The sequence below is a fragment of the Equus caballus genome, chromosome 3, assembly GCF_041296265.1.
Source record: "Equus caballus isolate H_3958 breed thoroughbred chromosome 3, TB-T2T, whole genome shotgun sequence".
NCBI lineage: Eukaryota > Metazoa > Chordata > Mammalia > Perissodactyla > Equidae > Equus > Equus caballus.
Window position 1 is genome coordinate 40275280 of NC_091686.1, and position 72089 is coordinate 40347368.

The 72089-nt window shown below is 35.4% G+C and overlaps 2 pseudogenes; both read left to right on the plus strand.

The window, feature by feature from the left end:
• Positions 32768 to 33725, plus strand: OR6R15P (olfactory receptor family 6 subfamily R member 15, pseudogene; annotated as a pseudogene).
• On the plus strand, positions 33500 to 56978 carry LOC138923316 (olfactory receptor 14A16-like; annotated as a pseudogene).
• The last annotated feature ends 15111 nt before the right edge of the window (positions 56979 to 72089 follow it).

Consider the following 72089-nt stretch of genomic DNA (forward strand, 5'->3'; position numbering starts at 1 on the left):
TAGTTTTATTTCTGGGATTTCAATTCTGTTCCATAGATCTGTGTGTCTGTTTTCGTGAAGTAACATGTTGTTTTGATTACTATAGCTTTCTAGTATACTTTGAAGTAAGGGATTGTGATGCCTACAGCTCTATGCTTTTTTTCAACATTGCTTTAGGTATTTGTAGTCTTTTGTTGCCCCACAGGAATTTTAGGATTGTTTGATCTATTTCCATGAAGAATGTCATTGGGTTTCTGATCAGGATTGGATTGAATCCCAATGTACCTAAGTAGATTGCTTTGGGTAGTATGGACATTTCAACTATGTTTATTCTTCCAATGTATGTGCATGCAATATCTTTCCATTTGTTTATGACATCACTTTATTTTACTAATATCTTATAACTTTCATTAAATAGGTCTTTCACCTCCTTGGTTAAATTCATTCTAAGATTTTTGTTTTGTTTTGTTGCAATTGTAAATGGGCTTCTGTTCTTGAGAGCTCTTTCTGTTAGATCATTAAAGAGTATAGAAATGCAAGTGATTTTTGTAACTTTATTTAGTACCCTGCAACTTTTCTGTAATTGTTGATTATTTCTAATAGTTTTCTGATGATTCTTTAGGGCTTTCTATATATAAAATCATGTAGTCTGCACACAGCCAGGGTTTCACATCTTCATTGCCTATTTGGATTCCTTTTATTCCTTTCTCTTGTCCGATTGCTCTGTCCAAAGCCTCCAGTAGTATGTTGAATAAGAGTGGTCAGAGTGGGCACCCTTGTCTTGTCCCTGTTCTCAGAGGGATGGTGTTCAGTTTTCCCCCATTAAGTATGATGTTGGCTGTTGGTTTGTTATATATGGCCTTTATCATGTTGAACTGCTTTGCTTCTATCCCCATTTTGTTGAGAGTTTTTATCATAAATGGATGTTGGATATTGTCAAATGCTTTCTCTGCATTTATTGAGATGATCATGTGATTTTTTACTCTTTTTTTAATGTGGTAGCACAATTATTTGTGGATGTTGAACCCTTCCTGTGTCCCTGGTACAAATCCCAATCTATCATGGTGTAAGATTCTCTTAATCTATTGCTGTATTCGGGATGCCCATATTTTGTTGAGAATTTTTGCATCTATGTTTATCAGTGACATTAGCCTGCAATTTTCCTTCCTTGTGTGGTCCTTGTCTGGCTTTGGTATGAGGGTGTAGAAAAAAAGTTATAATATCTATACATTGGAGACACCTAGGAAAATCAAACAACTCACCAAAATGGCCAAAGCTCTTACCTTAAATACCATCCTCAGCTAAAGACCAAAGAAGATTTTGGGGGTTGGGAGAGTTGGAGACTTCAAAGGGAAGGAAGGCGATTCACAGGTAGGTGAAAAGGAGCAAGCAATTCAAAATAGTCATTTTTTTTTTGGCTACACAGAAACAGAAGAACACAGAAGGCAGCCCAACAAACAAGTTTCTCAGTATCTACCACCGAGTTCATGTTATGCTAAGGTGATAGCCCACTTTCTGAGGCACATTTTTCTATCTAAATTATTTTAGGTACTTGAAGGGGAGGTAATAGGAAAATATTTTTTGAGTGTTTTGTTGTTTTTTTTTTTTTTTAAATCAATGTAAAATCATCCTCACGTTAAAGACACATTTTGGGATGGCAAATTTTGTTCCCCTTTAGTAAACTATTTGATGTTCAGACAATGACAAAAGTATCTAACGATGCACTTCTCAGAACATAGCCACAGTGTTAGGTGGATCATGACTGTATTAGTCCTGTAGGTCCCTGAGTCTGTATTGACTTAAGTTTTTTTCTCTTTTTCAGCTTAAGTATACTCTATTGCTTTATCTTCATGTTCATTGATTCCTTCATCCTTTCCATTCTACTATTTAAACCATTCAACTATTTATTTTTATTTTGATCTTATATTTTTCAGTTCTAAAATTTTAATTTCATTTTTATTTCTTTTTTGAGGTGACATTGGTTTATAACATTATATAAATGTTAGGTGTACATTCACTATATTTAAAATTGTGTATAGACTACATCATATTCGCCCCCAAAAGTCCAGTTTCATCATCATAGAAAATGTATTCCTTTACCCCCTTTGCCCTCTCAACCCGGCTTCCCCTCTGGTAACTATCAGTCTATTCTCTGTATCTATGTGTTTACTTTTTAATGTTTTCTTATCCTACACAAATGAATTAAGTCGTGTGCTATTTGTCTTTATCTGATATTTCACTTTGCATAATATCTTCAAGGTCCATCCATGCTGTTGAAAATGGCAAGATTCCATCAAGTGGGATTTATTCCAGGGATGTAAGGATGGTTCAGAATTCATAAATCCACCAACATGATAAACTACATTAACAAAATAAAGAATAAAAATCTTACAATCATCTCAATAGATGCACAAAAAGAATTTGACCAGATTCAGCATTGATTTATAGAATCTCTCAATTAAATGGGCATAGAATAAAAGTACTTTAACAAAGTAAAAGCTGTATATGACAAAACCACAGCTAACATCATACTCAAGGGTGAAAAACTGAAAGCTAGCCCCCTAAGAATAGGAAAAAAAAAGGATGACCACTTTCACCACTCTTATTCAACATAGTATTGGAAGTCTTAGCTAGAGCAATTAAATTAAAAAAAAAGTTTCCAAATTGGAAAGAAAGATGTACCAGTATCACTATTTGAAAACAGTATGATTTTATATATAGAAAATCCTAAGGAATCCACCAGAAAAACTATTAGAAATAATAAACAAATAAAGTAAAGCTGCAGGTTACAAAATCAACATACAAAAATCAGTTACATTTCTATGCACTAACAACAAACTAGAAGAAAGAGAAATTAAGAATGTAACTCCATTTATAATTTCAAACAAAGGAATAAAATATCTAAAAAGAAATGTAACCAAGTAAGTGAAAGACATTCACACTGGAAACTATAAAATATTGGTGAAAGAAATTGAAGACAGAAAGAAATGGAAAGATGTTACTTGCTCATGGACTAGAAAAATTACCAAAATTAAAATGTCCATATTACCTAAAGCAATCTACAGATTCAATGCAATCCCTATCAAAATCCCAATGAATTATTTTTTTAAAGATTGGCACCTGAACTAGCAACTGTTGTCAATCTTTTTTTCCTGCTTTTTCTCCCCAACTCCCCCCAGTATATAGCTGTATACTTTTTAGTTGTGGTCCCTCTAGTTGTGGCACATGGGAGGCCACCTCAACATGGGTTGATGAGCGGTGCCATGTCCATGCCCAGGATCTGAACCCTGGGCTGCCAAAGCGGAGCATGTGGACTTAACCATTTGGCCACGGGTCTGGCCCTCCAATGAATTTTTCATGCAAATAAAACAAATAATCATAAAATGCATATGGGACAACAACACTCCAAATATCCAAAGCAATTCTGGAAAAAAAGAAAGAACAAAGGTAGAGGTATCACACTCCTTGATTTCAAAGTATAGTATAAAGTTATGGCAATCAAAACACCACGAGAGTGGCAATAAAGCAGACAGACAGATCAATGGACAAGAACTGAGAGCCTAGAAATAAACCAAAACATTTATGGGAAGCTAATTTTTGACAATGGAACCAAGAACATACAATAAGGAAATGCCTCTTCAATAAATGGCGTTGGAAAAACTGCAGAGTTATATGCAAAGGAATGAAACAAGACTGCTATTTTATGCCATGCACTAAAATTAACTCAAAATGGAAGAAAGAATTGAAAGTAAAACCCTAAAACTCCTAGAAGAAAATATGAGCAACATGCTCTTTGACAACAGTCTTCACAATATCTTTTTGTACATATCTCCTCAATCAAGGGAAGCAAAAGAAAAAGTAAACAAATGGGACTACATCAAACTAAAAATCTTCTTCAGAGGAAAGGAAACCATCAAGAAAATGAAAAGGCCACCTACCAATTAGAAGGTACTTGCAAATCATATATCCATTAAGGGGTTAATATTGAAAATATACAAAGAACTCATAGCACTCAACAACAGCAACAACAATAAAACTCTTTTAACAAAATGGGCAGAGAGACTAAACATTTTTCTAAAGAAAATATATGGATGGTCAACAGTCGAATGAATAGATGTTCAATATCACTAATGATCAGGGAATTGCAAATCAAAACCACAATGAGATATCACCTCACATCTATCAGAACAGCTAGTGTCAAAAAGACAAAAAATAATAAGTGCTACAGAGTATGTGGAGAAAAGAGAACCCTCACACACTGCTGGTGGGAACATAAATTGGTGTAGCAACTATGGAAAACAATATGGAGTTTCCTCCAAAAATTAAAACTAGAAATACCATATGATCTAGCTATTCCACTCCTGGGTATTTTTCCAAAGAGCAAAATAATGCTCATTTGAAAATATGTATACACCTTTATAATCATTGCAGCATCATGTACAACAGCCAAAACTTGGAAACAACCTATGTGCCCATTGCCAGGTGAAAGCATGAAGAAGATGTAGTGTACATACACCATGGAATACTACTGAGTCATAAAAAGATAGTTGTTTTTCTGTGTTCTATTTATTTACAGAGACGTTTTCTTTATTGGTTGATGTTTTTTTTTTATTCCAACTGTTTGGTATTGCTCACTGAGTCAATTTTATGGTAGGTGTTTTAAAATCCTTGTCAAATAAATCCAACATTTGTGTTATCTCAGTGTCAACATCTGTGAATTGTGCTTTTCAAGTTGTGATTTTCCTGTTTCTTTTTACAGGTGATTTTCAAATGCCACCTGGGCATTTGGGGTATTATGCTTTGAGACTTTGGATCTTGTTTAAATCTTGTTTTACTAGGTTTCCTCTGACATCACACAGGCACACAGGTGGAGGGAGAGGAGCATTAAATTGTTACTGCATGGTGGGATGGAAGTCCATTATTTCCATTTGTCTTCCTTTGATACCTTGGGAAAGAGGGGAACACCACTAATATTACCCTAAATGATCTTTACTTACAACTACCCTGCAGGGACAAAAATGTATGTTAATGAGGGATGCTGATATCTGTGTCTTTCTTAGTGTAGTTTTTTATGTTGTGATATTAAAGTCATGTTAGTGAAATAGCATGAGTTAGGACACGCATTCTGCTTTTCTGTTTTCTGAAATAGTTTGTCATATTAATAACGCAATATTACTAGTGCAATAGTGAATATTAGTAATTTTATTTTTCCCTTAAATATTTCCATTGGTACACCACTAAAATCATCCAGAACTTGATTTTCTGTTGTTGTTAAAACATGTTTGCATTAGTTGCATGTTCGTTGTCATTCATTTTTGTTTGATGCTTTCTTTTACTTTTTTTTGTGGTCAAGTATACAATCTGATTTTTTTTGCCATTGAAAAGAGAGTTTATTACTCACCATTCCTGAGAGAAGGGACACGCCACACCTCAGGGGCCACGTGGGGAAGCACAAGGGTTGGTCAGGAGGTGGAGGAGGGGATGTGGACAGGAGCTTTACCATGGTTTCCGTGGAAGGAACGGGCGAGGCAGGGTAGATAGGCTTAGGGTTGGCTAGTTTGAATAATTTCAGGGGGGTCTGGGGCAAAGGGGCTGTCCCCAGTGTCTGGCACGTGGCCCTGGGTTGGACTGTCGCCCAGAGTGTGAAAGCCCAACAAAGGAGGTGGCTGGGATGAGCTCTGCATTGATTGGTTGAAAAGCACGGCTGGGGGCGAGTTGTTGACTATCCCCAGGGATTGGCTCATCCTGGGAGGGGCCGGCCCTCCAGCATCAGCAAGGCCCCAGAGTCAAAGCACCAGAAGAGAGAAAATAGAAGATGCGGTTTATACAGTCCTAGACCTTTAGAACATCTCTCTTGTTATGGATGCTCGGCTGAGCCGATGGCAACCTCTGTCAACTTGTGTCTACTCCTGGCATCTGGCTGCCCGGACTATTTGCCGGAGCTGGATCAGCTGGGGTCTGCTGAGGGGGTCAGACAGCAGACTCATGTAGGATCAGAATGTCCGTCCCACCACCCCGCCATCATCCTCTAGGAGCTCTGGACGGTCTTGTGCTGGAAGCACCAGTGGGCTCCTGGGGAGGCGCTCTTGTTATGGAAGCAGGTGCCCTCTCTAAACGTGTACATCTGTCATGTGTTGGGGACAGTCCTTCCAGGTGGCCGAGCTCCAGCAGGGGTGGGATGTTTCCCATGAGGCAGAGGGTCTGAGGCTGGGGGACAGCATGCACGTTGCTAACTCACTGGGGGTGGGAGACAAACATTGAAAAGAATACGTCTACCTTTTAGTTCAACTTTCGTTGGAAGGTACTTTCTGATACAAGACTAGGATAGTCACAGTTTCCATCCTCACGAGCAACGTGGAGAGGCAGAAGGGCTTTTATTACCAGTTCCATCCCGAGGTGAACCTGAAGCATGGCGAGGTCTGTGCATCCGCCAGGCAGAGTGGGACGTCCCACCCTCAGTGCTCTCTTCGCCATGCAGCCTCCACGGAAAGAAAAGATGAGGACTCGAGCCTTAGTCCAAATGGTCTGGTTTTCAATGCAAAACACCTTCTGGCTCCAAAAGGAGATAATTTTGCAGGGACTTCAGCAATGGGAGCAGGGGTATGAAGTAAAAGCAATTTTTGCCAAACAATTTCCGGATGGCACAGCGGCAGAGATGCTGCAGACAACGCGGGGTGTGGGCCAACGCAAAGAAGGACTTGTAGAAAGACTGCTGCATCTCAAACACTTCTTCAGGAATCGCCTCCTTCCAGGACTCCAACACGTGGTGCTGAGGGTAAGAGTTGAAAAGGACCTCGATGACTTCAGGCGCGGATGCGCAGGTCTTCAGCACCTCCGGGAAGGCGTCGGGCCACACGTGGGGGAGCCGGGCTTGAGCAGCGCCTGCAGGGTGTGTGGCGCCGCGGCCCGGGGCGCACAGGCGACGGTCTGCTACAATCTGTTTTGTAAAATTCCAGTTTACTGGAATAAGTAAGCGGATATAGAAAAGTCACATAATACTGAGTAAATTGAATATATTTTGTTTTTATATGCAATTAATTAAATATTTTAAATGAAATTTTTGATAAAATAAAAATATTCTGAAAACATAGAAATAAATGTAAGAAAATCTATGCAAGATGTTTATACTCAAACCCACAAAATAGAGTTTAGAAATCCTAAAAAATATAACGTACATATGCATAATGTATTGACTGAAACATGACACATTTCAACTTTATAAATCTCCCTCAATTGATGTATGGACTAACATAAACATTGAAGTTATTACACTTTGAAATACATAGGATATTGTTTTTGTATCCTTAAAGAACACAATCATTTCTTAGCACACATACAAAAAGCCACCGACGATAATATTTAAAATGATAAGTTGTGCTTCATCAAAATTAAAACCTCTGTTCAGCAAGACTCACTAGTGGGGAAACAAATAGGCAAAACACAGATTAGGAGAAAATATTTATAAAACATATTTTGATGTGCTTTGGTCTAGAATACATAATCATGTTTTACAATTCAATGATATAAATCCAGAGAAAATTTGGAAAAAGACTTGAAGATATGCTTCATGACAGAAGACATATGAAAGACCAATCAGTACGTAATCAACTTCATCATTCTTTAGGGAAGTGCAAATTAAAAAATGGTGTAGAGCTATACAACTCTAGAAAGGTTAAAACTTAAAATATTGGCAACATCAAATACTGGTGAGTGTGGGGAGCAATATGAGCTCTCAAGCCTTGTAGATAAAGGTAAAATGTGCAACTCACATGGTGGGAAGCTGCTTAGTGCTTTCACCTGCAATATCAACCAGCAATTTCTGCTGGGTATTTACTCATGTGAAATGAAAATATATTTCTAAAAAAAGACGTGTAATAATGTATATAGAAACTTTATATTGGTAAAAACTAGAAACCACTCAAATGTGTTTAGAGAAGAGGTAAATATTGCAAAATAGTCATACAATGAAATACTCTTATGTAATAAAAACAATAATCTATAGATACATGTGACAACATGCATATATCTCCAAAAATTGCATCTGGCAAAAGAAGGCAGATGCAAAAAGTACAAACTGCATGTTTATACTTTATATACATATAATGCCTACACACACATATTCGAAAACAAGCCAACTAATTCAGGATTACTAAAATAGGAAGAATATTGTCTTGTTTGTAGGACTGGGGGAACTTTATAGAATGGGGCACAAGGGATCTTTCTGTGGTCGTTGATATATTCTATATTTTATCAGATTGTTAGTTACCTGAATATAAACATTTTTCAAAATTAGTGAAATCACTTAATACTTGGGTATTTTATTGTGTAAATTTTTATATGAAAATGACATTTCTTCAAATATTATCTGGAGACAAATGAGAATGAAAACACACCATACCAACTCATTCGGGATGCGTCAAAAGCAGTCCTAAGTGGGAAATTGATTGCAATACAGGCTCACCCCAATAAGCAAAAAAAAAAAAAACTCAAATAAGCCATCTAAAACTACACCTAACAGAATTAGAATAAGAAGAACAAACAAAGCCCAAAGTCAGCAGAAGGAGGGAAATAATAATTGGAGAAGAAATAAATGAATTCAAAAGAAAAAAGACAGTAGAGAGGACCAATGAAACATAGAGCTGGTTATTCAAAAAAAAAATAAAAAAACATTGATAAACCCTTAGCCAGGCTCACTAAGAAAAAATAGAGAAGGCTCAAATAAATAAAACCAGAAATGAAACAAGAGAAACTACAACAGATATGACAGAAATGCAAAAGATTATAAGCAAACACTATGAAAAACTATATGCCAACAAATTGGACAACCTAGAAGAAATGGATAAATTCTTAGACTCTTACAACCTCCCAAAACTGAATCAAGAAAAAATAGAGAATCTGAACAGACCAAGCACAAGTAAAGAGATTGAAACAGAAATCAAAAACTTCCCCAAAAATAGAAGTCCAGGACCAGATAGCTTCTCTGGAGAATTCCACCAGACATTCAAAGAAGATTTAATACCTATCCTTCTCAAACTATTCCAGAAAACTGAGGAAGGTCGAGTACTTCCTAACACATTCTATGAGGCCAACATCACCCTGGTTCCAAAACTAGACAAGAACAATACCAAGAAGGAAAACTACAGGCCAATATCGCTGATGAACATAGATGCAAAAATCCTGGACAAAATATTGACAAACCAAATATATTAAAAAGATCACACCGTGATCAGCTGAGATCATATCAGGAACACAGGGATGGTTCAACATCTGCAAGTCAATCAATGCGATACACCACATTAACAAAATGAGAAACAAAAACCACATGATCTTCTCAATAGACGCAGAGAAAGCGTTCAACAAGATCCAACATCCATTTACGATAAAAAAGTCTCAACAAAATGGGGATAGGAGGAAATTACCTCAACATAGTAAAGGCCATATATGACAAACCCACAGCCAACATCATACTCAATGGGGAAAAACTAAAAGCCATCCCTCTGAAAACAGGAACAAGACAACGATGCCCTCTATTACCACTCTTATTCAACATTGTACTGGAGATTTTGGTCAAAACAATTAGGCAAGAGAAAGGAATAAAGGTAATGCAAATAGGGAGTGAAGAAGTGAAACTCAGTGTTTGCAGACGACATGATCTTATATATAGAAAACCCTAAAGAATCCATTAGAAAACTATTAGAAATAACTAAACTACAGTAAAGTTGGGGGGTACAAAATCAACTTAAAAAATCAGTTGCATTTCTATATTATTTAATGAACTAACAGAAAGAGCACTCAAGAACAGAATCTCATTCACAATCACAACAACAACAAAAAATATCTTGGAATAAATTTAACCAAGCAAGTGAAAGACCTATACAATGAAAACTACAAGACTTTCCTGAAAGAAATGGATGACGACATAAAGAGATGGAAAGGCATTCCATGCACATGGATTGGAAGAATAAACATAGTTAAAATGTCCATACTACCTAAAGCAATCTACAGATTCAATGCAATCTCGATCAGAATCCCAGTGACATTCTTCACAGAAATAGAACAAAGAATCCTAAAATTCATACGGGGCAACAAAAGACCCAGAATTGCTAAAGCAATACTGAGAAAAAAGAACAAAGATGCAGGCATCACAATCCGTGACTTCAAACATACTACAAAGCCATAGTGATCAAAACAGCATGATACTGATATGAAAACAGGCATACAGATAAATGGAACAGAATTGAAAGCCCAAAATAAAACCACACATCTAGGGACAGCTTATCTTTGACAAAAGAGCTGAGAGCATACAATGGAGAAAAGAATGTCTCTTCAGCAAATGGTGCTGGGAAAACTGGACAGCCACATGTAAAAGAATGAAAATAGACTATTCTTTTATGCTATTCACAAAAATAAGCTCAAAATTGGATCAAAGGCTTAAAGGTAAGATGTGAAACCATAAGACTTGTAGAAGAAAATAATAGGCAGTGCACTCTTTGACATCAGTCTTAAAAGGACCTTTTCAGACATCGTGTCTTCTCAGACAAGGAAAACAATAGAAAGAATAAACAAGTGGGACTTCATCAGACTAAACATCTTCTACAAGGCAAGAGAGAACAGGATTGAAATACAAAAACAATCCAACTGGGAAAAAATCTTTGCAAGTTGTAAATTCAACGAAGGGTTAACCTCCATAATATATGAAGAACTCATACAGGGGCCAGCCTGGTGGAGTAGCAGTTAAGGTTGCATGTTCTGATTCGGTGGCCCAGGGGTCGTAGGTTCGGATCCCAGGTGCGAACATGACACCGCTTGGCAAGCCATGCTGTGGCAGTGGTCCCACATATAAAGTAGAGGAAGATGGGCACAGATGTTAGTTCAGGGCCAGTCTTCCTCAGCAAAAACAGGAGGATGGGCAGCAGATTTTAGCTCAGGGCTAACCTTCCTCAGAAAAAGAAGAAAGAACTCATACAACTCAACCAAAAAAATTCAAACAACCCGATCAAAAAATGGGCAGAGGATATGAACAGACATTTTTTAAAAGAAGATATACAGATAGCCAACAGGCACATGAAAAGATGCTCATCATCACTGATCATCAGAGAAATGTAAATCAAAACCACACTAAGATACCACCTTACAGCCGTTAGAATGGCTAAAATAACCAAGACAAAAAATAACAAATGTTGGAGAGGTTGTGGAGAAAAAGGAACTGTCATACACTGCTAGTGGGAATGCAAACTGGTGCATCTACTATGGAAAACAGTTTGGAGATTTCCAAAAAAATTAAAAATAGAAATACCATATGACCCAGCTATCCCACTTTTGGGTATCTATCCAAAGAACTTGAAATCAACAATTCAAAGAAACACATGCACCCCTATGTTCATTGCAGCATCATTACCAGTAGCCAAGAAGTGGAAGCAACCTAATTGCCCATAGACTGATAACCGTATAAAGAAGATGTGGTATATATATATATATATATATATATATATATATATATATGTATACAGTGGAATACCACTTAGTCATTAAAAAGGATAAAATTGTCCCATTCACAACAACATGGATGGGCCTGGAGGGTATTATGTTAAGCAAAATAAGCCAGAGAGAGAAAGACAAACTCTGTATGATTCCACTCATACAGGGAAGATAAACAAACACATGGACAAAGAGAACAGATTAGTGGTTACCAGAGGAAGGGGGGTGTGGGTGGGCACAAAGGGTGAAGTAGTGCACCAATAATATGACTGACAAATAATAACGTACACCTGAAATTTAACAAGGTTGTAAACTATCACAACCTCAATAAAAAATTAGCTGTCCTTACATGTGTGAGTTTATTTCTGGGAATAGAACGGCATGTCTAAGAGCTTATTTGTTTTATTGATCTATTATAACCCACCCCAAAGGCCCCTTTTCCAAAAATTACACATTGTGAAATTGAAATCATGAATGTTGTATGAAGAATATGTAGTAGGCCTTGTAGGCTTAAACAAAAATCTTTCTATTACCAATTACACTTTCATTGCACTTTGCGTATATTTAAATTTTGATATATACTGACATAAATAGAGAGAAATATGCATTGATAAAAAAAAGAGTTAAATGTTGCTGATCTTGTTTTGCCCGTTTTGGTCTGCAGAACATTGAGGAAACAGTTATGTGCCATCTAATTAAATATTACTATGTTAAAATATCTGGCATAAAAATAGAAAAGTTTATTAAATTCATAAATTTTACATAAAGGGTGACTCCAAAGCTAAATTTATGAATATATACCATTTATCAAATTAAAAAAATGATCAAGTTTCAATTAAACAATCCACATTTCCCATTGAACAACTGATAAAAGCCTTTTACCAAATATGTTTAAGGGAATGATTTCTATTTCCTGATACTGGTTCAACCTCTTCAGTTATTTAGTTCTGAATGCTGAAATCCTGCATATGTAAATCATATTTTGTTCCACACCATATTAATAAAGCTATTCATTTTCCTCTTCTTACAACCTATTTAATAACAATGTTGTATTTCTTGACCTGTGAATAGGCCTTTAGCCTAAGTGCTATAATTTTATTACAGTGTTGTTTATTAAGGTCACGTGTTCTGGAATTGTTTTGCATGTGCCGCCTGACTCTGTGCTTAATCTTTGACAGGGCTCCTGAGTGCTAATTTTTATAGCTCTCTTTCTCATTCAAATAGATGTTGCTCTTTTAGTCTTGTGTTGCTCTATAATAGGAGTGAGGGGAAAGAAACTTTCAAATAGGTCTTGGAATTTAGTGATAGAAGAAAGGGAGCACCACACAGCCTGTGCCTAATGCAAACCCTGACACAAAACCTAAGTCATTTAACATATTCTGGGTTAATACAATTCATAAGCAAAGAATCTGTACTAATGTAATGGATGAAATTGGTAGTTTTAAAGGTAAAATTCACCACTAAAATCATATAACCTATTCTATGTCAATGTTATGCATGTCCATTTAATGTCCAATTATAACATTTATCTTTTATGAAAATTTATTATTTAATATCTTGATGCTTCCATTTTATGGCCTTTGAAATGGTAGCCATATTTGGATTGTCTTATTTTATAAGTGGTTTTTAAATATTAATTAACCTCAAAACTTACTTGGCTAAAGAAGGACCTAAAAAATATAAATTGTAAGGGAATATTGTGTTGGGGGTAGACAAATAGGTGAAGGAGATTAAGAGATATAAACTTCCTGTTGTAAAATAAATGTCATGAGGATGTAATGTACAACGTAGGAAATACAGTCAATAATATTGTAATAACTTTGGTGAGGGATGGTAAATATACTTATTGTGGTGATCATTTTGTACTGTATATAAATACTGAATCACTATGATATACACTGGCAGCTAATAGGATATTATATGGCAATTATACTTCATTTACAAATATAATATTGAAATATGATAGTTTCACAATTACATGAAGTCAACAGTTAAATGAAAATGTCAACAGATACCATAAATGATCCAAGAAAGTTTCAGAAGAGACTATTTTCTACTAAGAAGATAATTGTGAGCTGCTTAAAGTATATATTTTAAGGCAAAATTGAAATGATTTACTAATAGCAAATGAAAGGAGACAAGCAAGTCTTCAAGGATTCATTTTGCTATTTATTGAGATGGACAACGTGAGGAAGAAGTAGTTGTCAAAGTAAAACCAGAACTGGACAGCAGTTAAAGCAATAAAAATAGATTTTATTCAGGCCTACTGCAATAGGGGTAAAGATACTTGGGCATCTTTTCAGAACTGGGTTCAACTCTGAATCTAGCATGGGAAAATGGGAATTTACAGCCAAGGAGCAGGGTGGGGTAAGTGAATGAAAAATTACTAGGAAGAAACATAAGGGAGACTGTAGCTAAACCAATCTATCAGGATTTTTATTGAAAATAGGCCAGAGTGGTCAACATTACCTGGAGGATGGTAAAGGATGAGAAATGCAATCAGATATCAAAGATGATCAGACATTGCGGGTCACGATACTGGTTAAACTGACTTATCAGGGTTCTTACTAATACTAGACTTTATAAGACAGTACACAGAGGGGCCTAGGAGAAGTTTCAAGAACATGAAGAAATTCTGATTAAGGAAATGATCTCTGTCACAGTTCATGTTGTTGAAGCTAGAGTTCAGTTTGAGTAAAGTACTAATGAAGTATACTGTAACTTACTAGAAACCAAAATGTCACAGCATCGAAATGCAATTCATAAGACTTGATCAGATTTTGTTACAAAAAAATGGTAACCACAAAGAATATTTTTAGGAAAAGTAAGAGAAATTTGAATATTCTCTGGTTACTAGATGTTATCATGGTGATTTTATTATTTTCAACATATAGGTGATATTTGAAACTATGGGAATAATTAAAATTTCTCAAATAGAGAGTGTAAATAGAAAAACATAACATGACAGTAACGAACAGAGGCATTTCAAAACACAAATTTTAAGTGATGGAAGAGGAACCAAAAGAAGAGAATAAGAAAGAACAACCACAAAGGTACGATGGCATTCATGAGGTGGTTAAACAGACTTTTCTAAGGGATGAGAGGGTTCTCAGAAGGGAGAGACAGTGAGCATGGACTGTGAGGATTAAGAATTTTCATTGAACTTTTTAGCACAGAAGTTACTGTCGATCCCGGGAACGGCAGTGTCTTCCCCTGGGGAGACTGCTCCCCAGACTAGTGATGGTGGAGGGGTAAGGGTGTACAACGAAATGGAAGCAACTGTGTGTGCAAAGAATTACCTTGAGAAATAAATCTGTGCAGAGATGAGAAAAGGTGCTGATGTTAAAGGGCTATGTGTAGTTTTGTTAAATGGATGATTTTACTGCCTAAGTTTGAACACTTGTAAGGAGGATCCAATAGTGAGCAAAACTCAGAATGCAACATACGGAAAAATAACTGGTAGCTGAGATTGAAAAAGAAGGGATCTAGGACAAATGTAGACATATTAACATTCAGTAGGAAAAGAATTGCATTTACTGTAGGAGGGGAAAATTGATGATCATTGCAATCTGATGCGGGATTACACAAAGGGAGACAACATAATATGGAAGATAGCAACTGGGAACTCATATGGATTATGTTTTATCTCTCAATTCTGAGACAATGTTATCAGCTTTTTTTTTTTACCATAGAAAACTGAGAATGAGGTTTGAAGAAAATGGCAACGGCATGTCATACTCCTTTTGTAAACTGAATTGACAACTGGCTAAAGACATAAAAGTGAATTTTGGAGCAAAATTAAGCATCTAGTTGGAGTAGGACATCATTGATTTATTGTAATATTGTCCTACCTGTTTACATACTTTAGTTTAAAATAACTCAGTCGTTTTTTGGACTCAGATACATATGTTGAAGTGCAGGGTTTATTTTGGGTAGAGGGTTAGCTCTGTCAGTAGAGTTGGAAATAGGGGTAAGAGAGTGATGAATGTTAGTCTCAGAATGTAAAGAGCAAACCTTGAGATAAACATTAAAAGTTCTAAGAAATTCAGTTGTAATAGCTATTTGAGCTATGGGGATTGATGTGATGATATATTTAGAAGTTTGGTTGCTCAAGTTAGTAATTTAAGACACGGCTCCATTATGGGTAACAAAAAAGCCCCAACTATGGCTAGGAACAAGTGACATAAACAGGAGGTTACAGAACAAAGTCAAATACCTGAGAATGAGGTGCCAAATGGCTGAGGGAAAGATTTAGATTCTAAATATAGTCATTATCCTGGTGTTATCTATAATTGAGAGAAGGTGGCCAATAGTAAAGTAAGCATTCCCAAAGAGGGATGACTGAGTTATTTAGTATGACACTTAAAAGATATTTTCAAAATGGAATAGGAGAACAATATTCTTGGCAGCATTAAAGAGCAAGGAGTATATCATGTCCACAAATGACCCTGATGTACAATGGGAGAGAGATGTCAATCAGTTTCACTTGAGTTAATCCAAACTTTTTGATCAGGTAAAGAGGTAGAAATCTGTGTTCTGATTATTGAAGGATTCTTCTTATAGCAGAAATGCAGACACAAAGACAGGCCACCATTTTTACACCACTACTGGCTGAAGTTGCTTCCAGAGAACTCTAAAAAAGAGTATCTCGTTTCATCTCTTCATTTTTTTCCCTAATGCAAGCCAGCTACATAAGGATTAGAAAATCAAAAGCAATGACATATAATGTGCAATTTAAAAAGTCATTGTGCACATATAAGGAAAGATGTAGGCTCATAAAAGACCTGAGAAGACCTGAAGTTTATACCTCAGGCTGACTCTCGGCCCAGAGCACCTAGGAAAAAAAGCAAAGCAAAGCAAACAAAAACAACCTGGGAAATGAGGGGATTCTAATTTCCAGAGTTATAATATTATGAGATTCAAATGTCCAAATTTCAACAAAGAAAAATCACAAGTCATACAAAGAGACAGAAGAATATGACCCACTTTAAAGAAACAAATAAGTTTAATAATCACTGAGGGAGTCCAGATCATGGACTTACTAGACAAAGACCTTAAAACAACTGTTTTATTACACAAATACTTTAAAACAATGTTTTAAAGATTCTCAAAAGCTAAAAGAAATGGACTAAGTCAGGAAAATAATATATGAACAAATAAAATATCAATAAAGATATATAAATTATAGGGGGCAGCCCCCATGGCCGAGTAGTTAAGTTTGCGTGCTCCGCTTTGGTGGCCTGGGGTTTTGCTGGTTCAGATCCTGGGCACGGAGATGGCATCGCTCATCAGGCCATGTTGAGGTGGCATCCCACATGCCACAACTAGAAGGACCCACAACTATAATATACAACTATGTACTGGGGGGATTTGAGGAGGAAAAGCAGAAAAAAATATATAAATTATAAAAAAGAAATTCTGCAGCTGGAAAGTACAATAAATCAAATTTTAAAATTCACTAGAGGGATTCAGAAGCAGATTTGAGCAGGCAGAAAAAATAATAAACTTGAAAATAGGGCAATTGAAGTTACTGAGTCTGATCAACAGAAAGAAGAAAGATGAGATGAAAATCAACAAAGCCTAAGGGATCTATGTGACACCACCAGTGATACATACACATTATGACAGTCCCAGAAGGAGAAGAGAGAGAAAGGAGTAGAAAGATTATCTGAAGAAATAATGTCTAAAATCTTCTCAAATTTGATACAAACTATGAATCTACAAATCCCAAAGTCTCAATGAACTTTAAGTAGGAGAAACTCAAAGAAATCTAACAGAGACACATTATAATCAAACTCATGAATGCCAAAGGCAAAGAGAATCTTGACAGTAACAATAGAGAAGTGAGGGCCACAGATGAGGAATCCTCAACAAGAACATCAGCAGGTAAACCGTGGAGGCCAGAAGGCAGGGGGTTGATATGCAGATGGGAAAAGCAAGCAAACCAACGGAGAATGCTTTATTCAGCAAAACTGTCCTTAAAAAGTTACAGTGAATTTAAAATATTCCTAGATAAACAAAATGTGAGGGAGTTTGTTATCACTGTTCATATTCTTCAAGCAAAAGTAGAGTACTTTAGGTTAAAACTAAAGGATAGAAGACAGTAACTCAAAGTGATATGAAGAAATCATGATCTTGGGTAAAGGTAAATCCATGGGTCATTATAAGAACTTTTGATTTGTAACTCTAGTTTCTACTTTACACTGATATAAAAGCCAAATGCATTGTGGAAAGTTATTTATCTATGGTTTGGGGCACACAGTTTAAAAAGATGCAATTTGTGACATCAGTAAGTAAAATTGGGTGGTAACCAAACTGGTTAGGAGCAGTTTTGTATGCTATTGAAAGTAGGTTGGTATAAATACAACAGAGTGTTTTAACCTTAAATAGCAAATGTAAGCCTCATGGTAAATTTTATAGACTGAATTTTGGACCCTCCCCTCAAACTACAATGCTGAAACTCTAATGCTCAATGTGATGGTATTTGGATATAAGGCCTTTAAAATGGTAATTTAGGTTAAATGAGATCATAAATGTGGGGCCCTTATCAAGCATAATTGGTGTCCTGAGAAAAAGAGGAAGAGACACCAGGGATGTGCACACACAGAGGAAAGACCATGTGAGGACATAGTAAGAAGGTAGCCATCTGGAAGCCAAGGAGAGAGACCTCAGAGGAAACCAGACTTATTGAAATCTTGGTCTTAGACTTTTAGCCTCCAGAATTTTGAGAAAAAAATATATTGTTTAAGCAATCAGTCTCTGATTTTTTTGTTATGGCAACCCTAACAAACTAATACAGTAACCTCAAAGAAAATACTTATAGAATATACACAAAAAGAACTGAGAAGGGAAAAAAAATATTCCATTATAGAGAATCAACTAGGACAAAGAAGACAGTAATGCAGGAAATGAGGGAGAAAAATCTGTAAGTCTTATTAAAAAACAAATAATAAAATGACAAAAGTAAATTCTTTCTAATTAGTAATAACTTTAACTGTAAATGGAGAAATTATCCAATCAAAAGACAAATATAGGCAGAATGGATTAGAAAAAGTTGATATAGCTATATGCTGTCTGCAAGACGCTAACTTAATTTGAAAGACACATATGAAAGTAATGGAGACAGAAATTCCATATGAATAGTAATGAGCAGATTGCTGAAGTAGCTATACTAATATGAGACAAGAGAGATTTTAAATCTAAGATTACAAGAGACAAATACAAGATGAATTATTGAAAAATTTAATAGAACCAGAAGACATAACAATTATAAAGATTTATGTATCTGATAAGAACCCATCAAAATATATTACAGTAATACAGACAAGAATGGAGAGAAATAGACAGCACTAAAAATGATAATTGGATACTTCAATACTACACTTTAAATAATGAACATAGCAATGATACTGAAGATCAATAAGAAAACAGGTGACTCAAACAACTCAATGAACCAACGAGATCTAATAGACATATGCAGAATACACTAAAATAATCATAATCTTAAAAATATAACAAAAAGAATTATAAGTCTATGTTTAGTGGGTATACAAAATATAAACATGTAATTTATGACATCAATAGCATAAATCATATGAGTATATCCATAAAGAAGTAAAACTGCTGTACGTAATTCAATATAAATTGATACTAAATCAAAATAAATTGCTATAAATTAGTATATTATATGTAATCCCCATGGTAACAACAGAGAAAATATCTATACATAAAATAAAATGAGAAGAGAATTGATACATGTCCCAACGAAAAATCAGCTAAGTACAAAAGAAGAGAGTATGGGAGCATATGAGAAGCAAAAAGGATGCAAAACATATAGAATACAAATTAAAAAATGGCAAAAGTAAATCAGTCCCTATTAGTAATTATTTTAAATGTACATAGGCTAAATTCCCCAATCAGAACATGGATAGAATGGAAAAAAAACTGGCCCCAGCTATGTGCTATCTAAAACAGGCTAACTTTATATCTAAGGAGATGCATATGCTGAAAGCAAAAGGAAGGAAAAGACAATGTATAAAGATATACATATTACATATGTATGCATATGAATTTACATTATATTAAGATATATTATTGTTTTGATGTTTTGGATATATTTGAGATACCAAACTTCAAAACTTTGAAATATATGAAGCACAAATTGAAAGACTGAAGGGAGAAATAGACAGCTCCCCAACAATATTAGGTAACTTCAGTACCCCACTTTAAATAATGGATAGAACAACTAGAAAGAAGATTAATAGGAAAAAAGGACTTGAACAACTCTATCAACCAACCAGAGCTGACACATATGCAGGCCACTCTGCTCAACAACTAAGGAATACACATCTTTCTCAAGTGCCCCTGTTACATTCTCTACAGCAGGCCATTATTTTAGGCCATTGAAAATGTCTCAATAGATGTTAAAAGACGGATATCATACAAATATATTCACTAACTACAAACAGATGTAGTCAGAAATTCTTAATAGAAGAAATACAGGAAAATTCACACATTTGTGGAATTTAACAATATACTTTGAAACAAAAAATGGGTCAAAGAAGAAACAACAAGGCAAGTTACAAAATATTTAGTGATAAATGTAAACAAAAACACAACATACCAAAATTTGTGGGATGCAGTGAAAACAGTGCTAAAAGGGAAATTTATACCTGTAAAGATTTACATGAAAAAACAATAATTTTAAATTTTAAAAAAACTAAGTTTTAAACTTAAGGAAGAAGGAGAGCAAACTAAACTCAAAGCTCCCAGATAGAAGGAAATAAGAAAGATTAGAGCAGAGAGAAACAAAATTGAGAAAACAACAGGGAAAATCATCAAAATTGGTTCTTTGAAAATATTAACAAAATTGAAAAAAAATTAGCTGGATTGACCAAGAAAAAATGAGAGAAGATTCAAGTTACAAAATCAGGAGCCATCATGACTGATTTTACAGAAATAGAATGAAAAAAATAAAAAATAATGATAAATAATGAGAGTGCTCCGAACAATTATACACCCCAAAATTGGAAAATTATATGAAATGGAAAAATTCCTAGAGACAGCAAAAATTCCTTAAAAACCAGGCAATACACAATCATGAATAAAATATCTGAATAGACTTCTAAAAATAAAGAGATTGAATCAGTAATCAAAAGCTCCCAACGAAGAAAAAGCCTTGGAGATCATGTCCCTGGTGAATTATAGAATGCTTAGCATAAATCCTTCTGAAACTATTCCCAAAAATTGAAGAGGAGAGAACACCTCCTAACTCATTTCTTGCAGCCCTGATAACAAAGACACTGCATGGAAAGAAAACTACAGAAATATCTCTTATAAATATTGGGCAAAAAATCCTCAACAAAATGATAGAAAACTGAATTCAGCTGTATATTAAAAGGATTGTACATTATGACCAATTCTGCTTTATTCCTGTAATGCAATAACTGTTCAACATATGAAAATCAATCATTGTAATACATCACGGTAACAAAATGAAGGGAAAAAACCCACATGTTCATCTCAGTTGATGCAAAAAATGACAAAATGCATCACTCTTTCATGGTAAGAAACATTCAGCAAACTAGGAATAGAGGCAGCTGTCCTCGACAGTAAATAAGCCATCTGTGAAAACCTCACAGCTGATAACATGCTCTCTGGTTGAAGATTACAAGCTTCCCCCTGAGATCAGAAATGACACAAGAATGCCTGCTTTCACCATTTCTGTTCAACATATTGCTGAAAGTCCTAGCCTGTGCAGTTAGCCAAGAAAAAGAAATAGAGGATATCTGAGTTGAAAAGGAAGAAGCAAAATTATTTCCATTTGCAGAAGACAAGTTGTTATCCGTGAAATTCATTAGGATCCTAGAAAAAATAAAACGGAACTAATATTTGAATTTATCAAAATTGCAGGATACAAATCTACATACAAAAAGCACATGCATTTCTATACACAAATAATAAACTCAAAAAGGAAATTATGAAAGAGACTCCATTTATAATAGCATCAAAAGAATCAGAGACTTTAGAATAAACTTTAAGAATGCAAAAGACTTACATACCGAAAACTACAATATGTTGCTATAAATAGAGACAGAGGACATTAAAAAATAAATAAAAGGACAGGTATCCTTTGATCATGGGTTGCAAGACTTAATTTTGTTAAGATGTATGTACTTCCCAAGGCAATTTACATTTTCAATGCAATTTGTAGAAATAGAAAATCCATCCTAAAACGTATAAAGAATGTGGGGGGGCCTTAAGTAGCTCCAATAGTCTTGAAAAAGAACAAACTTTGAGGATTCACAGTGCTTGATTTCAAAACATACTCCAAAGCTGCAGTAATCAAACTGTGATACTGCATAAAGACAGACATATGGAAAATTAGAGTAGAATAAAGAGCCCATAATGAAACTTTTTATCTATGGCCAAATGGTTTTTGACAAGGAATTCAAAACTATTTATTGGGTAGTTTCAAAATAAGGACAGTAAGGATAGTTTTGTTTTTTTTTTAATAATTGGTGTTGGTACAACTGCGTATCCATGTGCAAAAGAAAGAAATTGTACCCATATCTTATTCCATATTCAAAAATTAACTCAAACTGGATAAAAGACCTAAATATAAGAGCTAAAACTATAAAAGTCTTAGAGGAGAACATAAATGGAAAGCTCTTGACTTTGGATTTGATAGTTATTTCTTGGATAAGACACCAGAATTTTGTGTATCAAAGAATGCTGCCAAGAGCGTGAAAAGGCAACTCACAGAATGGGAAAAAATATTTGCAAATAGAATATCTGAAAAGGAGTTTGTATCCAGAATATATAAATGCAGTCAGGTGCCACACAACGTTCTGGTCAACAATGGACTCATCTTTCCCTCCCCAGGGGTATGCTGGGAGCTGGGACTCTCCTCCTGATCATCCCATGGCAAATTGGTGGGAGGGATCTGTGAGTGTGTGTCTCTTCCAACCAGCCTGTAGGTGGAACCTGTCTTTTAATCCATTTAGCTCTTCTTTGTATTTTGATTGGAGAGTTTAATATATTTGCATTTAAAATACTTAGATATTAGATAGAGAGGGATTTATTATTGCCATTCCATCAGTTGTTTTCTGTACATCTTTTAAAAAAATCTGTCCCTGTTTTTCTCTCTTGGTGCCTTCTTTTGTGTTTCATTGATTTTTTGTAATGGCATTCTTTTATTCCTGTCTCGTTTTCTTTTGTACACTTTTGTAGGTATTGTGTTTCTGGTTACCATGTAGATTACACGAAATATGTTGTAGCTATAACAATCTATTTAAAGATAACAATTTAACTTTAATCTCATTAAACAACTATTCTCCTTTACTTCTCTCTCACTACTTTATGTTATCAATGTCAAAAATATCACCTCTTTATATTGTGTATCTACTAACATAGGTTTGTAAGTACATATATATAGTGTGTGTGTGAGGGAGATTCGCCCTGAGCTATGATCCAGCGCCAATCTTTCTCTCTTTTTTTTGCTTGAGGAAGATTCGCCATGAGCTAATATTCATGCCGGTCTTCCTCTATTTTGCATGTGGGATGCCTCCACAGCATGGCTGATGGGTGGAGGAGCTCCATGCCCGAGATCTGAACCCGTGAACCCTGGCTGCCAAAGCTGAGTGTGTGGAACTTTTAACCAGTCAGCCACAGGGCCAGCCCAAACATAGTTTTATATTTATAGATATTTATGCTTTTTACTTTTAAATTGAATATCAGAATTAAAAATGATTTACACACCATTGTTTATCGTATTACAGAATTCTTTGTTTCTGTATATATATTTCTTTAAAACAGAGGTTCATATTTTCATGTACTTTTGTTTTGCTCTTTATCACCCTTTTATTTCCACTGGAAGAACTCCCTTTTGCAGTTCTTGTAAGGCAGATGCAGTGGTGACGAACTCCCTCAGCCTTTGTTTATCCTGGCAGGTCTTTATTTCTCCATTTATTGTGAAGGACAGTTTTGTCCGATATGATATTCTTGGTAGTAGGTTTTTTGCTTTCAGTTCTTTCAGTATATTATCCCATCCCTTTTAAGCCTTTGTTTTTTGTGAGAAACTGATGATAATCCCATGGGAGCTCCCTTGTTCATGATGAGTCATTTTTTTCTTGCTGCTTTTAACATCCCCTCTTTGTCTTTAAACTTGACAGTTTGATTATATCATGTCTTGGTGTAGTATCTTTGGATTCCTCCCAGTTGAAGTTCTTTGCTTTTCTGAGACTTGAATGTCCCTTTTCTTCCTCAGATTTGGGAAGACATTGGCCATTATTTCTTCAAATAATTTCTCTGCCTCTTTAACTTTCTATTCTTTTTCTCTGACTCCCATATTTCGTATATTGGTCCACTTCATGATTCCTAGCATGTTCTTAGACTTGAGTTTTCATCAATCTTTTTTCTTTTTGCACCTTGGACTCTATAATTTCCAATACCTTATGTTCAGTTTTGCTGATCCTTTTGCTTGATCACATCTGCTGATGAATCCCTCTACTGAGTTTTTTAGTTCAATCATTGTTTTTGTCAGCTTGACAATTTGAGTTTTTTAATAGTTTCTATTTCTTTGATATTATCTTTGTGTTCACAACTAATTTTCCTGATTTCATTTGTTTGTCTACATGTGCCCTCTTGTAGCAATTTGATCTCCTTTAACATGCTTATTTTGAATTCTCTGTCAGGTTAATCATAAATCTTCATTTCTTTAGGAACAATTTCTGAAGATTTATTTTGTTTATTTTATTGGGCCTTGTTTCCCTGCTTCTTCTTGTGCCTTGATATTTTTGCTATGTTTTGTGCATTTGATGAAACAGTCACCTCTCTCTGTCTCTACTGACTGGGTTTGTTCAGGGGAGAGCTTCACCACTCAAACCATCTAAATATTCTGGGGGTCCCTCGAGTTTTTTCTGGGGATGCATCTGCTCTGAGCTTGAGTCTGTCATTTCCTATTTATAAAGGTTTTCTGGTTTCTTTCTCAGAAGCTTAGGAGCTCTTGCTCCTTCTGATGTCTGTCTATAATGCTGCAGGTTGTCTAACTCTTCAATGAGCTTCTGAGCTCTTTTATCCTATCTGCAGTCCATGAGCATCCAAAGTATACCGCTTGCATCAGTTCTCTGAGCCAGGTGTGATAGGAACCAGTTCTCCAAATGCCAGGATATTGGATACACATTTCACTCTTCTCTTTTCTTCTTGAGGGAGATGCCTTAAGTTGAGGGCCTTCTCCCAAAACTGCTGAGCTCTATCAGCATCCATCTGTGGCACTACCAGTTCTCTGGTGCTACAAGACATTGGGCTTTATTTTCTTCTCCATAGCCCACAGGCCTTAAAAATAAGATAGTTCCACCAGCATTCTCAGTCAGGCAAGACAGAAAATAATATCTCAAGCAACACCTCAATAAGCTGGAGTTTTGGATGCACATCCATTCTTCTCTTTCCCTCCTAAGGGAGCAGCTATGAGCTGGGTGCCTTCTCTGAGTTCTGCTCCTGCCTCTGTTTTCAGCACTGCCTGTTCTCTGGAGAGTGACAAGATGCTGAGTGCTCTTTTTATCTCTGTGGTTCCCAGGTATCTAAAGTATTCTGGTTCCCTGTCAGCACTCCAAGTGAGATGGGACAGAAACAAGTCCTTCAGGCAGAATATTGAAAAGCTATAATATTGGACATACATTCATCTCTTCCCAAGGGGGAAGCAACAAGTTAGGATGTTCTTCCCAAACCTAGGCAAATGTGCTGGCTTGGGGAAAGGGCCATCATAGTTGATATGGCAAGGATTTTATTTCTCATTTCAATGCTGATATTATTGACTTTGTGTTTGGCTGAGGAACTGAAACTTCATAACTTGTTTCTGAAGTTATCAAAAAGCATTTTGGAACTGCATATTATTAAGTTCGTGTCTCCATGGGGAAGCAAAGTCTGGGGCTTCCTGTTCTGCTATCTTCCTGATGAAATCCCCATATTGGGAATTTTTTATGAAATAGGCACTGACAAAATATTGGAGAAGACTTTTCAGGTTCTAATAATACAAGAAGCATTGAGTAAACATGAGTGTAAGGAAATTTGGAGCAATGGTGTAATATGGAGAAAATATGATGAGAAATGGGAGCACTAAGATTATATTGGCTAATTTATGTGGAATGAGGCATGGTGTACAATATTGGAGAACCCCTGATGAAGAATGAGGAGTAGGGCACTAATACAGTATTTGGAATCTTTGAATGACAAGTAGAAGAACATTAGATTAATATGGACAACTTCCTATGTGGAATGAGGACACTGGGCCATTACGGAAAATTTTCTGATAGAAATGCTGGCACTGTTTAATATTTGAAACTTCCAATGAAGAATAAGTCACTAATATCATATCAAAAAGAATCCATTGAGGGATGAGGGTATAAGGATATTAAGGGTATATCTGATGATGGTCCAGGACCCTGTGATGATATTGAAATCTTCTGATTAAGAATGGGTGTGCTGGAATGAAATTAGAAATATCTGATGAAGATAGGGACTGTGATATAATAAGAGCAACTGCATTTGAGGAATGGAGCCACATATAATAATGGGAAATTTCTGATGGGGAATGGAATTTTAGTATAATAGAAAAGGTCTATTTAGAAATGAGAGCAAAGCTCCTGTGAGCAATGGAGGCACTACTGTTAGGCACAGTTAAGATTTTACAATAGTAAAATACAGGTGAAATTTTGGCTGAGGAATTGGGCCACTGGTTTAAAATTGGGAAATTTCTGCAGAAGAGGGGGTAAGGGTGTAATATTTGCAAATTGCAGGTAAAGACTGAGACATTTGTTTATTAAATAATATAATATTATACTATTTATTAATTTATTATTTTTCATATTGTTTATATAATAATGAGAGGATTCTGAGGGGGGAAGGATCACTAGGAAGATATACATAAATCTAACGAGGCACGGACATGCTGTTATAAACTTGGAAATCTTGATGAGGAACAGAGGCCCTCATATCATTCCAAACTATTTTAAGAGTTATAGGGATTCTGGTGTAATTCTGAATAAACACTGGGGCAGAGGTATACTATGGGAAAACGAGATGAGGAATTAATACCTCGGCATAATAGTAAAATTCCTGATAAGGAATAAGAGCTCAACAATAATATTGAGAAACTTTTGAAGAGGAACAGGGGCACTGGTGTCATACATAAAAATTACTGATGAGGAATAGGGGCAATGATATAATAATTGGAAATTTCTGTGACCAACGAAAGTGTTTATAAATATACTATGAATGATTGAGGTGTTGGTATATTATGAGAAAATATCCATAAACAAAAGCAGCACTGGGATGGTAATAGTAAAATTTTATGGGGAAGAAGACATTTGTATCACATAGACAAACTTCTGATGAGGAGTAGGGGTGGTTTCTAAAGAGGAATGGACATTGCTGTGATGTTGGGGAACATTCAAAGAGGAATGAGAACAGTGACTTAATATTGAAAAACTACACTCAGGAAGGGCTACACAGTAATAATATTAACAAATATCTCATGAATATGAGGGCATAAAAATAAAATAGGAAGCTTCTAATGATGAATGGGGGCATTGATATGATATTGGGAGAAATCTGATGAGAAATTAGTAGTTTGGTATGATAAATAGAAACCTCTGATGAGAAATAGGGGTGGTGGTATAATATGAGATCATTTCAGAAGAGGAATGAGCTCTGGTTATTTAAATAGTCTAAAGAGGGAAATGGATATCAGTATGTTATTGAGAAAATTCTAATAAAGAAAAAGAACATTAAAATAATATTTAAAAATGTCTTGTGAGTATAGAAATCTTGGAATAAAGGAGGAACTATCTAAAGAGTAATGAGGGCAAAAGTATAATATTGAGAAACTGTTGAGGAGAATGCAGACTGGAATCATGGAGAAACGTCTTATGAACGATAGAGGTACAGCATAATTTTAGGTACATTCTGATGAGAAATGATGGTAAGGGTAAAACATTGGGAAATTTTGATGACATACAGGAACAATGGCATAGTATTGGAAAACAACTCATGGGGATGAGGCAGAGGTAGAATATTGGTAAACCTGATAATAATGAGGACAGCGGTATTATATTAAGAAAGTCCCAATGAAGAGTAGAAGCACTACTGTAATATTGGGAAACATCCAATGAGGAAGGGGCGCACTCATAATCCTGCATGAATGGGACACTCTATAGTATTGGGAAGCTGGATGAAGAATGGAGGCCCTGATATAATTTTGATACAAACTAATATAAATTTGATGTGGAATGAAGGCATTTGTATAATATGGGGAAATATGGGTGAAATTTAATTAGCAACATAATATTGGGAATTCCAGTGTGGAATGGAGACACTAGCATACTTTGGAAAATTTCGCGGGAGGAATGGAGTCAGTATTATAACACTGAAAACTTCTGATGAATATTGGGGATGATGGTTTAATATTGAAAAAAATATGAGAAATGTGGGCACTGCTGAAATGTTGGGAAATATGCAAAGGGAAATGGATTCTCTGGTATAAAATGGGATAACTTCCAATGAGGAATGGGAGCATTAATATAATACTTGGAAACTTACTATGAGGAATAGAGTTCTGCAGTAATATTTGAAAACTTATGATTAGTATTAAGTGTAATGGTATAATATGCAGAAGCCTCTGATAAGTAATGATCTTGCTGGTATAATACTGGGAAACTTTAAATAATAAGTGCGGCATGAGTATATTCCTGAGCCAGTTTTGATGAAGAATTGGGACACTTTTATGAGAACATCGTGATGAGGAGTGGGATCTGCTAGATTATTGGGACCCTTCTGATGAGCAATGGAAGCAGTGAGATCATTCAGGGAAATTCTGATGAGGAGTAGGGTCTCCGGTTCAATTTTGGAAATCTTCTGACGAGTCATGCAGGACTGAGGAAACATGTTTAGGAGTGGCGGAAATCATATAATATTGGAAGATTCTGATGCAATAATACTAGAGAATATCTGATGAGGATTAGGGACAATGGTATAGTAAGAGGAACCTTCTAAGGAGGAAAGGCACAATTGTATCACATGGGGAAACTTCTGATAGGAATCACTGCAGTAGCAAACAAGGAGGAACTTCTATCAGCTGATAGGCCAGTGGGAGAATATTGGAAATCTTCTCTTAGGAATGGGGGCCTGGGTATTCTAATGGGAACATTTTTATAAAGAATTGGGGCACTGGAACATATTAGGAAGCATGAAATTTTCCCAATGGTATACCAGTGCTCCATTTCTCATCAGAAATTTTCCCATATTATACCATTGCATCTAATCTTAATCAGAAGTTTTCCCATATTATAACAATGTCCCATTTCTCATAATATGGCAAAATTCTGGTGAGGAATGGAGTCACTACAGTGTTTGGTTTGAACATTTCTGATGAGGAGTAGGGTCACTGAACTTATATGAAGAAATTCTGATAAGAAATGGAAGTGTGATTATAATTTTGGAAAACTAATAAAGAATGGGGGCAAGGATATCAAACCCTAAAACTTCTGGTGAGGAATGAAAGTAGATGTACAACATTGTGAAATTTCCAATGAAAAGTGGGGGTACTGTTTAACATTGGATAAATTATTATAATAAAAGATAGCACTGCTACAATATTGGGAGATAATCTGATGGAGAATGGATGCATTGGTATAAAATTGAAAATCTGATGAGGAGTGGGCACTGAGACCTGTTATCCCTTCCATCTCCAGCAGGGCAGTTGATGCCTCAGAATTAGGGCATTGGAGAGCTTTTGTTAAAGAACTTATGGAAAAGCGTACTTTTTATTTTTTTCTTACACAGTTCACATTTTCTCTAATTTCTACAAAACATTATACTATCAGTAGCACTTCCTAACATGTAATAAGGTTCTTCTTTTCTCTTTTTAAATTTTTTACTTTCCTTCAAAGTTCTATTCCCAATCATAGCGCATCATACACTTTAATATTAATTCACCAAAATTTACTTATAACATATAAACAACTTTCTCTTTGTTTTGGCTTATACTTCCCTGGATGAGGTGTCTGCGCAGGACACAACATGCTCAAACATAAGTGGTATCCTTAATGGTAGGTCTTAGGATTTCACATCCATGAATTTCTGTCTGAAATAATCCTTCCCATTCATTAGTATTACCAAATGAAGATGAGCAGGGAGTGAGCTCGTGTCTCCCCCAAACTGGAGGGCAGCTGGATGTAGCTCTGAGGTACTTCATGATTATACGTTAAACCTAAACATGCGTAGCCCAATCCAACTGTATATACATACCTACATGAATGGAACTATATTTTCTCCACGTCCATATAGACCAGAAAAAGTTTTATTTGAAATTCTTTGTTTTTAGCTTTAAAAAGTCTCTTGGGAAAGTAAAAGTTCATACACTTACTAGAGGCTCCCTGGAATAGAGTTACTAATGAGTTTACAGGGGCAAATTTTCAGGCTGAAAAGAAATGAGGCTATTTTTGCCCACCCTATGACGTTCACCCTGTGGGAGCCTAGGCTGACTGTAAAGCTTTGCTGTTCTCAGTTAGACCTTCTCCCAGGTGAGAGCTGTGGGGTCGCCCTGTGGTAATCTGGCAATAGACCAGCCTCAGAAGAGATCTGGTCTCAGCACTTCCTATGGAAACACCAAATCCCAGCTCTGGAGCCTGAATCCAAAAGAAAAAAAATCAAATTTGGGGCATGCTCTAGCTTTTTCCTGACCTAAGAAATTACCAATGGTAGGAGAGACATCAAGTAAGGTCAGTGATTGTTACAAAGTTGAACGTCCTAGATAAGGAGACTGGAAGCTTATTTGTAATATTTCCTAAGTCACAGCAGGAACTTCGTCTTGAAGAGAAGATGGTCTCGACCCATAGTAAATGTCTGAGAATTCATTGAGTGTTGGATACTAGGGAACGTTATATAGTTTTGCAAGTCTGATAAATTTATTTGAATATTTAATTTAAATAATCCATAAGGAAATTATAATAATGATAAAATAACGTGTAGAATCTTACCAGATTTTGCTTCATGATATCAACCCACTACTTGGTTTCTGTAGCAGTCACTCTCCTTGTTAATTTCCTTAACCCCACTTTTGCCTAAAACTTTTATTCTACATATCTTCCCTGAACGAAAAATAAGTCTCCTTTCTCTCTCTCCCAGCATACCCCAACCTTGTAACATTATCAAGGACATTGACTCATTGAGTACTGTGGCAGTAACACCATAGGAAATACAGGAGAGTCTTGTCTCTTCTTTACATTTTACCTTTCATTACAGTACCTCCATGGTTGTGATCACAAAACCCTGCTTCTTAAGGCAGCTGGTGCATGGCAAGATATGCACCACTGGATCCTCATTTTGTGTGAGTTCAATTTTTTCTTCTTTCAGTTTCCAACACAAATAGAATAAATAAAATATACAAATGTTCTCATGTAGATTGCAATATTTGTCCTAAATTCATGTAGTTTAATAGCATGTCATCATAGCTAGGGTATTTTATAGCAGTATTTATTATTCTACAAGATTGCATTTAACTTATTTTGATCAGTTTCAATAAAAATCATGCTCGCAATTGACTGGGATTACAATATACATACTCACATATTTTGAATAAATTTGTTTTGCAATATTGATTCCAAATCAAGGAATAGAATCCTCGTTTCTATTTATTCATTAAGATATGCTCACTCATAGCATTGTATGTATTTTCGTAATTTAATTATAAATGTTTCACTTCTAGTAATAATAATACTTCTAATTATAATCAAATATCTTAATAATGTTCATTTTCTGCACTATTGATCATAATACGTGAAAAGTATGTGAAATCATTTTCTTATTACTCTATTATTTTCTAATACTCTCTATCTTTCCAACATCTGCCTTGAAAATCATGTTACAATCTCACTTGTCTCATTAATTCACGGATTTTTGTATCTTCAATGGAAACATTATTTATTCTACACATCAACTTACCTTCCTTGTATTTTGTCCTGTGAAATGTTTATTTTCTCTTGAATTTTAAGTTGTCTGCTATTTGTTTGGAGAATATTTACTTTTCTTATTTTTTAAATTCTCTTACATAGACTGAATTTCCTTTTTTTTTACTTTTTGATCCATTTTATTTTTTTGTTTTTTAGAAGATGAGTACCGTCATACTTTCTTTTTAATTCATTCTGTTATTTATGCTAGGTGAACTTGATCCATTCACTTTTTTTTATACAATTGACATATTGGCTTCCCAGGTGTGCTTCATTATTTTTTAATGTTTTTTGTTCTTTCCTATTTTTACTTTAGTTTTTAGAAATTTGCTTATTGAATTTCCCATATTATCTTTCATTTGAGGATCTTCTTTGATTTTTTGTCTTACTAAAATTATACATTATTGTTAATTTGTTTCCTATAATTGAAAAAGTGTTTAATTATTATCAAATCTGAATTCAGCTTTTTCTCTGTACCCTCATTTTACCAAATTATTTTAATTATATAAAGTGAGACCAATCCTGACACCCACTTGTATAGAGAGAAGTATATTTTTAAACATTTCAGGCTGATTAATAATGCAACCACAAATATTTAAGGAGGAGTTATAAAAATATTATCAAAAAGTGATTAGTTTGTTCCAAAAGTTGTTCTTAAAAACAATCTTTTTAAAGTTTAACACCTCTCCTTATTCTGTTTCTCTTAGCTGTTTCCTCATTTGCCGTTTACAAAGTATTCCTTCACAGAGTGTCTATTGACAATAAAAGTTAAAGAAGAAATTAGGAAGGCTTTGCTTCTGTACAGTTGACCGCTTTAATTATCTGTGTAAACTATGTAATATTTCAAACAGGTAATGCAAAAATCAGTTACAAAATTAAATTTTTAATTTAAGTTTTAAATTACTATTTTAATAAATTTATTAGAAAGATTTATTTATTGCTTACATAGATCAAAAGCATTTTTTACAAATAATATTAATGATAAGTATATGTAGACAGGGTATATGTAAATTGTAGGTACCATCTTTTTGTCAATTTAGGTTATGGCATAGGGATATAGGGGTTTAAAAAGCCTGTATTATGGAAGATAAGTTTTATACATCCTAATTGTTTGGAACACTGATTTTCATATATGGAAATTATAAGAAAAATTAAATCCAACCATATTTTTCAATCATGTTGCTCACTTTGTTAGGAAAAAAAATAATGCCCAATTTAATATATCTTGGAATAGTGTGCTTTAATCAGTAACACATTGCTTCTTTTCCTTCATGGACAAAATTAAGAGCAGAGATTCCACAGCCAGCATGGAGAAGGAGAACTGGACCATGGTGACGGAGAACCTTCTGACAGGGAGGCAGCCACCAGAGCCCTTTGGGGCCTCCTTGTCTTGATTTCGTATTGTCCTATGTGATGACTGTCCTTGAAAGTGCCCTCATCTTTACCAGGATTCTTGTGGATTATAGGCTTCACTCACCCATATATTTCTTCCTTAGCCAGCTGTCCTGTCTTTCATTGAAATGTTAACCACGACCTGTGCTATTCCCAAGATGCTGACAGGCTTCCTCTCAGAGAGGAAGAGCATCTCATTTGGTGAATGCTTCGTGCAGTCATTTTTCTACTTCCTCTTTCGATGCACTGAGTTTGTCCTTTTTTCTGTGAGGTTCTGTGACTGCTATGTGGCCATTTGCAGCCTCCTGTAGTACCGGGTGATTATGACCAGCTTGTTTAGTGTCTATCTTGTCATCCTCTCCTGGATGGATGACTTTTTTTTCATCCTCCCATCTACTGTCCTTAAGGCAGGACTGCCATACTGTGGCCCCAGTGTGATTGATTATTTTTTCTGTAACAGTACCCACTTGCTCCTCTAGGCCTGTGCTGAAATCCCTGTCATCGAGCTGTTGGACTTCCTCAGCTCCTTTGTCCTACTCATCAGCTTCTTTACCTCACAGTGGTCTCCTTTGTTTACATCATCTCTACCATTGTGAAGATACCCTCAGGCCAAGGTCAACATAAAGCCTTTGGCACCTGTGCCTCTTAATTCCCTGTGGTCTCCATGGGCTATGGGATCTCCATCCTCGTCTATGTCTGGCCCTCACAGAAGAGCAGCCTGCATCTTAACAAGATCCTTTTATCCTCTCCAGTGTCATCACATCACTCCTGAATTCCTTCATCTTCAGTCTACAGAATGAATCCATGAAAGACGGATTGAAGGTCATCTTGGCTAAGGGCCAGAACTTCCTCAGGGGAATGAAATCCAAGTGATAGTGTATTTGAATGATCCCAAACCTGGGCATTCCTAGCCTTACAGAGAGTAAGTTCAGAAATTGGTACTGTAAGTGGAGGAAGGCTATTCTATGTCTTCTTATTTACAATGATAATAACATAGTTAAACTGGATTCATATACGTCTTATCTTTTAAGATGATTGAATACATAGGAAAAACAGAAATTTGGCAGTGGGAATAGTGACACTTGTAGTACTCTGTGTAGTAGTTTATCATTATCGTGGCAGCAGTGCTTTTGCTTAAGGATAAAGTAATAGTAGTGTAGTACTGAAGGCCTATATGTGTGTTTATTACTTGATCAAGTTTATATTTTCCAAATTGAGAAAAAAACTGTTCAGCTCTGTGGTCTAGTAGGATAGACACACACAAACACCAATACAATGCATTGTAAACAATCAAGGACTAAATTCTGAGGTTTTAAACTTCAAAAGTTACCTAGAAATGATGAACATTTAGAATGCTGGTTTTTGCTTTTAACTTTAGTTATATTTGTGTATCACTCTTCCACAGATTTGCCTTTTATCATTTGCATTTTTCTTTTATGTTAGTTAAAGCATTTTCTTCTATGAGAAGTCTTTATTATTTTCCGGTTAAAAAGATTTTCCTCCCCAATGAACTTGACGTATATTTTCAGTAAAAAACTTACTACTTCTCAGATGTAAAAGATAACTAAAATTAAATAGACCTCATGAATCTCTGTGCCGTTGTTCCTTTTAAATTTTATTTTACTTTAATATTAGTAATTTATTTATCTCTTCCAAGAAAAATATTATCCATGTCTTCAAAAACATCGCTTTTCTTATAAAAGACTTAAATCAGTACTAGATAAGAATCTAAAAGGAAAACAACTGCGGCCAGAAATGTTTTTGCCGTCTTTTGCTGCTTTTTCTTTGCATGAGACCTTTTTCAGAATCCTGGCCAACTAACCTTTTCCCACTTGTAGACAACACAGCCAAATTCAGCTCCTGAATTTTGTATTTATGTCCATCAATGAAGAGAGCTTGGCTCATTTCAAATTTGAAATGTCTCAGGGAAACAATTTGATTATCTGGCTTTAGCCGTATGACCTTTGCAGGACAAGTTTCATGTCATGACAAGTATCTGTGTGTTTTTGAGAGGAATTACATTCCAGGAGGAGAATGGTTTTACTCACAATGAATAAAATAGATGGACACTAAAGAATACCTCTTAGTTGTATATGTATACCATTGACGAGTGATGCTAGGTCTGCGTCCGGGATCTGTACCTGCGAACCCCGGGGCCACCGAAGTGGAGTGTGTGAACTTAACCACTATGCCACTGGCCAGCCACAGTGTTTCTTTTGTTCTAAGGAAGCTTCCTTCCATGCCTTACAGTCAGCAAGCAACACAGGAGTACTGTGCGAGTTGCAGTAGTGATCAACTGAATCTAGAACCAACATGCATGCAATAAACTGGTGTATTTTATGGTAGTCAAAATTAACAAGATCTTTAGTAGAATTATTTTAAAATAGAATCAGATAAATTACTTTTTAACAAATAGCCATGTTAAAGAGAGATTTTTTTCAGAGAGGCCTTACAAATACCCTCCCCTTTATATCCTGTGTTCAGTGATTATCTAACTACAAGTGAAAACTCTCTGAGATCATAAAATTTATCTGTTTTCTAGAGACCCCTATTGTTACTGTTCTAGGCTAATATAGGAGACCCAAAATATATTGGTTTCACTTATTGAAGTGTAGACTCCTTTAAAAACCCTCTGGGAAACATACTGACTTTGATTGAAGTTTCCACTTAATCAGGTAATTATCTGATTAATTTATTTCTACCTTTGTTGACACAGTTTTTGCTCCCATACCAAAAATAGATTTGGAATAGTTTTTGATGATATGTGGATATAGGTATTTGCAACATTTGGCAAACAAATCTATTATTGGAAATCATAGGCAAGGATATAAATGGCCAAGGAATTGCAGTTACTGGAAGATGGTGTGGAGCAAAGTCAATTTCCCTGAGGATAAACTATGAGAAACTGTCAACACAAATAACCACAGCACAGGCTACCCAGACATGTGTTTTTTTTTTTTTAAGGTTTTATTTTTTTCCTTTTCCTCCCGAAAGCCCCCCAGTACACAGTTGTATATTCTTCGTTGTGGCTCCTTCTAGTTGTGGCATATGGGATGCTGCCTCAGCGTGGTTTGATGAGCAGTGCTATGTCCACGCCCAGGATTCGAAACACTGGGTCGCCTGCAGCGGAGCACGAGAACCCAACCACTCGGCCACGGGGCCAGCCCCCCCAGATATTTTGATGAGATCCCGATAGGGAAAGAAGTTTCTTCATTTTGGCTTATCACACTCTCACATGCACAAATGATCACTACATATTCAGAAGTTGAAACAAGAGACTGAGTCATTAAACAATTAGTTTGACCATTTGAGATTAGCTGACTGGATAAATAAGATAAATAAATTATAGGATTGTTAAATTCTTCTTTTGTAGGTTACAAAGAGGGCAGACTTGTGGGTCTAGTTGTAAGTTTGCACTCTTTATTATTGTCCTGTTCCCCCATCCGCCAGCCCCTGGTAACCACCATTCTATTGTCAGTTTCTACTAGTTCAGATTTTTTAGTTTGTAAAAAGTGTATAAGTGAGATCATAAAATATTTGTTTTTTTCTGTCTAACTTATCTCACTTAGAATAATGCTCTCAAGGTCCATCCGTATTGTCTTAGATGGGCAGGATTTCATTCCTTCTCATGTCTGAATAATATTTCATTGTGTGTGACATCTTATCTTCTTAATCTGTTCATCCATTGATGAACACTTAGGTTGTTTCTAGATCTTATAGCTTGGCTATTGTGAATAATGCTTCAATAAACAGGGCAGTGCAGAGGATTTTCTTTTATATCTTATTTTTATTTCCTTTGGATATATACCCAGAAGTAAGATTACTGGATCATATGGTAGCTCTATTTTTTAATTTTTTGAGGAACCTCTGTACTGTTTTCCATAGGGGATAAACCAATTTGAATTCTCATCAACATTTTGGAGAGACTCCCTTTTCTCCACATCCTCTCCAACACTTATGTCTTGTCTTCTTGATGATGGCCAGTCTAATAGATATGAGGTAACATCTCATTGTGGTTTTGATTTGTATTTCCCTGATGATTAGTGATGCTGATCTTTTGACATATCTGTTGGCCATTTGGATGGCCCAAGTACAAATTTAATATATTGCTGAATACTTGGAGGTAATATGAATTTTTTTTCTCGTTCAAAATTTCAGCCTAAATTAGAAGTAGTATTCTGAGTCTCAGGAATTAATGATGTTTACTCAGAATATTTTATTTATTTATCATTTTCTAAGTTTACTGTAAATTTCCTTCAGCTTTATCTGAAAGTGTCATTGCTATGCTAGTTTCCTCTACCTTCTACAGTGATGTCACTTCTCTTGACTGTGAATATCACAAAATTTAAATAAAATCTTACCTAAATTCATCATCATGACCCTAATTTAGGCTGCCTCTAGTAGGCATATGAACCCCTTTAACAACACATTTTAAGTATCTCCTTTTAAATTTTTACGTGGAATTTCAAAGTATAGGAAATAATGTTTTACCTTTGCTTGCACATACTGGCTTTATATTATTTAATAATTTATTATTTCTATAAATGATACAGTTGAACATTGTTATTCACCAAAGGATATCAGTAATGAAAAATAAAGAAAAAGGAATTTTATATATTATACTATCAACTCATATTTAAGTTTCAAGAATAGAAATATATGATGGTCAACTATTACATTTATCACCTTTAACCAAATATATTTACTTTCATCAACCTATTCTTTGATTATTCAGTATTGAAAAGCTTAGAATATTGAGTCTGGAACCCCTAAATTCACCCAAATTTCTAATGAGTGATGAAGAATATGATGGAAATGGAATAAAATATATACATTATTCTATATTTTCTATGTATTTAACTTTATGAGTGAGATTTGTGCTTTCATATAGTTTCACATTGCTCTTTAGCCTTCTTTTGCTTTAAGTTGAAGAGCTCCCTAAAGAATGTATTGTAAATCAAGTGTACTGGTGACAGACTGCCTTCACTCATCTTTGTCAAGAGAGACTTTATCTTTCTTACGTTTCTGTAATAATTCTGGCAAATGTAGTATTTAGTTTGGCAGGATTTTTCTTTTCTTCAGTACTTTAAAAATACCATCCAACTCTCTCCTCTGCCTCCAAGGATTATGCTAAGAAATCTGCTGATAGCCTTATGGGGGTTCCTTTATTTGTGATGTGTTACCTTTTTTGGCCATTTTCAAAGTTTTCTCTTTGTTGTTGACATCAGACAATGTGATTATAGTGTGTCTTGGTTTCTTCTTCTTTTTTTGATCTTTTTTGGTGGGCTTTGATCTTTATAAAACTGGATATCCATTTCCTTTCAAAGATTTGCAAACTTTTCAGTCATTTTTTTCTTTTTTAAAGAGTTCTCCCTCTTTTTATCTCCCTTCTCTTTATGGGATTACCACAACGCCAATGTTAATTCTCTTGATGGCATCACATACATCCTATAAACTTTCTTCACTTTTTCATTTTTTAAAAATGTTTTTCTTCTGAATTTATAACTTCACATGACTTGTCCTTGAGTTCACAGACACCTTCTTCTGCTTAATTGAATCTTAAGCGTTTGAACTGTCTATTGCATTTTTTTATTTCATTCATTGTATTCTTCAACTCCGGAAATTCTATATGGTTCTTATTGGTGATTTGTAACTCTTTATTGATCTCATTTTGTTTATCTATCATTTTCCTGATTTCTTTGATTTGATTATCTGTGTTCTCTTGTTCCTCACTGAGTTTCCTTAAAAATTGTATTTAAGGGGGCCAGCCCTGTGGCCTAGTGGTTAAGTTCAGTGCACTCCACTTTGCCTGCTTGGGTTCAGCCCCTGGGTGTGGACCTGCACAACTCATCCATGGCCATGCTGTGTAGGCATCCCACATGCAGAATAGAGGAGGACTGGCACAGATCTTAGCTCAGGGTGAAACTTCCTCAACAACAACAATAGTAAAGTGTATTTGGACTTTTTGATAGATAATTTGTTTGTCTCCATTTCTTTGGGATCAGTTATTGTAAAATTATTGTGTTTCTTAGGAGGTTTCATGTTTCCTAAATTTTTTGTGTTCCTCGTTGACTTGTGTTTGTGTCTGCTCATTTGAAGAAGAGTAATCACTTCTTCCAGATTTTACAGAATGCCTGCTATGGGAAATGTCCTCACCTGAGGGTGAGCAGAAGGGCACTGGTTGGTTGAGTTGTGGTGATTCTGCCTTTGGGGCCACAGTACCATAGACTCTATGCAGCTCACTCAGCCGAGGTCAACATAGGCAAGTGAGGGGACCTCATTAGCCCAAGCTTCAGGTGTCTAAGAAAGTGGTTAGTGCTGCTGAGGTCCTTGGCTGCAAAGGCTGCCGGGGTCCTCCTTATCTTTTTCTGCATAAAGGGAAGTCATTAACGTGGAAATCTCTTTTGGTGATGAGCTATACCAAATTAAGGGATTGAGTAACCCAAATGAAAGGCTTCTTATGCTTTTATCCTCAGGTTTTATGCTCTGTTTGTTTGCTGTAGCTGCTTCATTGTACTCCAGAGCTTTCCCAGAGATATTTTTGTTGGTAGGTAGTTGTTCTATTGTTATTTTTGGTCAATAGGTCAGTGCGGGCACTTATTAGCCTGGCGTCTTGCTGATGTCACCAATCATCAGATACTTTTTAAAAATACATATTGTTAGAAAATTCCAAGAATGTCTTAGCTTTCTTAGTAACTTTCCTATTTATCTCAGTTTATTCACATATTCTTTTAATTTTCATCTTCTTCCTAACTCCCTTAGGTGACACTTTTTCAAGCGTTGTCAACTTTCTTAACTTGAAATATGTGGATTTAATTTTATATATTTCTTTTTTTTAAAAAAATGCATGTCTAAAAGTCATAAATCTATAAGGTTAATTAATTACTGAAGTTTCACTTAGCATATTCTCTAAAATTCCTGATATTTTGTGAAGAGCTTGTCATATAAGAAATAGTTTTCTACTACTTATAAGCACATAAAAAATACAGTTTGCAATAAAAATATTGGTAAAAATGTACTTTAGTTTTATGTAATTACATGCCTTTTTTGTGTATTTGTATGTAGATAAAACTTTTTAGGCATATGTAAGAGAATGGACATCATGTTAGTTAAACAATATTTAAAGAGTCAATTGGTAAGAATTTGAAAAGCTGTGGTATATAGATAGACAGATATTTATATCTGAATGTTTTCTCCCTAACTCTATCTAATTTTTTTGTTGTGAGGAAGATTCGCCCTGAGCTAACATCCATTGCCAATTCATCTTCCTCTTTTTGCTTCAGGAATATTCGCTCTGAGCTAACATCCATTGCCAATCTCCCTCTTTTTGCTTGAGGAAGATTTTCCCTGAGCTAACATCTGTGCCAATCTTCCTCCATTTTATATGTGGGTCACCTGCCACAGTATGGCAGACAAGTGGTGTAGGTCTGCACCCAGGATCTGAACCCATGAACCTGGGCAGCTGAAGCAGAGCATGCTGAGCTTAACCACTAGCCCATGGGGCCATTCCCGTATCTACTTTTAGAATACATCAGAGACAAAGCATACATTTAAATACTTCTAAAAAATTGAGATCATCTCTAGAGAATAGATGTAATGAGAAGATTCCTATCAGAATGGGGATATAGTAGCACGTAGAAGAAGGGAAATCCGACTGTACTAAGAGAAAGAGCGTGTACTGAGGGAAGAGACTGTGAGTCATCCAAAACATAGACTTTTATAGTCAAAGAATCTATCAATATCGATGGCAAATCAACACATCTTGTGTCACATAAAGAGATTTTAACACTCCTCAGGTATCACTAAAATAACTGAAATCATATAACTTAGTAGAAATTAATTACATAATTTAAAGATTAATTGATTTAAAAATCAAGTTGAATGCTCACAATATAAAAACACTGGTGGCAAAATAACTTGTCATAGATAATGGTAAGTTAAACAGAGGATATTAATAATACTAACAAAGATGATGATACTGAAGATGGTAGTGATGATACAAATTTTTGTGTATGTAAAACAACAAAGCTTAGTACTTAAAACAAATTAAATAAAAGGAGGTTTTGTGGCACTAAATGGCTGGGTAAAGTGTGCTAAAGTTATTGCCCTCTTTATAGAATGAAGGAAGAAATACTGGATAGACTTTTTTAGAAAAAATTTAAAAAAGATGTATGTTAAAACTGTTGTTTATCTTTGAAAGAAAAGCTCTTGTGTTTTCAAAACTGCAAGGGAAAAAGGTGAAAATTGTGTCTCATCAACTCAATAGAATGTCAAGAAAAAATGAGTAATTAAAATCCATGCTAAAAAAATAAAATTTAGATTTTAAAATTAATGTTAATTTTTAAATAAATATTAATAAGTAAACTTACATAAATATGTTAGAAAAAAAGATTGAATCTATAACATAAAGTATACACATATAAAGAAAAATTATACAGAAAAATCTTGACAACGAAGTAAGATAACATTGGAAATTTATAAAAGTTGTGTGTGATATATTTTATTAGAAATTGATAATTGACCCCAAATGGCATCTTTCTCTCTCTCTCTCACTCTTTTTCTGTATATAGATATGTTTACCACTTTTACAAATTTTATCAACTAGAAAAAAAGATAATGTATGCAGCATGTTTTCTTAACAAAGAACATGTCAAAGTAATTACTAGTAACACTTTAGATAACAATCTTGTTTTGGGATATTTAAGATCCCATCTGGTGAATTTATTGGAATTACAAGAAAATTTACAAATATCTACACCTAAATTACTGTGACAACACCTATCAAAATTGTGAGATCCAAGTGAGCTAAAGTCAGAGATAAATGTGTCCTTAAAAAATACTAACAGTCCTCATCACAAAACAATTACTCTGAAGGACATAAATGTGATGATTAGCTTTATACTGGTAGTCCTTTCACAATGTATAAATATATTAAATCATTACCTTGTACAGTTTATATACAATTTTATTTGTCAATTGTACCTCAGTAAAGAAAAAAGTTTAAAAACAAAAAGTATACTGGTAAATAAGTGAGTTAAATGTGAAAATCCAGCCACATGATTCATTTTAATTGACTAGTGACTAAGTTTAAACATAACATTCTTATAGCCAAAAGTAATTTTAATAATACACTTTACTAATCAGCCCTACCTATATGGCATCATTGCAATTCAATAGAATAATTATTAATGAGATATTTTACATTTCCTTCATATTAAGTCTTCTAAATTCAATGTGGACTATTTTATACTTAAGCATATCTCAATTTGGAGAAGCCACTTTTCAAGCGCCCAATAGCCACTTGTAGATAGTGGCTACCATATTGGACAGCACTGCTCCCAAAGATAAAGAACAGCTGAATAAACCTAAAGTATCTGATTATGTATGCTTTATGAGCTAAATATAAAAGAAAATATACAGCTATGACTGTGTATTCTGATCATATCTATATATTTTGTGTATATATATATAAAGAAATCAAAGAATGAATTAATAAAAAGAATGAAACTGAGAACCACTAATAGTAAGAATTCACAATAATGAAAGCTCTTAATTTAAAATATATTATAATTTTAAAACCCTATAGCATACTGGAACAGAAAGAGAGACAGCAAGAGAGAAGTTGCAAACAAACACCCTGAAGAACTGAAAACACAGCAACTATGGGTGGACGAGTTGAGCCTAGAGCTGCTGGATGAACACGTACATACCATCATCCCAGGATATCCCCATTCCCACCCCCTACTCTTGTCTATGTCATGTTCTGAGGAACCATCCCAACCCTTTTTGCATAAACAGGGCTCCAGCAGGGACCCAGTGCTCTGGCCATCACCTGCACTGTGAAATACTGGTTGGGTTCTTGCTGCAACCCAGGGTTTCAAAGCTGCTGTCTCTGTCCTGGGGCAGGTGATTAGCCTAATCTCCTGAGAAGTCAGGAATTATCTCTGAAAATCAAATTTATAAAAAAGAATTTTAGATACTTGTACCAAGATTTCTCAAAAACATTCTATTCTTACCTGATGATTACACCAAATGATTCACTGATATGGATAATAATTTCAAAGCAATGGAAGTGGACATGAATGGATACAAATGGTGGATTCAAAACGTCCTTCACAAATTCAATGCTGTTCCAAAAATATTTTTCACAGGAAATTTTGTTGTAGGGTAAACAGCACCTATAGGTTTCACAAAGAAAGGGCGTTGCTTATTTTAATTCATCAGTGTTATTATTTGAGAAAATAAAACAAAAGCCTCCAAAGGAAAACAAGAACTGTTTATTCAGATTGTCACAGTCGATGGGAAGGAGTCAGCCAGTGACACTTGGGTTTTGACAGAGACTCAAAGGTAGGCAGGGGACTGGACCTCTGTATAGTGGGAAAATGGAAGTCTCCAGGTGTGCCCTTATTGGAGGCTGTTGGAATGAGAGAGCTGTAGGCAGCCCAGGGGTACATATTTGACTTTTTCTGATTGCTCCTAATTTGGAAGCAGGAACAAAACTTTGGAAGCTGCCAGTTATTAAAATAATCCTTGATATTTGTGACCGATTATTACTGGGAGTTACTGTTTGGCTTCCTGGATTGTTACTAGAGATAGTGGTCTAATTTACTACAAATCTGACTTACAAAAAAAGGCTGGCTTCTTGGCCTGGTTACTCTAGATTGTGGGTCAGAGCTCTATTTTTACATATGACCTGGCTATTAACTGTAATTAAGTCTCTCATATTATTTTACATTTGTATTTCAAGCAATGAAGTAGCTCAAAAATATAAAAAAAAGTAAAATATTTAAATTGATGTTTTATATATTTAAAATAATTATTTTAATTACTTTACTAAAATTATATATGAAAATAAAAGAAACATTTATTTATGAAAACAAAAATAAGTAAATTATATGTCAAAAGTAGATCCAAATTCATAGAATACTACAAAAATGATCTGATAATAAATTTGAAAATGTAAAATACACTTTGAAAAAATCCATATTCAACTCAATAAGAAATAAAAATATGAATAATCTATAGCAATCAAAGACATCAATTGATAATCAAAGCTATTCCACACCTCCAGTCAAGTCAGCAGTACCTGTCTTTTGGCAGAGTTTTATCAAATGCTTTTTCTCAAGATACAGATACTCACTTTGTACAAATTTTTCACACAACTGAAAATCAGAAAAGTTTTCCAAACATTTAGCATGCAACCTTACACCAAAATGAGGCAATATCTCAAAAAAGAGAACATGTCAAATATGCACACATTACCTGCCTACAGCTTCCCCATGCCCTTCTGCAGCCTACTCTGTGTCCTGGAGTCTAGACTTCCTGGTCTACACCAACAAGCTCACCTCCCTTGATTGGGTTGGATCTGACCAATGCAGAGTCTGCAGTAGAGCAGATTAGGGGATTATGCTGTCAGGATTGCACACTTCCAGCTCTCTTTTTGTACAGGTCCCTTGGGTTTTTTCCAAACTCTGGCTGAAGCTCACAGCTTGGCTAGGCATCTCTTTTGTCCGTCTCACTCTTTTTTTAAAATTTTACTCCTTCTTTTAATGATTTCAGGCCAAAGAAAGCATATAATGGTGCCATGTAAATACCTAAAATTATGAGTTCAGATATTCACAAGTATCTGCTTGTAAATATCTATGCTCACATTCCAAGACCACTTTGCACTCACATCCAAGGGAGAAAAACATATTTAAACTACAAATTACACACAGGACACCTATATCAACTGGTCAATGTTCAAACAAGGCCAAGACTGTTAAAGTGTTAAACATGTAATTTAGCACCTCACAAAAGTTATAAAAGTATGCATGGCAATCACACAGTCAGCCATCTTAATGAAGTACAAAGTCAACCATACCATATGACGCTGAAAATATTTAAAATTATTAAGATAAGATTTTCAGTGTGATAGTATCATAAAACAATACACAAAATTCAAGAGACTGTAAGTGAACTTTACAGTGATCTTAACTGTCAAGCATATTGAACAAAATTTCAGGAAAGTATATAATATATGAAAAAAAAGTTGAAGAATACAAAGACAGAATGATAACCAATGATGTGTCTAATCAGAGATTTAGTCTCAAGATATTTTCCCACATAGAACTTATTATAACAAAAGGAAATAGAGTAACTTCACTATGGAGACCTTGACAGGCATCACATTAACCAAGTAATTAAAATTAACATCAGTAGCAGTAGAAGAAATTGACATGGTGGGTTTCCGTTTTTCTTGCTGTTTCATTATTTTTTCCATCTTCTTGAGATACAATAGACATAAAGCATATGTAATTGGCGTCGCTTGTCTTTCTGATAGTAGCCATTCTAACAGGTGTGAGGTGACATCTCATTGGGGTTTTGATTTACATTTCCCTGATGATTAGTGATGTTGAGCAATTTTTTCATGTACTTATCGGCTATTTGTATATGTTCTCTGGAAAAAATGTTTATTCAGTCTTTTGCCTACTTTCATACCAGATTTTTTTTTGGCTATTGAGTTGTTTGAGTTTCTCATATATTTTAGATATCAATCCCTTATCAGATAAATAGTTTGCAAGTACTGTCTCTCATTCTGTCGGGTGCCTTTTCCAATTTATTGATTGTTTCCTTTGCTTTGCAGAAGTTGTTTAATTTGATGTAGTCTCATTTGTTTATTTTTGCTTTTTCTGCAAAAAAATCTTTGCCAAAGACTAAACTCAAGAAACGTTTTTCATCTGTTTTCTTCTAAGAGTTTTACTATATCCGATCTTATGTTTATATTTTTAATCCATTTTGAATTAATTTTTCTGTGAGTGGTGTAAGATTGGGTCCAATTTCATTTTTCTGCATGTGGTTATACAGTTTTCTCATTACCATTCATTTCCTCATTTCATCTTTTTTTCCCCCTTGATGAATATTAGTTGTCTACATGAATAGGTTTATTTTGTTGCCGTCAGTCTGTGCCGGTGGACTGTGTTTCTATTTTTATGCCAGTATCATACTGTTTTGATTACTATAGCTTTGTAATAAAGTTTAAAATAAGGAAATGGGATGTCTCTAGCTTTATTCTTCTTTCTCAGGATTGCTGTTTCTATTCGGTTTCTTTTGTGGTACCATGCTAACTTGAGGATGTTTTTTCTTTTTCTCTGAAAAGTGTTATTCAAATTTTGATAGGGATTGAATTGAGTCCATAGAAGGTTTTGTGTAGTATAAACATTTTAACAATTTTAAATCTTCCAATCTATGAACACATTTTCTTTCCACTTATTTGTGTCTTCATTTTATTTCAACACTCTCATAATTTTCAGTTTACAGGTTTTTCCTATCCTTGGATAAATTGGTTCCTGAATATGATATTTTCGGGGGAAATGGATTGTTTTCTTTATTTATTTTTCAGATAATTTATTGTTAGTGTATAGAAATGCAACAAATTTTTGTATGTTTATTTTGTATCCTGCAACTTTATTGAATTTTTTTATTAGATCTAATAGTTTTTGGTGGAGTCTTTGGGGTTTTCTATACATGAGATTATATCATCTGCAAACAGAGACGATTTTCTTCTTCCTTTCCAATTCCGATGCATTGTATTTGTTCTTCTTCTGAATTGCTCTGGCTAGGTCTTCTAGTATTAGATTGAATAGGAGCGGTAAGAGTGCACACCCTTGTCTTGTTCCTTATCTTAGCAAAAATCTTTCAATCTTTCACGAGTGAGTTTTATGTTTGTTGTAAGATTGTCGTATATGGCCTTTGATTATGTTGAAGTTCATTCCTTCTATACTCAATTTGTTGATAGATTTTACATGAAAGCATATTGACTTTTATCAAATGCTTTTCCTACATCTATTGAGATGGACATTTGATTTTTGTCCTTTATTTTATTAATGTGGTATATCACATTTATTGATTTGTGTATGTTGAATCATCCTCAGATCACAGAGGTAAATCTTACTTGATCATGGTTTTTGATACTTTTAATGTACTTTCAATTCAGTTTCCTAGTATTTGTTGAGAATTTTTGCCTCTATATTCATCAGGGATATGGCCCTGTAGTTTTATTATCTTGTAGTGCCCTTGTCTTGCTTTGGTATTAGGGTAATGCTGGCCTCATAAAATGAGTTTGGAAATAGTCCCTCCTCTTCTATCTTTCGGAAGAGTTTGTGAAGGATTGATGTTATTTCTTCTTCAGATATTTGGAAGAATTCACCAGTGAAACATATGGTCTTGGGCTTTTATCTTCTTGGGAGGTATTTGATTACTAAAACAATTTCTTCACTCTTTTTTGTTCTGTTCATATTTTCAGTTTGTTCATTTTAGTCTTGATAGGTGTATGCTTCTATGAATGTATCCATTTCTTCTGGGGTATCCAATGCTGGTGTATAATTTTTCATAGTAATGTCTTATGATCCTTTGTATTTCTGTGATATTAGTTGTAATGCATCATTTTGTACATCTGATTTTGTTTAACTCATTGATCTCTCTTTTTTCTTAGCATAGCTAAGAGTTTGTCAATTTTGTTTATCTTATCAAAATATGCTCTTAGTTTTATTGTTCTTTTATTTTGTTTTTCTGTATTATATTTATTTCTGCTCTGATCTTTATTATTTCCTTTCTTCTGCTAAGTTTGGGCTGATTTTGTTCATTTTTGTTGTTCTCGTTCCTTGAAGTGTGAGGTTAAGTTGTTTACTGGTGATTTTTCTTCTTCTTTAATATAGGCACTTATCATTATAAACATTCCTCTTAGAACTTCTTTGGCTGCATCTCATAAATTTTGGTATGCTGTTTCCACTTTTGTTTCAAGATCTTTTTAAATTTTCAATTTGATTTTCTTGTTTGAACCATTAGTTGTTCAGGAGTGTGCTGTTTACTGTTCACATTTTTGTGAATTTTCTAGTTTCCTCCTTTTGTTGACTTCTAGTTTTATGCTACTGTGGTTGGAAAAGATACTTGGTATGATTTAAACCTTCTTATATTTGCATCTTCTGTGACTTAATATTTGATATGTCTTGGAGAATGTTCCCTGTATTCTTGAGAATAAGGCGCATTTTATTATTGTTGAATGGAATGTTCTGCAAATGTTTCTTATATCAATTTTGTCTAAGGTTTCATTAAAGTCCAATGTTTCCTTGTTGATTTTCTCGCTGAATAATTTATCCATTGTTGAAAGTTGGGTATTGAAGTAGCTACTATTATTATATCGTTGTCTATTTCTACCTTCAGATCTGTTAGTGTTTGCTTCATATTCTTAGGTGTTCCAAAGTTTGTTGCATATATATTTACAATTGTTATATCTCTTGATGAGTTGGCTTCTTTACCATTGTATAATGATCTTAGTCTCTTGTTACAGTTTTTGTCTTAAAGTCGATTTTGTCTGATATATATATAGCTACCCTGCTCTCTTTATGGTTGCATGGAACATATTCTGTCCTCCCATGACTGTGATCCTTTGTGTGAACTCAAAGCTGAAGTGAGTCTCTTGTAGGCAGAATAGAGTTGGTTCTTTTCTTTTAAATCTGTTCAGGTGCTCTATGCCTTTTGATTGGAAAATTTAATTCATTTACATTTAAGGTAATTAGAGATAAATGAGGACTTACTAATGCCATCTTATTAATTTTGTCTGGCTGTTATGTGGTTCCCTTTTTCTTTTATTTTTTCGTCTTTCATTGTGGATAGATAATTTTCCTTAGTGGTATTCTTTGATTTCCTTCTCTTTATCTTTTTGTATCTACTACAGGTTTCTGCTTTGTAGTTACTTTGAGGCTTACACAAAACATCTTATAGACAGAACAGTCTATTTTAGACTTAGAAAAATTTTGATTGGATCACACACAAAATCCGTACCCTTTTATGCCCCATAAATTATGTTTGCATACTTCTTTTTATATTGTGTATCCATTAACAAATTATGATAGCTATAATTATTCTTAATACATTTTTTCTTTAAGCCTTAAGCCAGAGTTAATTGATTAAAACAACGCCATATTACAGTGTTAGCATAATCTGAATTTGATTATATACTTAAATTTATTAGCAACTTTTATATTTTTATTGTTTTTGAGGAAGATTAACCCTGAGCTAACTACTGCCGGTCCTCCTCTTTTTTGCTGAGGAAGCCTGGCCCTGAGCTAACATCCGTGCCCATCTTCCTCTACTTTATATGTGGGACACCTACCACAGCATGGCTTGCCAAGCAGTGCCATGTCCACACCCAGGATCTGAACTGGCAAACCCCAGGCCGCTGAGAAGCAGAAAGTGCAAACTTAACCGCTGCACCACCGGGCCGGCCCAAACATCTTTTATGTTTTTATGTTTTACTGTTACTAATTAGTTTTCTGGGTTGGCAGATTGATGGTGCCCATAAGCAGCAGTACTGTTGGAGTCCTTGAGCAGCTTGGTGCTAGAGTGGGTCAAAACTTGGAATGATGGAACTCAGCCTGGCATTATGGCCCACCAAGACCCTGGGTCAGCAGGTGCCTTTTTGGAGCCTAGGTTTATGATGTTGATTAGGAGCCTGAAGCCACAGTAGTCAGTCAGGGCCATGGAGATCAGCTAGTGCTGTGATATGTCAGGAGCCTGGGTTTGCTGAAGCCTGCTGGGATCCTCCTGGAGCTATGGGAGAGACAGTGCTGGGATTCTGGGGCCACTGGAGAAAGCTGTGGCTGTGGGAGCTGGCAGATGCTGCAACAGATTGGAAGCCTGGGTTCATGGGAGTCTTCAAGGGGACTTGAAGCAAGAAGCAGCCTGGAGCTACAGGAGCCACTTTTGGCCATCTTTTGGAGCCACTTTTGAGACATCTGGGGCTGCTGGAGGTGGCCAGCACCTGAGTCGGCCAGGAACCTGAGTTCACATGGGATCTCTGAGAGTCTAGAGCCAATGAAGCCATCTGCAGCCATAGGAGTTGCCTGTAGCTCTTGGACTCGATAGGTACTGGCTTGTTCTGGAGTCTGGGTTCAAGGAATGCCACAAGGAACTTGGTGCCACAGACGTTGTTTGGAGCCACTGGACATGGTGGGTGCCATGAAGTTGCACCCAGTTTCATACAGGCCTGCAAAGAGTCACCTATGGCTGCAGGTGTTGGCCAGGTTCTGGGGGTGGTTGGCTCTTGGGTCCACAGAGAAATTGGGCACTCACTTCATCCTCCTTCTCCTATGGGGAGGGTACCTCTGTCTGTGCTGGGCTACTTTGGCTTGCAGGAAGGGTAATGGGGGTCATGGGAACCTATCTTTCCTCCCCTCCTCAATACATCTTTCGTTATTTACTGTGCTTTACCCAAGTGCTGTTATTCCTTATCTGGAATTTTGGCTCTTGTGAAGGCATTTTCATGTGCAGATAGTTCAAATTTATGTGTTTTTTTTGTGGGGGGAATAAGTGGTAGAAATTCCCGTGGAGCTATTTTGCTGACATTGCTCAAGAAGTGCCACGTGTGCCTCTTTACTCCAAACACTTTCCTAGTGTTTTAGTTAAAAGCTTATAACCTGGTTCTAATCATGAGAAAACCTCAGACAAATCTAAATGAATGGACAGTCTACACAATTAACTGGTCTTCACTCTTGAAAACGTCAATCTCAGAAGAATAGAAATGTTGAGAAACTGTTAAAGATTAATGGAGATAAAAGGTCATGATGGTTAAACATACTGTGAAATCATTTTGGATCTTATAATAAAATAGCTGTAGACATAGAGACCATTATAGATGTAGTATAGACATACCCACCAAAGATAAAATACTATAGACACAAAAGGCATTGTTAAGACATTTGACAACAATTGCATAGGGTACAGAGATTATAGAATGTAATACAGAGTATGTAATATGAGATTTTGTTTATGCAGATCTAGTCTGTATTTGAAATTTTGTTTAATTTTGTTAGTTTTTTATCAAGCTGATTAATTGTATCTTAGAACCATCTGAATACTATTTCATTCCTGTTTATTCCATTTGCTTTAATTCATTTCCAGGATATGCTGGCATAGTTGTGTTTTATTACTGGGTTTTCAAGAAGGGACATGCTATAACTTACTTTGCGTTCGCTCTCTCCTCAGATTCCAAATCTTCAAAACAAGATGCATGTTTAGCATTTTCTTTCCAGTCAAAGATAGTTGCAAAGAATTTTTTCCATCATTTGTGGATTCAGGATTCAGAGTTCAAAATTAATATTCTTGCATTCTGTCTGATGTCCAGTGCCTGAAAATAACTGTCTTCTATATTTTATTTATTTCCTGATTTGTATTGGAAGAGTAGTCTAGCATTATGGTACTATTTGCATTGACATGACTAGATGTGCAATTTTCTGTTTTGATATTAAAATGTTTTGTTCACAATAGAAAAAAAGGCATGCAACTAAAATTAAGCAAACCATATTTTGGTTAAAATGACAGATTTAAAACAGACATTTTTATATGCTTCCTCCCCCAAATGATTAAATGATAGTGAAATTATGAAAAATGTTCACTTTCACAGAAACTACAACAGAGGAGAAGAAGGAACTGTAAATGGGAAAAACCAGTTGTTAGGTATAATGGGAGAGTTTGTTCAAAGGAGAGTTAAAACTATAAGTTTACTCTCCACTTGAAGAGTCTGGAAACTACGGCAATTCACGGCAAAAGTAGTAGATTGTAGAGTCTGAAGAATTTGAAGGAGAGATTAGCCCTGGAAACATCAGGCACTGGAAAGAGGGATGTAAGGATGAAAGATATACATAAATGGGTGTCTTTATTTATTACAGACGTTACTCATTTTTAAGCCCTTAATTTACCCTCTAGAATTCAGGTAACCTGTCTTACACTAAGATGAAAGAATAGTGGGTATGTTTTACTTCTGGAGAAACTGATTGAAAAATTGATATTTGTAACGTTTTGAAATCTCTGTATTCCTTCTCAATGAAGCTCAGCTATAGATAAAATCAGCCTATGCACTTGACACTGCGAATAAAATTCCTTGCTCTTAATAATGAAATTAGAGAATAGGATCATCAGGTGGGTGTGCTAAGTCTCTAATTTGAAAGATGGAGAACAAAATCACAGTAATATTAACAGAGGGAAAAGAATTAAAAAGCAGAAACATTGCAGAAAGGAAAGGAAAAACTGAAACACACAGTAAAAATTCTGATTGAAAAGGCAAAAGGATAATTCATCCAAAGACAACTGTATAAAAAGTTATTAATATTTGAAAGTATAATACCAGAGAAAAAAACATTGTCATAAAAAAGATGGAAGAATAGTTGTCAGTTGTGACAACTTTCATCAAAAGTTAAAATAAGTAACAGATTTAAGGTCAGAGGGAAATGATTAGAAAATAATACCAATTCAGAAATTCCAAGAAATAAATTTTCTGAGAGAACAAAGAGGAAGAAAAGTGAAGGATAGTGTCAAATAAAAAATTGTAAGATAACTCATCAGAATGAAGGAAATGAGTTTAAAAAGTGAAAGGATCTATTATTTTCTCAGAACAATAAGTTATAAATGAAAACATTACACCATGGTACATTTTTGTGAAATCTTTGAGCTCGAGAAACAAAGAGACCACCTTCAGATCATTCAGACAGAAAATAAATAATAATATGAACATAAAATTATGGCAAATTTTAGTCAGTAAGGAGGAGGGAAGAAAGAGAAACATCCTCAAATCTTAAGGAAATCAAATTTCTGATTCAGATTCTTTACCAGATCAAAGTGGCAATCCTGTTGAATGCAGAATACTTGCATATCTGGAAAATGTATTGCTTTATTGTTTGTGTTTGGCTCTCCAACGTGCAATGAAATGTTGCTGGTTATACTACTATAAATTTAAAATTTTTGTCTCTGAAATATTACAGCTCAAATACAATATCTTTATCTAAAAAATAATTTAACCCAGGAACACATGATAAAGGTTAGCATAAACAAAAACCGATTAAGGTGCTAAATTAAAGAAGGAAATTTAGGCTTTAGAATACAAATGTAAACCAAATACCTCTCTCAGTTATACTACCTGCTTTGTCAAAATCGTCACGAACCCCCATCAGGAATAGTGACATGGCAACCTGTCCTTCACAGTCAGCTCTCTCTACAGAGTGGCCATGTTCCGATACAAGTTAATCATGCCACTTCTCTACTCTAAACCATCTGTGCTTTTCCTGTCACTCACACTAAAAGTCAATCACTTCTCACGAACTGCAGTGTCCTCTGATTCTGCAGTCACTGTCTTGTTCACCCATTTTATAGTCTCTTGTTTACTGACTCCTCTGCCCTAGACTCTGAAGCCTGCCCATCACATCCCCACTGAGTGCTCTTTATACGCCCTCTGCGAGTCAGACTCTCCCTGGGACTGCTCTCTCTGCTCCTCACACACCCAAGTCTCTCTCCAATGTCCCTGTCTCTTGGTGAAAGAAAATGGCGTTCCAGCTTACCTTTGGGGTTGACTCACTGCATTGCTTTTAATGAAGTGGTACCAGTGAATGGGTCTAGCCCACAGTAGGTACTCAATAAATGATGAATGAAACATTTTAATGCTAGAATTAATTATAATCCTGTCCATAGATGTATAAACACTAAAAAATAAACATATGATGTACTCAGATTTATTATAGGCTGATTCCAATTAAGCAAGTCAATGAAGACAAATGTAACACTACTTTCCCTCTAGAATAAAGCAGATTGATACATTATAGTTCTTGGACAACATGCAAGCCCACGAGGGACTATCAGCAGAGGTAAAATAGACAAGCTATTCAGGTCCCCCGTTTCTCCCTAGCAAGACATCAGTGAAGTCAGAGTTTTGAGATTCAATTGAATTTTCAGAGGAATCAACACCTGTAATCATCTCCCATTGAAATGAGAATTTATAATATCCTTCTGTCCTCGTGATGAGCAGTATTTTCACTAGAAGCAAACTTCAGAAGACTGCTGGAACTTCTGTGTACCAGAATTGGTGGTATATTCTTAAATAATCTTCCGAAGAAAATTCATTTTAGCTTTAAAAGATTTTAGATTTAAAATTTTGTTTTGGATTTAAGAAAAAACAGTAGTTAAAATACTCATTTAAAAAATATGAAAACTATCAAATCTAAAGAGATCTTTTTATTCTCTGTTTCACAGATTGTTCAGTTTAACAATGCCAGCTTTCTGGGGTGAGTCTCAATGGGAAAACATATAATTTGTTCTTTACTTTAGAATTAAAGAATCATGACCTACCGTGTATGATTTTCAGTAATTTAATTATAACATTTTGAGAGTATATATGATGATTATCAGATTTTATAACGGTTAACAATGTATTTTATCACTTTGTGCATTAAGCTGAAAGTGTGTTAAATGTTAAATAAAATCACAATAATCAATGGGAAGTAGATAGTAAGTAATGAAGGATGAAACTCAAGATGAAATTAAAAGTAACAATGGTAAGTGTTTAAAACAAAGGCATGCAATACTTTTCAGCCTCTAAAATATTAGTGGCATAAATATTAGACAGATAGAATCTTTAACAACTCTATCTTTGAGGCAATACTTCCTGCTCATTTTATCTCTCTCACGCTAGAAGTGACAGATATGATAATGTCTATTTTGGGCCTTAAACTTTTTTTTTTTGGTGAGGAACATTGGCCCTGAGCTAACATCCATTGCCAATCTTCCTCTACTTTGTGTACAGGATGCCACCGCAGCATGGCTTGATGAGCAGTGTGTAGGTCCATACCCAGGATTAAACCTGTGAAACTTGGGCCACCGAAGCAGAACATGTGAATTTAATCACTACGCTACCAGGCCAGCCCCAAATTTTGGATTTTTTTATCATTCACCAAAGGGCTGTGATACAATAAGAGAAGAATTCACAGTATTTTTACAGAGATAGCAGCAGAGATATATTAAAATTAATTTTGTCATTATAAATGTATATTTTAAATAACCAAAAGAGTTTTACATTTTAGCTGCGATGCATTCCAAACTTTTTTGTTGTTATTTTCATTAAAATATCTGGACTTGTTTCTCTAATATATTAAAATTATTTTATATTACTACTTTTACAAATCCAACACTAATGTTCACTCAGGATTTTTCCATTATCCATCACCATGGAGAGAGATTGAGCATAAAATTTAGGGGCATGAGAATAAAGACAGGGTATGGGGGGAAATATTCTATAGTACAGTCTTAATATTAATATTTTGCTAAATTTACATGAATGTTGCTGAGTAAAATCTGTACAAACAGAAGACACTAACATGTCACTGCAAAAGGAATGGACACCCACATGCTTTCATCAGACTAAGACTATCTGAACATGTGAAATTTTAAAGACTGCATACGACGTAACTCCAAATATATGTGGTCCCTTATACCTGCCACAGAATTGCATTAATTTTCTGCAAGGGAGAGGAGATGTGGCAGGGGATTGGGTTGGGATGGATTTAAAGCTGTTCTAGTTGCAAGGTCATGAATTGTAGGCATGGAATTATGGAAATTATGAAAGAGAAAAAAGAGCTTGTGGGAAAAACAATTTTAAACTTACTAGTTGTGGGGGAAGAAGTCACATGAAAGGGGGAATAATGAAGAAAAGTGAATAAATTGGTGAATAGGAAGCCAACAATCTTAGCTCATATGAAGTAGGATTTCTGATGCCTGCAGTCACCAGGCTATGTGTCAAATGAGAAAAAAGTGCAGTTAGCTGAATCTCTTATTAAAATTTTAAATATGAGAACATCTTTAAGCTGAGTCTTTGGCAGAGAATAAGTAGGTTAAAGATTTTATGGAATACATTGAGGACGGTCTGTAAGAGTTCATTTTTTCTAAGGGTTGTTCAACTCCTTGGAAGGTGAGCTGAAAGTGAGGTTGTGTCAGTCATGGGATAGGATGTACGGACAGGAAGACTGGAAAACAACTTAGCAGTCGTTGGTTTGTCAATTTGGGTTTATTGAGAAACATGGGGAGGATACTCTGTTGTTCGAGTTTTGTTAAGGTAAGTTGAAATTTTCAGTCTTTTGTCATCTTTCACAGGACGCATTTAAACAAAATAATAATGACATGTATTTTAACTAAAAATAAAGTGGTTCAATAAAGCAATATTACTCACATAATGCTTGGCAATTAATACGCTGGCTAGGAATTAGATGGAAGTAATGTTTACGGTAAATATGCCGTGTGATTGCCGTATGGAGATACACAGTATATGCTCAATATTTAAAGTCTTGATATTGTTGTTTTAATCCTCTATCCTTTTTTTTATACAGCTTATGCCTCCAGTAATGACAAATCTCACGTTTGTGACAGAATATATCCTCACAGGATTTTCGACCAATAAAAATATGTACATTTTGCATTCAGTGCTCTTCTCCTTGATTTAATTCTATGCCCTCATGGGAAATGTCTTCATCATCATGATCACAACTTTGGACCAGCATCTCCACACCTCCGTGTACTTCTTCTTGAAGAATTTATCCTTCTTGGATCTCTGCCTAATATCAATCACAATTTCTACATCCACTGCCAACTCTTTGATTCACATTAACTACATCTCATTCCTTAGCTGTGTTGCCCAGGTCTTTCTCATGCTTTTTCAACAACCACAGAGCTGCACTCCTCACAGTGCTGTGCTTTGACCACTATGGTGCCACCTTCCATCCCCTGCACTATGAAGTCATCATGAACAGGGATGCATGTGTTCAGTCAACCACCGTGTCTTGGCCGGGTGGGGATATGAGTGCTGTGATGCACACAGCAGGTACCTTCTCCTTATCCTATCGTGGGTCTAATATATTCCATAAGTGCTTTTGTGATATCTTGCAGTTATTGGCTATTTCTTGCTCAGAAAATTGAATAAGAGAAATTTTTCCTAACCTCATTTGAGTGGTGTTGAGTATCTGCTGTTTTATTTTCATCATCGCTTCCTACGTCTGCATCTTCTCCACTGTCAGGAAGATCCCATCAACAGAAGCGTCAAAAGGCTTCTCCACCTGCCTTCCTCATCTGATGCTGGTTGTATTAATTATCTCCAGTGGATTCTTTGCTTATCTGAAACCTACTTCAGTGACTTTTATTTCAGACCCTATGATTTCTATGTTCTACACTGTGGTGACCTGAACATTTAATCTCATCTGGTATAGTCTAAGAAATAATGCCGTGAAAATGTCTCTGGGGATATTATTAAAGGAAATTTTTACCAAAAAGTAAAAACTATCTCTTCGTTTGTTGCAATAATAGATGCCATCTACAATTATACACACATTATTTCTTGATATTTTTACTTCAAATCTTTTTAAGACAATTTTTAGAGCATTTTTAGGTTTACAACAAAATTGAGAGGAAAGTATAGAGATTTTCCACATAACCTGTACCCCTACACTTGCATAGCCTCCCCCATTAGCCATATAGCCCACCAGAATCATTCATGTTTTACCAAGAAAGATTTATATTAATATCTCATAATTACCCAAAGTCTGTACTTTACACTAGGGCTTCTCTCATAGTGTTTGTACATTCTATGGGTTTGGACAAATGTATAATTGCATATATTTATTATTATAACACCACACAGTAGTTTTAGTACCCCCCAAATCCTCTGTGTTCTGCCTATTTATTTCCCTTTTCTCCGTCTACCTCTGGCAACCACCCATTTTTTTACTGCCTCCATAGTCTTGGCTTTTCCAGAATCATACAATATACATTTTTAGACCAGCTTCTTTTACTTGGTACTGTACATTTAAGCTTCCTCCATGTCTTTTCATGGCTAGATATCTTATTTCCTTTTATCAGTGTATTCACTGATTCACTTATTCATCCACCTTCTCAGAGACAGCCAGGTTTCTTCTAAATCGTCAATCAAGAATGAAGCTTCTATAGACATCCTTGTGCAGTTTTATATATGTAAATAAGTCTTAATTTCCTTTGGGTAAATACCTAGGAGCATGATTGCTGGATAATATGGTAAGAGTTTATTCATATTTACAAGAAACCACCAAATTTTCCTCAAAATGGCTGTACTCTTCTACATTCTCACAAGTAATGTACTAGAGTTTCTGTTGCTTTGTGTTCTGGACTTTGGCCTTTCTAACAGGTGTTTTTTTTAATCTCATTGTTTTAATTTGCATTTTCCTGATGACGTGATTTATGGAGCATCCCAAATGTTTATTTGATATCTGCAAGAAAGGGCCAGAGACCTATTTGAAGAAACAATGGCCAAAATTTTCCCGTATTTGAGTAAAAACATGGATATGTACATCCAAGAAATTCAATGAACTCAGGAAATACACACAGAGATACATTTAATTGAACATTTGAAAGACAGAGAATCTTGAAGACAGCAAGAGAAAAAAAAACTCATTGTGTGAAAGGGAATCTCAAAAAGATTATCATTAAATTTCTCTGCAGCAGAAATCTTGCAGGCCAAAAGGCAAAGTCACGACATATTTAAAATACTTACTGAAAGAGAACAACTGCCAAGTGAGAATTCTACATAGAGTACAACTGCCTTTCAAAGTCATGGAAAAATTAAGACATTGCCAGATAAACAAAACCTGAGGGAGTCCATTACCACTAGATATGCCCTACAAGAAAGGATGCTAGGCAGTATTTCAAAGCCATACGAAAATAAGAACTTCTCCAGTAAAGGGAAATGTATGCATAAATATAAAAAACCACTCATTTTCTAATTTTTGCTGATAGTTCCAGTTTTTATTCTTCCACAAAATTTAAAAGACAAAAGCATAATTGTAAGTCTATGTTAATGGGTACATGATATATAAAGATGCAATTTGTGACATCAATGACATAACATGCGGGAGCAGAGCTGTAAATAAGCAGAGCTTTTATAGGTGATTAAAATTAAATTGGTATGTGTTTATAATGTATTGTTAAAATTTAGGAAACATCCTAAATATATATAAATAAATATAGCAATATGTAATATTAATTACAATATAAATATAACAATATGTAATCTCCATGGCCTAATCAAAGAATTTCTCTCATCATCCAGAGTAACAAGCTTCTCTCTACCCAGGAATCTGCCATCCCTGCTATGTGTCAGAGCCCACAGTGCATCTTCCATCTTTCCTTTATTTAAATTGAATTTTTACTGTGGTGACCTTCCCCAAAGCTGTGTTAGACATTTAACCACACCAGAAATAAGAGTTTCTACTAATCTCAATTCTCATCAACACTTAGCATTATCCTTCATTTGAATTTATCTATTCTGGGGCGTGTGTAAGTGTGTGCATGTATGCATGTTAGTGTATGTGTGTAGTGGCAGTGGTGTCATATTGTGGGTTTAGTTTGTACTTCCTGATTTCCAAAGAGATTTAAAACTTTTACACAGGTTTATTGGCCAGGGTACTGTTCTCTGATTTGAAATGCCTGTTGAAGTTTCTTGCTCATATTCTCTACTGGGTTATTTGAATTTTCCTAATGATTTCTAAAAGTGATTTATTTATTCTTAATATGACCACTTTGTTACTAATATTATTATTTGCAAATATCTTTCTTTACTATGTGACTTGCTATTTCATTTTCCCGTGGTGTCTTTTAATGAAAATGGTTCTTATTTTTCTGTAATCCAATTGATCAATATATTCTTTTTATGTACTTTCTGTGTCCTGTTTACAACATTTAGGCCTAAATGTAATCAAGAAATGATTATCCTATGATAGTTTGTGTAAGTTTATTTTAAATTTCACATGAAGTTTTACAATATAGCTGGAATCATAAATTCTTTTGCATAATATGAAACAGAGGTAAAGTTTGCTTTTTTATAGCATCATTTATTGAACTGGTCTGCAGTATTGTCTTTCAAATAAATGAAGTGTAGATGTATTTCTGGTATCTCTATTCTGTTCTTTTGGTATTTTTTATTATCCTTGCCTAAATACCATGCTGCCTCAATTATGGAAGACCTATAATGGTTTCTTCTTTTTAATAGATGCATTTAGAGGCTATGAAGTTTTCTTTAGTGTGCCTTTATCTGAATCCATCCACATACAACCACCATCAGGTAGATGATACTGGAATATTGACTATCTGTCTATCTATCTATGTACCTCTCATCTATCTCTCATCTATCTGTTTCTTTCTCAACTTGGCTGCAATAATCTCATCATGTTTTAATAAATTAAAATTGTATTGTTACTCAGTTCAAAATAGTTTTAAAGTTCCATTGTCATTTCTTTACTTATAGATGAGTTACTTAGAATTCAAATTGTTAATTTCCAAATATATCAGGATTTTCAATTTATTGTTTGTTATTGATTTCTATATTAATTTACTACACTATGTACATAATGGCTTTTGGGAATGTGCTGTGAATTACTTTACAGGCTGACATATGTTCAATGGTAGTAAATGTTTATGATCACTTGAAAAATGGTATAACACATATATGTAACAACTATGACATATATAACATGTGTAACATATGTATCATGTATATATATTTTCCTAAGAACTGAAAAAGACACATAATTTTTACAAAAATTTGACTGTTTACTTTGCCATGGGAAAGCATCAAATATGTCAGATATTTTATATCATAAAGACCATACTCTCTGAACACAATAATATTAAACTAGAAATTAACTAAAATATAATTAGAAAAATACATATTTGGAAATTAAAATGAAAAATTCTAGGTAAGACATAGGTCAAAGAGTATCTTAGTGGAAATTAGAAAATATAACTAAATTAAAGGAAAAACACTACATTTTAAAATTAGTGAAAAAATTTTGATGGCCCACTATGTATCTATTTTTTAAAAAGAGAAAAACGAAAGCAGAATAATTGTAAAGAAAGTAGAAGGACAGAAATACAAAAAAGAATGGGAATTTATGAAAAGGCAAATATACCTAAGATAGTATACCAACTATTACTTTTTTGAAAAAAACTAATAAAATTGAGAAAATTCTTGTGAATTCTGAAAAAAATGAATTGTCTAACTCTATTGTGTTCTAATTATTTTTGTCTATTGACTTGTAATTTATAGAGATCATTTCATCACTTTAATGATGAATTTATCTCTTTGTTCAGTCAGAGTTAGTCAACATTACTATCTTCGGAATAGTCTTTATTCTTATGTTAATCACAGGGTTAGTATTGCATATTTGATAAGCAGAGACGTTATTAACTAGTTTGAAAAAGAGAGTTGTCAGGTGATAGAACTTAATCCAATCAAGGGTAAACATTTTTAAAAATGACAGCTGCTACAATAATACAAATCAATATTCAACTCAAGATAAAGTTACACACCCACACCCTTTGGATTTCTAAAATCTTAGTATGTATCTATTAATAATAACACTGTAGTTAAAGTTATTCAACAAATGATTTGTAAGACTCTCCAGATTATTTTAAAATCCTGGTGTGGTATTTAATTTGTTGTGTCTATCCACAGCTGAATAAATCCTCTCTGGGATCTGTTTAACTTTGGAAATCGTATCAAGTGCTATCAATGACTTTCTCATTAAATTGTTATTTGTTTGTTAGGTGACTCTAGATTAAAAAACTATATAATGTCTCTAATATCAACAAACTTGTTCATGATGCCAAATTCAATTGCATTTGCTACTGAATTTAGAAAAACTACATGCAGCATATTTCTCACCCTTATAATTTTGGTTGAGCACTTTATATTCTCATTATCTTTATTATCCACTTAGTTATAATTTCTTATTTTAATGTCATATTTAATTAAGTGAAGCATAACATCTCAACGCTGACATCGTGTGGGCTCAGTCACCAGGCCGCTTTGATTTAAAACCTAGCTTTGCACCTAAATTACAAATAACCCATATGTGCTTCCATTTTCTCTTCAACAAACTGAAGATGATGATATAAAATTTAGTACACTAATGAGTTAAATTTAGGTTAAGAATGTGTCTGGCACAAATCAAATGTTATAGTTTTGTTAGTTCTCATTGTTAATTGATGCAATTAATGTTTTTGCCAATGATAATCAGTCACTGTTGAATTTAATAAACTTCCACCATTAAATATAAGTAAAGTCCTATAGAGTCAGTGCAAATAAAGATCTGCATCCCCTGTTCCAAGTCATGGTTATGGGCCATTTTCATCCAAAAGAGCTTTCCTTGTGTCCACGAGTTACCCTGTGCCAGCAGAGACTACAGAGCCTGGTCAGTACCTTCCTGGAGCATCCTCATTAATGCACGTTTCTCTGCTCTTGTTTTCTTACTCTGTGTCTCAGAGCCTAAGTTCCATGAAGGCTACAGTTCCCACAAAGGACGGTAAAAGGATTAACCGAGGGGACCATAGGTCAGCCACTGCATCATTGCCATAGAGCATGAGATATTTGTCAGCTGTTGTGTTGACTCACCTGTGAAATGACCATATACCCACCTTGATTCTAGATCTCAGGACACCTCTGCCCAGGGGACATCCATGGACGGTGCCTCGCACACAGGAGCACTGGTGGCTGGGCTGATGGCTTGATGGACTGGCACTGCAGTGCTGAAACCTCCTGATGTCTTTGGGAGAGCTGGTGGTGCCACAAGGAGGCAGGACTTCTGGAGGACTGATTGGCACAGACCCTGAAAATCAGAACACACAATGGCAGTAGCAGGGAGTAGGGTGGTGGAGATTCCTCTATATGGTAAGGGACGTCATGGTCAAGAGTCAAGGATTTTAGGTAGCATTTGAAGGGGTAGCAACTATTTACAATCTAGTATTCTCATTATTCTATATTTAATTGGGTTATTCACATTAGTACTTACTAGTTGAGTATAAATGCTATCCCCTGTGAATTCCCACTCCTCAAAGCAAGTGAAGTACATAGAAATGAAGGATAAAATTTTACTTTAGAGCTAGAAATTAAAAGTACTGTAGATGAAAGCATGGGTGCAGTAAAAAGATGAAAGATCATTGGATATTGCATATCAAAGCAGTAGTAACAAATGATTTTATTGATTGGAGGTGAAAATCAGACTGTGAGGAAACCCTGCACAGCAAACACAAACATGTCAGCAGAAGGAATGGTATAGAGGAATTATGTGTATTTGTATTCTACTTTGAGACTTCTTCCTCCAGGAGATACCTCGTGCTGGTGTCAGTGTAAACCCTCTGCTCCCTAGTGGAAGTGCAGCTCAGGAAGCACGATTCTAGGAATCCCTGTTACTGGTACATTAAAATCCTACGTAATAATTGGAATTTAATTTGATTCAAGTCCTTGGATTCCCACAAAAATCATATATAATAAATACCAATGGAAGTACGATAATTTGGGATAAGATTTATTGCTTTATTTAGTACAATAAGAGTTTTAATAATCAAATAAAACTTTACACTTGAAGATAAGCCTCATGAAAGTGGTCTTGCTGATCAATTTATGGGACTCTCCAAACTCTGTAACTATTATTGAAGTTTATATTTTTTTTTGTTTTTCTTGGAACTGATAGATGCCTCACATAGAAATGAATTTACTGCACTACTTTTAGCTGAATGTGTTTCCTGAGGCCTGTTTTCCCTGCTGTGGAAATACTGCACTCGTCTGATACAAAGACCTTCTCATCGGATATGCCTTTTAGTTACTGATAACACCAGTTGTATGAACAACCTGAATGTTTGAACTGGCCTGAAAATCACCACACTTCAGTATCCTTGGGCAGCATGCCTCCCAATGGACAGTAACATGAAACAGGTGAAAGCAGATTTTTATTTTCTAAATAAATCCAATTGAGTCACTAACAAATGTTTTCTTCTTAGGCGCCATTTAGGAATCTTCCACCTTGGCTGTGTTATTCCAGTCATGAAATCATGTAGACAATTTGAGGTCAGAGAATGTATCTCTCACCCCTCACTGGGCATAGTAAAAACACTACGCACTACTCAGAGACTAAAAACACAAAGCGAGATTAATAAAACTTTTTGAAAATTAAATTTCTGAATAATAATCCTGGAGCTCCTTAAGCTAACAAGCTAACTGATGATCACCTGGAGCTCCTCTTGGAGTTTCTGTCTCCTGAGTATTCCTTCCCAGACTAACAATGCTGAGCCCGGTGGAGATCACCTGAAAGGCAGACATGTGATGCAAGTAGGTATCCTTTGGGAAGCTGAGGAGGCCAAAGGTGAATGTAGCACTGAGACTGAGAAAATCAGAGACCCTAAAGCACCTGCAGGAGAAACATTTCAAGAAAGAAGCAAGGGAGCTGGGAGACGTCAGACTAATTGTGAAGTGAGAGGTAGAACTTGACCCATCACGTGACCCTGAAGAACTTCTAATACTTGAATTAGGTAATTCTATCCATCTGCTATCAGTCAGTGTTTTCAAAGAACATGGTAATAAAACATTGAAAATTTAGCTGGCTAGAAAGATCAATTTGATTGGAAAGGCTCCCTTTTGAAAAATAGATTATGAATTCCTTCATCATTCTTCCTATAGTGGGATTTATACCAGGGACACAGGGATGGTTCAACATCCGCAAGTCAATCAACGTGATTCACTACATTAACAAAATGAGAAACAAAAACCACATGATCATCTCAATAGATGCAGAGAAAGCATTTGACAAGATCCAACATCCATTTATGATAAAAAAAACCCTCAATAAAATAGGTATAGAAGGAAAGTACTTCAACATAATAAAGGCCATAGATGACAAACCCACAGCCAACGTTCATACTCAATGGACAAAAACTGAAACCCATCCCCCTCAGAACAGGAACCAGACAAGGATGCCCACTTTCACCACTCTTATTCAACATAGTACTGGAGTTTTCGGTCAGAGCAATTTGGCAGGAAAAAGAAATAAAAGGAATCCCAATAGGCACCGAAGAAGTGAAATTCTCGCTGTTTGCAGATGACATGATCTTATATATAGAAAAGACCAAAGAATCCATAGAAAAACTATTAGAAACAATCAACAACTACAGCAAAGTTGCAGGGTATAAAATCAACATACATAAATCAATAGCATTTCTATATGAGAACAAGGAGCTAACAGAAAACGATCTCAAGAACTCAATCCCATTCACGATCACATCAAAAAGAATAAAATGCCTTAGGATAAATTTAACCAAGAAAGTGAAAGATCTATACAACAAAAACTACAAGAGTTTCTTCAAAGAAATCGACGACGACGTAAAGAGATGGAAAGATATTCCATGTACATGGATTGGAAGAATAAACATAGTTAAAATGTCCATACTACCTAAAGCAATCTATAGATACAACGCTATCCCAATCAGAATTCCAATGTCATTCTTTACAGAAATTGAGCAAAGATTCCTAAAATTCATATGGGGCAAGAAAAGACCTCAAAATTGCCAAAGCGACCCTGAGAAAGAAGAAGAAAGCTGGAGGCATCACAATCCCTGACTTCAAAACATACTGCAAAGCTACAGTAATCAAAACAGCATGGTACTGGTACAAAAAGAGATGCACAGATCAACGGAACAGAATTGAAAGCCCAGAAATAAAACCACACATCTATGGACAGCTAATCTTTGACAACGGAGCTGAGTGCCTACGATGGAGGAAAGAAAGTCTGTTCAACAAATGGTGCTGGGAAAACTGGACAGCCACATGTAAAAGAATGAAAATCAACCATTCTTTTTCACCATTTACTAAAATACAAACTCAAAATGGATCAAAGACCTAAAGATTAGCCCTGAAACAATAAGTCTTCTAGAAGAGAATATCGGCAGTACACTCTTTGACATCAGCTTCAGAAGAATCTTTTCGGACACCATAACCCCTCACATGAGGGAAACAATAGAAAGAATAAACAAATGGGACTTCATCAGACTAAAGAGCTTCTTCAAGGCAAAGGAAAACAGGATTGAAACAAAAAAGCCCATTAATTGGGAAAAAATATTTGCAAGTTCTTTATCCGACAAAGGGTTAATCACCATAACATACAAAGAACTCACACAACTCAACAATAAAAAATCAAACAACCCAATTACAAAATGGGCAGGGGACATGAACAGACATTTTTCCAAAGAAGATATAGGGATGGCCAATAGACACATGAAAAGATGCTCATCATCACTAATCATCAGGGAAATGCAAATCAAAACTACACTAAGATATCACCTTACACCTGTTATAATGGCAAAAATATCCAAAACCAAAAGTGACAAATGTTGGAGAGGCTGTGGAGAAAAAGGAACCCTCTTACACTGTCGGTGGGAATGCAAACTAGTGCAGCCACTATGGAAAACAGTATGGAGATTCCTCAAAAAGTTAACAATAGAAATACCTTATGACCCAGCCAACCCACTACTGGGTATCTATCCTAAGAACCTGAAATCAGCAATTCCAAAAGTCCCATGCACCCCTATGTTCATTGCAGCATTATTCACAATAGCCAAGTCACGGAACCAACCTAAGTGCCCAGCAACTGATGATTGGATAAAGAAGATATGGTGTATATATATACAATGGAATTCTACTCAGCCATAAAAAAGGACAAAGTCGTCCCATTCACAACAACATGGATAGACCTTGAGGGTATTATGTTGAGTGAAGTAAGCCGGACAGAGAAAGACGAACTCTGCATGACTCCACTCATAGGTGGCAGTAAACATATGGACAAAGAGAAGTGATCATTGGTCACCAGGGGAAAGGGGGTGGGGGGAGGGCACTAGGGGTGAAGTGGTGTACCTACAACATGACTAATAATGATGTTCAACTGTAATTTCACAAGGTTGTTAACTATCATACTCTTAATTTTAAAAAAAAGAAGAGCCCTAATGTCTTCACAAGAAATGGACATGGAGGTCTGGAACAAGTACCGAACAGGGTCAGGTTTTAAACATCGTGGAATGTGAGAAAATTACATTGGGATTGTCAAGAATATGATGCACTGGGAAAATAAGTCATCCAAAGTACTGAATTGCACCAACTTTTTTTTCATTGACTAAGGTGATCACTGGATGTCTCTCCATCATTCTGTTAATGTGATCCATTATAATGATTAATTTTTTTGAATATGAAAACAACCTTGCCTTCAGGAACTCCACTCTCTTTATCAGTTTTTGTGTCCATTTCCATTTCCCCAAGAATTTTCATTTCTTTATCTGAAGCGCTGGTGGATTTCCCTCATCCTCTTTCATTCCCTCCACCTTGCTGGAGTTTACCACACATTCGGATGCAGACATCAGCATTGTCCTTCCTAACAGAGGAGTCTGGGATCAAAGAAACAGGCAAACTGGGAGACTGAGTTGGAGGACGTGGCATAGCTGTTAACAAGACAAGGAACCTCATGTTTCAAGAAAAGCCACAATCTGCTTCATGAACGGAGATGCACAACTGGTAAATGAATCGTAAGCAGAATGTAGCACAGTGAAGATGAGAAGATTAGTGATATTAAAGTGAACACATACATTGTGTTCAGATCCAATGACAACTCGTATCATTTGCAGTTCAGAAATGAGGAAAAGTAGTAGGATATTTCTTCAAAATGGTACTTTATTATCAGGATGAAGGCTAAAAATTTCAGTTTGGTGGCCTATTAATAAACACATGATGATTCTTTTTCGTTTTCCCTTATTTCTTACTTACTGCTATGTTGCTATGCTAGGCATATTTGAGTGCCGAGTATCTACTTAATAGCTTATCAGAAGGCCATCCTTATGATATAAGCACAATCAGGTCAAAATTGTGTTGAGCTCTGTGGGGTCAAGAAAACAAGACTGAGAGTCAAGGGACTGTGTGATAGGCCTACCTCTGCCACAAACTAGACATATGACCTTAGGCAAGTAAGTCACGTGGCTCTGACCCTACTCAGGCTTTGTCTGGAAGAGGTATGCCTGGGACCACAGAATCTCGAGGTTCCTCCATATTGCTTGAAACTGTTAAAAAATTCCTGCTCTCCAAAAATTTGTGATCTAGGAGAAAAGTCAGACATGCCTGTGGATGACTCTGCTACCAAGCATATGTTAAAAGAAGTTTAATAGAAGTGGAATAAAGTATTTGGAGAGATGGACTTTGGAAGTTTTTCTGAAATTCTCTTAAAAGGAGGCTTTTCTGGAATTGGACTTTAACTCATGCTTCAGATGTTACAGAACTGTGGGGAAGATGCAGAGTGAAGGAAAACCTTGATCAGAGCAGCAAAGCAGCGTTGCAGTGCTTAGCATCTTCAGAAGCAGTGAGTCACAGACGGTATTGGTGAGAAGTGAGCCCCTGGGAACGTGCCGGTTAGAATGCCTGGGCAGAATGCAGAGCTGGGGGTTGGCCCATGCTCTCAGTAATTCCATATTCAGAGACACTTCTGATGCTCTTTTTTGTATCAGATCCTACAGATACATATTATTTCTGCCACACTTGAACTATTAAAGTATTCAGTGGTCAGTATTTTAAGTGGAAGCATGCCTGACACTTCATAACTGCGATGTAAGTGTTTGGAAATAGAAAGTAAATAACTTCCCACTATGCCTGCTCCCTTTCTTGATATGCTGTATGTGATTCTTAATTTTCCCTACATCATTTGAACATAGGAGGCAATAACATAGGAGACTGGAGTTCTCGTCCCGGCTCCAGAAAAATGTCTTTGTTTGACTGATGAAGAATAAAGTTGCTTTATCTGTTGAGAAAGACATTAAAGATCACTTTGGTGCCTGCTAAGAGAGTTACTCTGCAGCAAATTATTCTGTGATCGCACATATTCATAAATTGAAAGCATATTTATCAGATTAAGATAATAAGAACAACTTATATAATACCTGTTTTGGTATAACTAAGATTATCTTTTTATCAGGGGAAAGATTATGTTTCCCTAGGTCTTTATATATAATTGTGTAATAACTATAAAATTGGATATCTAAGCACTCGCGTGTACCAAAATATTCCTAGAATCAATCATTTGTAGTCAGGAAATGATGCCTCTGTTCTCAGGTGGATTTCTAGAAGATTAAGTCCAAGGGAGGAGCCACGCACAGTGATGGCTCCTTTCCCGCCCACTGAATCCATGCTCCTGGCACTCTCCCATCATCCCACAGTCCCCCCTTACCTTCCTTCCACAGAAATTAGGAAAGAGGATGGGCAGCGGGTTCCAATGGCTGACAACCAAAATGTACTATGAAATGTAACTCAGAGTCTCTAACGGGACAGACACCCATTTACACTGAGAAGGCTGCTACTCAGGTTACGTGAACTTCTTGCGTATGCAATGTGAGGGTTATCTGCAGGAACTTCAACTTCATAATGTGCCATGTCTGTGTGGGTATATTTGTTTGTTTTATGTACTTCAGGCTGATCAAAGTAAATAATAAACAAACTAGACTACAAAATAGAAATTCCCTCCACTTTCTTGCCGTTTTTTTTAATCGTGGTAACATTGGATTATGACATTATATAGCTGTCAGATGTACATCATAATATATTTCAAATTCTGTGTAGATTACATCATGTTCACCACCCAAAAACTAATTATAGTCCATGACCACACATGTGAGCCTAATCACCCCTTTTGCCGTCCCCACCTCCTTCCCCTATGGTAACCACCAATCCAATCTCTGTGCTATGTGCTTTTGTCATTGTTTTCATCTTTTACTTATGAGTGAGGTCATATGGTATTTTCCTTTCTCCCTCTGACTTATTTCACTCAGCATAATACCCTGAAGCTTCATCTATGTTGTCACATATGGCCAGATTTCATCCTTTCTTATGGCTGAGTCGTATTCCATTTTGTATATATACCACATCTTCTTTATCCGTTCGTCCTTGTTGGGCACCTAGGTTGCTTCCAATCTTGGGTATTGTGAACATGGCTGCGATGAACATAGGGGTGCATGTATCTTTATGCATTTGTGTTTTCAAGTTCTTTGGATAAATACCCAGCAGTGGAATAGCTGGATTCAATGGTAGATCTATTTTTAATTTTCTGAGGATACTCCTTACTGCTTTCCATAGTGGCTGCACCAGTTTACACACCTACCAGCAGTGTACGAGGGTTGCCTCCTCGCCACATCCTCTCCAACACTTGTTGTTTCCTGTCTTGTTAATTATAGCCATTCTGACTGGAGTGAGGTGATATCTCATTGTACTTTTCATTTGCAATTCCCTGAAAGTTAATGATGCTGAGCATCTTTTTGTATGCCTGTTGGCCATCCATATATTTGCTTTGGAGAAATCTCTGTTCAGATCTTTTGCCCATTTTTTAATTAGGTTGTGGTGTTTTTCTTGTTGAGATGTATGAGTTCTTTGTATATTTTGGATATTAACCCCTCATCTGACATATGGTTTGCAAATATCTTCTCCCGATTCTTGGTTGTCTTTTCATTTTGTTGATGGTTTCCTTTGCTGTGCAGAAGCTTTTTAGTTTGACGTAGTCCCATTTGTTCATTTTTTCTTTTGTTTCCTTTGCCCGGTCAGACACGGTATTTGAAAATATGCTGCTAAGACTGATGTCAAAGTGTGTACTGCACATGTTTTCTTCTAGAAGTTTCATGGTTTCAGGTCTTACATTCAAGTCTTTAATCCATTTGGAGTTGATTTTTGTGCATGGTGTAAGGGAATTGTCTACTTTCATTCTTTTGCATGTGGTTGTCTGGTTTTCCCACCACCATTTACTGAAGACACGCTCCTTTCTCCATTGTATGCTCTTGGCTCCCTTGTTGAATATTAGCTGTCCACAAATGTGTGGGTGTACTTCTGGGCTCTAGATTCTCTTCCATTGATCTATATGTCTGTTTTTGTGCCAGTACCATGCTGTTTTGGTTACTGTGGCTTTGTAGTATATTTTGAAGTCAAGGAGTGTGATACGTCCAGCTTTGTTCTTTTTTCTCAGGAATCCTTTGGCTATTCGGGGTCTTTTGTTGTTCCATAAAAATTTTAGGATTCTTTGTTCTATTTCTGAGAAAAATGTTGTTGCAACTGTGCTAGGGATTGCACTGAATCTATAGATTGCATTAGGGATTATGGACATTTTATCTATGCTAATTCTTCCAATCCTAGAGCACGGAATATCTTTCCATTTCTTTGTGTCTTCTTTGATGTCTTTCAACAATGTTTTGCAGTTTTCGGTGTACAGATCTTTCATCTCTTTGGTTAATTTTATTCCTAGGTATTTTATTCTTTTTGTTGCAATTGTAAATGGGATTGTATTCTTAATCTCTCTTCCAGCTACTTCGGTGTTAGTGTATAGAACACAACCCATTTTTCTATGTTGATTTTGTATCCTGCGACTTGACTATATTCAGTTATTTCTATAAGTTTTTTAGCGGATTCTTTGGGTTTTCTATATATTAAATCATGTCATCTGCAAAGAGTGACAGTTTCACTTCTTCTTTTCCAATATGGATCCCTTTTATATCTTTTTCTTTCCTGATTGCTCTCGCTAGGACGTCCAATCCTATGTTAAATAAGAGTAATGACAGTGGGCATCCTTGTCTGGGTCCTGTTCTTAGAGGGATAGCTTTCAGTTTTTCTCCATTGAGAAGGATATTTGCTCTGGGTTTGTCATTTGTGGCTTTTGTTATGATGAGGTATTTTCCTTCTATACCCATTTTATTAACAGTTTTTATCATAAACGGATGCTGTATCTTGTCAAATGTTTTCTCTGCATCTATTAAGATGACCATGTGATTTTTATTCTTCATTTTGTTAATGTGGTGTATCACATTGATAGATTTGCGGATGTTCAACCATCCCTGCATCCCTGGAATGAAACCCACTTGATCAACATGTATGATCATTTTAATGTATTGTTGTATTCAATTTGTTAGCATTTTGTTGAGGATTTTTGCATTGATGTTCATCACTGATATTGGCCTGTAATTTTATTTTATTTTTTTGTCTCCAGGAATTTTTTCATTTCTCCTTTGATTTCTTCATTGACATAATTATTGTTCAGTAGCATTTTGGTTAATCTCCTCATTTCTGTGGCTTCTCTGATTTTCTCCCTGTAGTTGATTTCTAATTTCATACGTTTGTGGTCAGAAAAGATGTGTGGTATTATGTTGATCTTCTTAAATTTATTGAGACTTGTTTTGTGGCCTAATATGTGATCAATCCTGGAGAATGTTCCATGTGCATTTGAAAAGAATGTGTATTCTGTGGTTTGTGGATGGAATGTTCTGCATATATCCACTAAGTCCATCTGGTCAAATGTGTCATTTACGGCCAGCGTTTCCTTATTGATCTTCTTTTTGGATGACCTATCCATTGGTGTAAGTGGAGTGTTAAAGTCCCCTACTATTACTGTGTTACTCTCTATTTCTCCTTTTATGTCTCTTCATAATTGCTTTATATATTTAGGTTGGGTCTATAGATATTACAAATGTTATATTTTCTTGTTGGATTGTTCTCTTAATCATTATGTAGTGCCCTTCTTTGCCTCTTGT